The 72,089-nt window shown below is 34.8% G+C and overlaps 2 protein-coding genes and 2 pseudogenes across 7 annotated transcripts; 2 read left to right on the top strand and 2 right to left on the bottom strand.

The window, feature by feature from the left end:
• Window positions 1-24,411: 24,411 nt before the first annotated feature.
• On the bottom strand, window positions 24,412-26,103 carry LOC114175758 (cytochrome P450 89A2 pseudogene; annotated as a pseudogene).
• Window positions 26,104-46,840: 20,737 nt separating this feature from the next.
• LOC114181379 (heterogeneous nuclear ribonucleoprotein Q-like) lies at window positions 46,841-49,200 on the bottom strand. Of its 6 annotated transcripts, XR_014993691.1 has the most exons (8): window positions 48,990-49,085; window positions 48,592-48,869; window positions 48,394-48,510; window positions 48,073-48,213; window positions 47,870-47,929; window positions 47,687-47,798; window positions 47,531-47,596; window positions 46,841-47,263 (listed from the first exon to the last, which is right to left on the bottom strand). XR_014993691.1 is itself a non-coding variant. In XM_085671041.1 (6 exons), exons 1-6 carry the CDS (start codon window positions 49,030-49,032, stop codon window positions 47,790-47,792), a joined length of 648 nt encoding a protein of 215 aa, XP_085527167.1. In that variant the 5' UTR covers window positions 49,033-49,085; the 3' UTR covers window positions 47,686-47,789. The 6 variants fall into 6 exon arrangements, 2 of the variants coding, with proteins under 2 accessions (XP_085527167.1, XP_085527166.1); XR_014993690.1 differs by lacking the exon at window positions 48,990-49,085 and adding an exon at window positions 49,091-49,200 and having other exon boundaries at window positions 47,687-47,929; window positions 48,592-48,856; XR_014993689.1 differs by having other exon boundaries at window positions 47,347-47,596; window positions 47,687-47,929.
• A 5,507-nt stretch (window positions 49,201-54,707) lies between these two features.
• On the top strand, window positions 54,708-55,837 carry LOC114175250 (uncharacterized; annotated as a pseudogene).
• Window positions 55,838-58,055: 2,218 nt separating this feature from the next.
• On the top strand, window positions 58,056-59,022 carry LOC114175248 (uncharacterized). Its single transcript, XM_028060019.2, has 2 exons — window positions 58,056-58,388; window positions 58,486-59,022. Exons 1-2 carry the CDS (start codon window positions 58,056-58,058, stop codon window positions 59,020-59,022), a joined length of 870 nt encoding a protein of 289 aa, XP_027915820.2.
• The last annotated feature ends 13,067 nt before the right edge of the window (window positions 59,023-72,089 follow it).

The raw sequence follows: 72,089 nt of genomic DNA, 5'->3' as shown, positions 1-72,089 counted from the left end.
AGGAAAATCATACACTTCATATTCTCACTTCAAACAAGCACATACATCAAGAGATGGATTTTTGGATACATAACCTCTTGTGGAGTGGGAAGAAAATGTTCACACCACTTGAAAAAGCCAAAATTGAGAGGTCTCCAAGCCAAACAAAGCCACCAAAACAAAGGTTAGCACACGAAAAACACTATATTCAAGATAACCTAGGCTCTAGATACCAAATGATGAAGGATTATCTTGTTTCCTTTTAGATTTATGAATATGGTGAAGTTGTTTAAGAAAGCTTTTCGAAAATTCTAACTGGACATTAAGATAGCAAGCTATCTAGATGTGAAGGTTCATTTCTCAAGCTCATGAAAGGGAGAAGAGAGTTGGATTCAAGTTCAAGTAGCCACGGTTTTGACACAACTTAGAGAACAAAAATGAAAGAAGAAACAAATAAAATGGAAAGCATAGAAAGTGGTGCAATGGAGGAAGCACGCCACTCATAGGGGGATCTAAGCCAACCAAACCCTAGAGATGAGTGAATGGTGCCACCACTTGCAAGCAAGATAAGGCAAAGGTGAGTTTCACTTCATTGAAGGAGAGCTCACGAAAATTTGGTGGTTGAAACACAAGGTTTATAACATCAAATGATCAACCCTTTTACAAGACAAGGAGCCCCCTTTAAATAGAAGTTCATAGGGGTCCTTTAGCAAAAACACAAACATGAAAGGGATCAACTAGCAAACCCTAATTCCTAGTCTAGGAATGCCACACGGCCCAAAGGAGAGGCAATGATTGGTGGATGCATTTCCATGAGGATTCTAGGCCAAAAGGGGAAGGAGACCAAGTAGCTTTCAAAGGAATAATCCAAAATGGCAAAAGGAGTCAAGGTACATGTCTACTTTTGATTTTACTTTATGCTTTTTGCTTTCCTCTCTCCTCTACATCATCTACATGCTCCAATCACCATGTGCCACCTAGCATGCTCTACTTTCTTTAATTACCTACAAAAACAAGACAAACAAGGATTAGCATGTTGGTTTAAGTTAAGCTAATCTTGGTCAAAGGTCAACTTTGGTCAAAGTGACCAAGTCAACCAAAATAAGTCAACTAAAAACCAACTTAGGAAATTCAAACTAAAGTAATGAAAAACAAAGATAAAGGTGATTGAATTGAAGACTCCCCTCTAGACATGCTTCTAGTGATCCTTCTTGAGAGTGCTTCTATGGAGGTATTATGGTTGGTCACGCCTTCATCACGATGACGAAGATAACACAAATGAAATAACAAAAGCGCCTAGGTTTGATGAAATCACTAGAACACTAGGTTCGATGACAGGATCGATGGCACTTTGATGAACTTGAAAAGTGAAAACGAATAGGTTTGCTGAAGTCGCACTTAGTTTTGGGAAATTTGGGGAAAACATAGAGTGAGTGTAAAACCTTGGGAGGGAAAGACTAACAAAATTAGGGGGAAAAGTGAAAAGTGTATTATAATTTGTAGTGGGTCATAAACCTCTTTAGAAAAGAATTAAACCCAAATTATTATTAGCTTTTAGACAACTCATCATAATCATCTTAACTAATGTTAATTTGTGGAGGGTTTTTATAACCTCCGTAAAATAACCCCTACTAAATATAAATTTTTTTGTTATGACATACAATGTAAGGCATCATGAAGACCAACAATTATTCATTTTTATAAAAAAATGGATATACCAAATTCAAATAAGCCTAAAAAATGTTCTTATTGTTGCAATGAAGGTTATCATAGGAACTTGTTCCTTTCATGGCTAAATTCTCCCTTATTCCCTACAATATTTTCAACCTCCTTTTTGGCCAAACATAGCAGACTCATGAAAAGTAACATCTCTGCTAATAATAAACCTTTTAAATCTATTATTTTCAGTACACTATAATCTATATTCTTTGAAATCCATAGGATACCTAAGAAATATACATTTCATTGCGATAGGCTCTAATTTACCATCATTCACTTAAGCATAAGCAAGACAACCAAAATATAGAAGGTTTACCAGATCATACCTCTCGAGGAGTCTTTAAATCAATAGTAGTACATGGAGACATGTTCACCAAATAGACAACAATATTAACTACTTCAGCCCAAAATTCTTTTGAGAGACCAACATTTAAACACATGCATTGAGCACGCTAAAGTAGTGTTTGATTCATCCGTTAAGTGACACCATTATGTTGTGGTGTATGTCTAATGAAGGCGTGACCACCACCACCACCTCCTTAGAAGCTCCCTTAAGAAGGATCACTAGAAGCATGTCTAGAGGGGAGTCTTCTATTCCATCATCTTTATCTTTGTTTTGCATTTCTTCAGTTTGAATTCCCTAAGTTGGTTTAGAGTTGACTTATTTTGGTTGACTTGTTGACTTTGACCCAAGTTGACCTTTTGACCAAGATTAGATTAACTTAAACCAACATGCTAATCCTTGTTTGTCTTGTTTTTGTAGGTAATTAAGAAGAAGTAGAGCATGACTAGGTGACACATGATGATTGGAGCACTTTGATGATGTGGAAGAGAGAGGAAAGCAAAAAGCATAAAGCAAAAGCAAAAGTAGACATGTACCTTGTCTCCTTTTGCCTTTTTGGTTTATTCCGTTGAAGGTTACTTGGTCTCCTTCCTCTTTTGGCCTAGAATCTTCATGGGAATGCATCCACCAATCATAATCCATCACTTGGCCGAGAATGCACATGTGTTAGGTTTCTAGGGTTTGTTTGTTAGTCCATTCCATGTTTTTGTAATTGCTAAAGGACCCCTATGAACTCCTATTTAAAGGGTGCTCCTTGTCTTGTAAAATGGTTGATCATTTTGTTGCTAAACTATTGTGTTTCAACCATTGTTTTTCCGTGAGCTCTCCTTCCTAGAAGTGAACTCACCTTTGCCTTATCTTGCTTGCGACACCATCACTCATCTCTAGGGCTTGGTTGGGTTAGATCCCCCCTATGAGTGACGTGCTTCTTCCATACTCCATCTTCTATGCTTTCCATTTTTAATGTTTCTTCTTTCATTTGTTCGTTAGTGTTGTTGAATCTGTGTGTGTGTTAACTTGAATCCAACTCTCTTATTCCTTTCATGAGTTTGAGAAATGAACCTTCACATCTAGATAGCATGCTATCTTAATGTCCAGTGGGAATTTTCAAAAAGCTTTCTTAAACAACTTCACCATATTCATAGCTCTAAAAGAAAACAAGATAATCCTTCATCATTTGGTATCTAGAGCCTAGGTTATTTTGAATATGGTGATTTTCTTGTGCTAAGCTTTGTTTGTTGGCTTGTTTGGCTTGGGGGAGCTCTCGATTTTTGGTGATTCAAGTTGGTGTGCAAATAATTTTTCCACTTCCCTTGAGGTTAAAGTATCTAAAATCTCTATCTCTTGATATATGTTGTTTGGTGAAGTGAAAACGTGAAAATTTGGTGCTTATATTTCCTTTGGCCGAGAGCTTGCTTAAATGTTACCATGCCAAAATTTTTCTTCACATGTTAAAAGTCTTCTTAGAATGTTCCTAGCTACTTTTGAGTCTCTTGTCATATGCTTCCTTGAGTTTTCTTGTTCTTGTTTCTAAGTTTTTGAATTATTGCATGAGATCTATGCCTTGTGTTGTTGTATGCTCCTTGAAATTGATTTTGACCTAATTTTAAGGAACTAAGTGTTCAAGACACCCTAAAACATCCTTCTCATCATTTTAAGTACCTAGGTTTGAAAAGAAAAAGTGTTTTCATGACCAAAAAATAGTTTGGCCGAGAGCTTTTACAATGCTTGGTGAATCCATTTGGCCATTTTTACTAGGTGTTATGCTACCAAATTTTATACTTGGATTTTGGGTGATATTGGCAAATTAGTTCCATGCTTTGACTTGGTTATGATCTTTCATGGTGTATGCATAATTTGAGGTATAATCTTGGCTTGTTCAAATGCTTTCCATAGAGTCCTTAAAAGTGCTTTTCATTGTTTTAGTCTTGTTCAAGTTTTGTCTTTAAAAACAAGTTTCCTTAGAAGTTAAACTTTCTTGTTTTTTGAGCTTTGCTTGCTTGTCTTTAGGTAATCTTTGTTTTGTCTAAGTAGTTTTCTTTTTCTTGTCTTCCTAGAGTTTTGTGGCCGAGTCACTTGTTTGAGCTTTGAAAAAGTTTTCATCTCTTTAAAGGTGTTTTCATTTGTTTGGAAGGTTTTTGAGTGCTAGCCTTGCTTGTGTGCTTTGGGAGTGTGATAAAAAAAACTTAGGTGCTTGAGAAGACCACACTTGGTCTTGGGTTTGGAATTGTTTGTTAGCTAACCTCTTCCTTGTCTCGGTTTTTGGTGAGTTTTGGTGTAGGAACATGAATATGGATCCAATCTTGGAGGTAGAAGAAGAGGAGGAGTCGGCCTCACCTTATTCCCCTCCCATGGCCCAAGAAAGTGAACAAATGACCTTTGCCAACATCTTACGTGAGATGGAAGTGAGTACGAGAGAAAATTTTGACCAATTGAGGACGGATAGGAGGCAAAGTGAGATCTTCCTACAAGAGCACATCCAAAGACTAGAGCTTAGGGAAGATGAGAGGAGAAGGAGGAGGTCCTCTTCGGAGGACTCTAGCCATGGTGGAAGAAGAAGAAGGCACGACTATGATGGTGGTGGAAGGCGCAATCAACTCCCACAAAGACAACCTCCACCAATCAAGATTCCAAAGTTCAAGGGAGAGAATGATCCAAACCTCTACATATAGTGGGAGCAAAAAGTGGACCAAATCTTCAATATTCATTTAGTTAGTGATCAAGAATAAGTAGATTTAGTAGTTTTAGAATTTGAAGATTATGCCATGACATGGTGGCATCAATTGTGTATGGACAATATTAACCAAGAAACCAAGAGCCACCTACGACCTCTTGGATGGACATTAAGACTTTGATGCTCTCTAGATTTGTTCCTTCCTATTATAGGAGGGAGACTCTTTTGAAGCTCCAAAGGCTTCAACAAGGGTCTATGTGTGTGAATGAATATTTTAAAATGATGGAGTCCATGCTTCTCAAAGTAGGACTCCAATTTGAAAGTGAAGAAGAAAAGGTAGCTAGATTTGTGACTTGTCTTAGAAGAGAAGTTCAAGATGTAGTTGAGTTGTATGAGTATTCCACTCTTGACAAAATTTTACACTTGGCCTTGAAAGTTGAAAGTCAATTGAAAAAGAAACAAGAGGCCAACAGGAATACTCCATACAAAGACTACTACTCTAGAACTTGGAAAGGAAAAGAAAGAAAGGATGAGAAAACTCCTTCTAAAGACCACCCACCTAGGACCAATTCGTCTAGAACCTCCCATGAAAATGCAAACTCTTCTCAAAGTTCAAGAACTAGTTCCATCAAATATTTTAAGTGTTTGGGCTATAGTCACATTGCTTCAAATTGCCCAACAAAAAGGAACATGATCTTTGATGAAGGATTGACCCCGACCAAGGATGGAGGCACATGCTTAAGAAGACTAAGCATGTTTAGAAAGGAAGTTCACTAATCCTTCATCCCTTTCATTTGTGTTTGTTATTTTTGATTCCTAAAGTTGACTTAGTTGATTCAACTTTAGTTGACTTGTTGACCTTTGACTAGGTTTGACTTGTTGACTATAGTCGACTTGACTTAAGCCAACATGCTAATTTATGTTTATTTGCTTTGTAGGTTAATTAGGAGTAAGAAAACAAGGCTAGGTGGCGCATGGTGATTGGGGAGCATAAATGATGTGGAGGAGAAAGTAAAGCAAAGGCATAAAGCATAAAGTAAAAGGCATAAAGCAAGTGTACCTATGTACCTTTGGTCTCCTTTGTTTTTAGCACACTTTGGCCACTTTTTGGAGACATATGAGACACATTCTTTGTCTCCTCTTGTGCTAGAACGAAATTAGCCTTGCACACACCATAGTTAGCTCTTTTGTCTCTCATTTTTGTAACCTTATTTGACCTAGTTTTTAGAAGCTAAGGTTAGGTTTTTGTAGAGACATCCTTGGGTATCTTTTATTTGCTTAGAGGCCCCTAAACTCTTCTATATAAGGGGTGCTCCTGGACATGTAAAAGGGTTGAACATTTTGAAGTAAAAACACTCTTGTGTCTCAACCATATGTGAGAGTTTCCTCCCTTGGGAGTGATTACTTTTAAGCCTTATCTTCCATAGCAAGTGTCGGCACACATCCACTCACATTTTTTACCATTTCTTTCCTTTCCATTTTATGTTTTCTTCTTCCTTTAATTATTCTTGGTTTTCTATGGTTTATGTGCTTTCCTTTTTTTTTTGTTTTGAATCAATCCATCATCTTTTTCTCTTGAGCTTTGCGAAAGGAACCTTAACATCTAGATAGCTTGCTATATTAATGTCCAGTGGGGATTTCACTTAGCTTTCTTAATCAACTCACACCATATTCAATAATCTGAAAAAGAAAGAACATAATCCTTCATCATTTGGTATCTAGAGCCTAGGTTATCTTGAATATGGTGTTTTTCATGTGCTAACATTGTCTTGTTGTAGCTATCTTTGTATGGTTCGAATCCACTTGCATTACACACAAAACAGTGCTAGCAGAAAACTTGACGATTTTAAAACATTAAACTGCACCAGATCAGTGGTCCAAAATTTACGTTTTTGGTGTCAAAAGAAATCCCTTTGAGTCTAGTTTCCATAAAAAAAAGAACCAACGTATTTGGAGTTTTGTGGAGAAAGTTATGATCAAATTAGTGAGCAAAGGTCAGATCTGCCAAGAATACGTTAATAAGCGTTTTCAGGTTTTGTTATGATAGTTTGGCTACGGTTTTTGCACCTCTTTAAGCTCCTAAATGTGGTTAGATAACATGTCTTTGGATGCTTAGTCTTTGAGCCTCAAATCCATGAGTTTAAATGCATGATAGCTACATGTTTGTGTGTTGTGTATGCCATGTTGAGTCTTTAAATGTGCCTAACTTTTGCTTGAGTCATATGTCATATGTTAACTTGAAGTTTTATTGTTCTTGTTTTTCCAAGTATTTGAATCTTGCATTCACTTTATGTCTTGCTTTATGTATGCTCCATGAAATTGATTTTGGCCTAAAACTTGAGGAACTAAGTGTCCAAGCCACCTAAAACTCTTTCTCACCATTTTATGAAACTAGTTATGAAAGAAGAAAATTTTGCACCAATTTTTGCCTAAAAACCGAGAGCAACCTTGCTCCTTGGTGAACTAAAAGTGTGTTTTTCACTAGGTAATTATGCTACTAGGTTTCATACTTGAGAATTGGGTGATATTGGCTAATTAGTTCCATCCTTTAACTTGGTTATGATCTTTCTTGGTTTATGCATGATTTAAGACTTGAAGATGCTTGTCAAGTACTTTCCATAGAGTCTTTAAAATGTGCTTTTCTTGTTTTAGTCTTGTTAAAAGTTTTGTCTCTAACTTTTCTTCTTTAGTGTTTAGCTTTCCTTGTTTTTGTGCTTTTCTTGTTTGTCACTAGGTGTTCTTTGTTTTGTCTTACTAGTTTTCTTTTCTTGAAACTCTTGGGGTGTTGTGGCCGAATCACTTGTCTTCCATTTGAAAGGTTTTGCACAAGTTTTTAAAAGTGTTTTCTTCAATCCTTTGGTGGATTTTGAGTGTGAGCCTTGCCTTGTTACTTTGGGAGTGTGATCTAAACACTTGGGTTGCATTTTGGGTGGGATTTGGTCTTGATTTTCATGTTGTCTAACCCCTAATCAGTTTATTTTGTCTCGAATTTGAGTGTTTTTGTTGTAGGAATCATGGCAAGTTCATCAAATGCACCTACACCAAACAAAAACAATACATTGATGAGATTGCTTCGGGATTTGGAGTTGTCTAGCAAGGAGGCCTTTGAACAATTGAGAAAAGACAAGGAGCAAAGTAACCTAAGAATCCAAGAGCACATTCAAAGGCTTGAAGCTAAGGAGCAAGAAAGAGAGGCTAGGAAAAGAGGGCATTCTAGGCGCAACCCATCACAAGAGAAGCAAACTCCAAAGATTCCTAAGTTCAAAGGAGAAAATGACTCAAACATCTACATTGAGTGGGAACAAAAAGTGGACCAAATTTTTACCATTCATGTAGTTAGTGATCAAAAGCAAGTAGATTTGGTAGTCTTAGAGTTTAAAGATTATGCCATGACTTGGTGGCATCAATTATGTATGGACAATATTAACCAAGAGTCACTCACGACTTCTTGGAGGGACCTTAAAAATTTGATGCGCCTAGATTTGTTCCTTCCTATTATAGGAGGGAGACTCTTCGGAAGCTCCAAAGGCTTCAACAAGGGTCCATGTGTGTAGATGAATATTACAAGTTAATGGAGTCCATGCTTCTAAAAGTAGGACTCCAATTTGAAAGTGAAGAGGAAAAGGTAGCTAGATTTGTGAGTGGGTTAAGGAGGGACATATAAGATTTAGTAGAGTTATATGAGTACTCCTCTCTTGACAAAGTTTTACATTTGGCCATTAAAGTTGAAACTCAATTGCAAAAGAAAAAAGAGGCCAAGAGGAGTGGTTCATACAATGACTACTATTCTAGTACTTGGAAAGATAAAGAAAGAAAACATGATAAATTACCACTCAAGAGTTCCCAAGACCCACCTCCTAAGACTAATTCATCTAGGCCTTCTAATGAAACTCCTAATTCTTCTCAAGGTACAAGGACAAGTTCTATAAAATGTTTTAAGTGTTTGGGATATGGGCACATAGCTTCAAATTGTCCCACCAAAAGAACCATGGCCTTAAACCTTAAAAGAGAAGTAAAGAGTGAACATTCTTCTCCCTCTTCCCCCAAAAGTACTTCTTCCCACACTTCTACTTCAAGTGAAAGGATTAAACCCCTTGAAGGTGGATTGTTAATGATAAGGCACCAACTAAGACAAGTTTCCAAGGAACTTGACCCTTCTCAAAGACAAAACATTTTTCATTCAAGGTGCCATATCAATGACAAACTATGTCCCCTCCTCATAGATAATGGAAGATATATAAATGTGGCTAGCACAAGGGTTGTGGACAAGCTTGGCTTGAAAACTATCCCTCATGCCAAGCCCTACAAGCTATCATGGCTTAAGGAAGAAGACATTAAAGTAACTCAACAAGTCCTCATTAACTTTTTAATTGGAAATTTTAAAGATGAGGTTGATGAGTGCGTATTTTTGCCCTCATTCAGTGTTTAATTCTGGGTATTTAATTGAATTTGTGTGTTTAAAGATTGATTTAATTGGGATTTCCTGTAATTGGGTTTATTGAGCATGAGATACAAAAACATGTTAAAAATAGCTTTTTAGTTGCACAAATGGATATTTTGAGGTGTGTTAGTGCAGCTGCAGCTAAGTTGAGCTCATGGAGGTGTGGAAATAAATTGATTAAAGCTTCATGACACCTTAAAGATAAATCCAAGAATAAGAAATTATCAAAAGCACAAAATTCAAGCCAAGCATTGCATGAAGACGACAAGAAAAACTTGGAAAAGTGAAGAAGTTTGGCTAAACCAAGAAGAGAGGAACAAAAAAATTGGACCTTGTTGTTTTCTTTATCTTTATGATATAAGATAATTTGGGAAAATATATCTTTAGATATTTTATTTGATATTTTTAAATGATTATCTTATTTAATTATATCATAAAATATTAAAAGATATTAACTACCAAATCTTTTTAAATATGACAAGATCTTCTGGAATTTTTTTTAGATCCACAACAAACAAATATATCTTGAAGATATTTGATTATTTAGAAGATAATTTGAGGAGATTGCAAAAGGTTGATTTGGAAAATTAATACAAATATTAATTGGTGATAATTTATCATATATCTTTAAGTAATTAGTTTATTTAATTATATTAGATATTGATATTATCAACCAACTATATTTGTCAAATACTCTATATCTCTCCAAATATTTTTAAATATTTATATTTATCTTTATTTTAAAAGATATTTGAGAGATTTTAGCAACAGAAAAGCCTAGTCCAATTCCTATATAAAGAGACCAAGGGAGAAGTAGAAAACAAGCTCGGGACTTCAGAGTTTTGGAATCCTTACGGGTGCATAATTTCATTTCCTTTCTCTCTCTTTTATTCTCTCTATTCTTCTTTTGTATTCCCTGGATTGCTAAACTTCTTGGGTTGATTCCATTGTAATTTCATTATGGATTTTGAGGTTAGAATGAATTAATTTCTTTGTTCTTTTTATTATTGTTGAGGTTTTAATTAATCTATGTCTTTTATCTTTGAATCTTGTAAAAAGTAATGATTTTAAATTTATATGCATGTTGATCATATGAGTTCAAGGGTTTTTAAATTTAATTGAGACTTTACTTTGATTTTATTTAGAAACTTTCATGTGATTAAATGAGTTTTTACCAATAATTGAGACTTTACTTTGGTTAAAGGTATTTACTCTAATGAAAATTAATCGAGACTTTATCTTGATTAATTAAGCTTTTTATTTGGTGAGGAGATAAAAGAATAGACATGATTAGGCATAGTAAAATTTGATTGAGACTGTACTTTGATTGAATTTACTATGGATAATCTAAAAGTTCTCATTTTAATTGAGACTGTACTTTGGTTAAAAGTGAGAACACCAACAAATTAATTGAGACTTTACATTGATTAATTTGCAAATCTACAACAATAATTAATTGAGCAATAATCTTTAGATAACCGATGATGAATCTATTTTGAAAAAGCAATGGAATCAATCTATTTTCTTTACTATTGTTTTTATTTCTTTTTATCTTTTAAATTTTATTTCTATCTTTGTTTATCTTAATCCCCTATATTTTTTATTTTATTTGACTAAACGCTTTGTATAGTATAAGAACTAATTTATTAAAAATCAATTCCGTGTTTGTTGGGAGACCACTTTGGGTTACTTTACCCTTTCTATTTTGTTGACTACTTTCTTAACAATACTGAAGTTGTTATAGATAAGTAGTATTAATTTGAACGCGTCAACGACAGCGTTATCAAATTTGGCGCCGTTGCTAGGGAACACAGTTAGAATTTTTATCATTTTAGTTCTTATTTTTTTTTTTATTTTAGTTTCTTTTGATTTATTTTTTGTTTATCACTAACATTTTTTTTATCGAAAATTTATTTTATTTTCTTTAGTTATTATTTTAGTTACTTTATTTTATTTATTTTTTAAGCATAATTTTTGTTTGAGGATTTTTGTTGGGAAATTTGTGAAACTAGTTGGGAAACACTTTGGCTAAGGAAAGACAAGGTACTTAAGTTGTCCATTGAGACGCACCTCTCTTTCTTGGAAGTCTACTCAACAAGCTTTCAACTTATCTCTTTTTAGAAAACATCTTTCAAAAATGCAAAATAATTTTTCATATGAAAATAATCAACAGTGTGATTTTCAAGTGAATTATGATTACTATCCACAGCAACCATGTGATTCATATGATTGATTATCAACAACAAATTGTCACACCTACTTCTGCACCTGATATAAGTGGGTTAACTTTACGACAATTTAATGATCTATATCCTAGATCATCTTTTTTGGGATATGAGCAACAACCATATTCTGAGTGTCCACGTCAGCAACCATATGTTCCAAATAGTTTTCAACAACAATATGTACCACCACAACAAGTTGAAGCAACCAATGGACCATCCTACAAGGAAGTTATGATATTAATGGGTGAAGTTATAGAGAAATTAGAGTCCATGGATGAAAGGTTGAGAGTTGATCAAAGATGCAGAAATATTGAGCAAGAGTGGTACGAAAATAAGCAAATATTGTCTGATATGTTGAGGGATGCAAGTAAGAACAACTTCATAGAATTACTTGTAACTGTTAATACCACCCCTCAACCCCATCAGAGATTTCCTGAAAATCCAGATTTTAATGAACTTCGTCATGAAATCAAATATGTGCTTCTGAAGTTGGCCATCAGAGCTGAATAAATGTCTGAAGATTTGAGTCAGCTAATGAACGATGCAGTGAGAAAGGTCACTTTGGAAGATATGATGAAAATGATGACTGAAATGATGAAGATGAATCAGACAGATCAGAAAGAGATGATGAATGCCGCCACACAAAGCTCGCAGAGTCAGTCTGAAAAACCAATAGCGGAATCACATCACATTGATATATCTACTGATGGATATAATGATTGTCATAGTAATATGTCTACTGATGGACATATTAAGGATGTTGCTGAGTTGATGAAGAAATTAAAGATTCTCACACAAACATATCTACTGATGGATATGTTGATGTTGCTCAATGTGAATATAAAATTGTACCCGTTGATGAGGATATGAGTACAAATGATCATTTTCAAGAGCAAAGTTGTGAGGATAATACAATAGAGGAACCAAGTGCAGTTGAAGAGCCAACAATATTCGAAGATGCAGTTGAAGCATCTACTATTGCAACTGACTTGGTTAATGATGAAGCAGCAGAGTCAACAACACCAGGTGAAAATTTTTGCTCAGAAGATGAGATTATGAGGATTACTGATGATCCACTTAACCATTTGAATGCACCTGATGATGCTCAAGTTGAGTTGAAGCCACACACTCCACACATCAAGTTTGTTGATGTGAATGATGCAAATAAGTTTTCAGTGGTTATCTTTGTTGACATGGCTACAGAAAAAGCAGAAAGGTTGCTACAACAGGTAAAAAGCTTAGATTCATATTCTTTTGAAAACATTGTTGATAAAAATGTTAAATTGTATGCATGTTTGTTTTTTGTTTCTATTTTTAATTTTAAAAATATTAAAAAAAATTCAAAAATATGTGTTTTTGTTTTTAAAAATAAAAATGTAAAAATAAAAAAAATGGTACAAGCTGATTTGTACTTTGTAAAATTAAAGAAAATAAATTTTGACATATGGCCAGATTGAGCCAGAAGTCACAAATTTTTTCGTTTCCTCCCCAAAATAAGTCTATCAAGGACATTTTTTTTTAAACAAGTGAGGGGGAGACAAACTGTAGGTAGGATTTTTTCTTTTTTGTGTTTTTCAATTTTTGTTTTTGTTTTCATAAAAAAATTGTGATTTCTTTTTGAGAAAATTGTGAAAGTATTAAATTTTTACTAAGTGGAACTTTTAAACAATATCTCTCATAAGAAATCCACAAAAATATTTACCCACTTTCAATAAAACATATTGACATTGGATTTTAGGATTTGATTCAGTAATTGGGATGATCATAATTCTGGAAAAATAAAAGTCATGTTGATATGAATGGATTGTTTCTATGATTTGCTAATTGAGTTGATTTGAGAATTTCTTGATTAAATCTTTTGTGAAAGAATTTGACCTTGTGAGTCTTGAGCCTTAATGTAAAGGATGAACTGCCATATGTCATTCCTATTTTTTTTCTTGAGTGACTTGCTCATGTTTGTTTATACTCAAATGTTTAGTTTGACTCTTTTTGTTTTGCATCTTTGGTGAATATGCATGATTTGATATGATTGAGGCATTTCTTGTTTTTAGCTACTTGGCTAAATAAGCCCACCTTGATATTAATCCATTGTTAGCCCTTTTGAGCTTTTAAACCTCTTTTTCTTGTTTTAAGCCTATTACATAACCTTGAAAAGAAAAAGACCATATTCTACCTTAGGAATAAAGAAGGAGCTAATGGATTGTGTTTAGGAATGGTTGAGGAATAAAGTGTATGGGTGAGTACCTCACCCACAAATTAATAAAAATGGCAAAAGGAAAAAATTGTTGATGAAAAAGTGTTGAAATAATTGCTTTCTAAAAGAAAGAGAGAGCAACAAGCAATAAATGAAAAAGAGTTGTTTTTGAAATTATGCTCCATTATTCTTTCTATATTTTAATTTCAAAAACCCAAAAATCCTAAAATTTTTCCTACCTTTGCCTTGGCCCCATTATAACCTGTGAAAAGTTCTCATGATCTTTGAATGCATACTTTTCTAAAAGTTTGTGAATATTAGAGTCTTGTTAAGTATTATAAGAGTTTGCTTACATGAGTATTTTGAGTGAAAACACAAGCCAAAACACATGAGTGAATTTTGGTGAGAAAATACACATTTAACTTGAGTGCTTTCTTTCATAATTGATTGTCTTGTGAATTCAAAAGATTAACTCATGTGTGAAAAATAGAACCTTTCCGTTTGTATATACATGATAATTTGATTTCTAGAAGATTGATTTGTCTCCAATGATGTTCATTCCTTTGATCCAGTGTTGATGTAAAATAAAATACCTCAGAACAAGTTTTGAAATTACTCAATTTTGCCCAGGAGTGCAAAAGGATAAGTGTGTGGGTATGATGAGTGCGTATTTTTGCCCTCATTCAGTGTTTAATTCTGGGTATTTAATTGAATTTGTGTGTTTAAAGATTGATTTAATTGGGATTTCCTATAATTGGGTTTATTGAGCATGAGATACAAAAACATGTTAAAAATAGCTTTTTAGTTGCATAAATGGATATTTTGAGGTGTGTTAGTGCAGCTGCAGCTAAGTTGAGCTCATGAAGGTGTGGAAATAAATTGATTAAAGCTTCATGACACCTTAAAGATAAATCCAAGAATAAGAAATTATCAAAAGCACAAAAATTCAAGCCAAGCATTGCATGAAGACGACAAGAAAAACTTGAAAAAGTGAAGAAGTTTGGCCAAACCAAGAAGAGAGGAACAAAAAAATTGGACCTTGTTGTTTTCTTTATCTTTATGATAGAAGATAATTTGGGAAAATATATCTTTAGATATTTTATTTGATATTTTTAAATAATTATCTTATTTAATTATATCATAAAATATTAAAAGATATTAACTATCAAATCTTTTTAAATATGACAAGATCTTCTGGAATTTTTTTTAGATCCACAACAAACAAATATATCTTGAAGATATTTGATTATTTAGAAGATAATTTGAGGAGATTGCAAGGGTTTGATTTGGAAAATTAATACAAATATTAATTGGTGATAATTTATCATATATCTTTAAGTAATTAATTAATTTAATTATATTAGATATTGATATTATCAACCAACTATATTTGTCAAATACTCTATATCTCTCCAAATATTTTTAAATATTTATATTTATCTTTATTTTAAAAGATATTTGAGAGATTTTAGCAACAGAAAAGCTCAGTCCAATTCCTATATAAAGAGACCAAGGGAGAAGTAGAAAACAAGCTCGGGACTTCAGAGTTTTGGAACCCTTAGGGGTGCCTAATTTCGTTTCCTTTCTCTCTTTTTTCTTCTCTCTATTCTTCTTTTGTATTCCATGGATTGCTAAACTTCTTGGGTTGATTCCATTGTAATTTCATTATGGATTTTGAGGTTAGAATGAATTAATTTCTTTGTTCTTTTTATTATTGTTGAGGTTTTAATTAATCTATGTCTTTTATCTTTGAATCTTGTAAAAAGTAATGATTTTAAATCTATATGCATGTTGATCATATGAGTTCAAGAGTTTTTAAATTTAATTGAGACTTTACTTTGATTTTATTTAGAAACTTTCATGTGATTAAATGAGTTTTTACCAATAATTGAGACTTTACTTTGGTTAAAGGTATTTACTCTAATGAAAATTAATCGAGACTTTACCTTGATTAATTAAGCTTTTTATTTGGTGAGGAGATAAAAGAATAGACATGATTAGGTATAGTAAAATTTGATTGAGACTGTACTTTGATTGAATTTACTATGGATAATCTAAAAGTTCTCACTTTTAATTGAGACTGTACTTTGGTTAAAAGTGAGAACGCCAACAAATTAATTGAGACTTTACATTGATTAATTTGCAAATCTACAACAATAATTAATTGAGCAATAATCTTTAGATAACCGATGATGAATCTATTTTGAAAAAGCAATGGAATCAATCTATTTTCTTTACTATTGTTTTTATTTCTTTTTATCTTTTAAATTTTATTTCTATCTTTGTTTATTTTAATCCCCTATATTTTTTATTTTATTTGACTAACCGCTTTGTATAGTTTTATAAGAACTAATTTGTTAAAAATCAATTCCGTGTTCGTTGGGAGACGACTTTGGGTTACTTTACCCTTTCTATTTTGTTGACTACTTTCTTAACAATACTGAAGTTGTTATAGATAAGTAGTATTAATTTGAACGCGTCAACGACAGCGTTATCAGAGGTGTTATGTGATGTTGTGCCTATGGAAGCAACTCGTATTTTGCTAGGTAGGCCATGGCAATTTGATAGAAAAGTCTTTTATGATGGCCATGCTAACACCTATGCTTTCTCCTTCCAAGGCAAGAATTTCACACTCCTACCTCTCTCACCCAATCAAGTAAATGAGGACCAAAATAAAGTGAAAGATAAGAGAAAAGATGAAAAAGAAAAAGAGCAAGTTACCTCCAAAGTGTTACTTGCCTCCAAAAAAAGATTTCCGAAGCAAGATGGACATCACCATTCTTCCTTCTCTTCCAAGGCTCAAAAGGAAGACCCAATGCGCAAGCATGAGAGGAAGATTGGTCTAGAAAAGAGGGATGGCCTAACCAAAGTTAGGGGTAATACCCTTAGAAAGGATGGAACAAGAGCTCATAAAAGGGAGGTGCAAATCCTCCTCCAAATCAAGTCAAGCTCCATCTACAAAGGCTTAAAGAATTTGTGGTCAAATTCTCTCCAAGGACGGGAGGATGATGAAGGATTGACCCCAACCAAGGATAGAGGCACATGCTTAAGACTAAGCATGTTTAGAAAGGAAGTTCACAAATCCTTCACCCCTTTCATTTGTGTTTGTTATTTTTGATTCCTAAAGTTGACTTAGTTGATTCAACTTTAGTTGACTTATTGACCTTTGACTAGGTTTGACTTGTTGACTATAGTTGACTTAACTTAAGCCAACATGCTAATCTATGTTTATTTGCTTTGTTGGTTAATTAGGAGTAAGAAAACAAGGCTAGGTGGCGCATGATGATTGGGGAGCATAAATGATGTGGAGGAGAGAGTAAAACAAAGGCATAAAGCATAAAGTAAAAGGCATGAAGCAAGTGTACCTATGTACCTTTGGTCTCCTTTGTTTTTAGCACACTTTGGCCACTTTTTTGGAGACATATGAGACACATTCTTTGTCTCCTTTTGTGCTAGAACGAAATTAGCCTTGCACACACCATAGTTAGCTCTTTTGTCTCTCATTTTTGTAACCTTATTTGACCTAGTTTCTAAAAGCTAGGGTTAGGTTTTTGTAGAGACATCCTTAGGTATCTTTTATTTGCTTAGAGGCCCCTAAACTCTTCTATATAAGGGGTGCTCCTAGACATGTAAAAGGGTTGAACATTTTGAAGTAAAAACACTCTTGTGTCTCAATCATTTGTGAGAGTTTCCTCCCTTGGGAGTGAATACTTTTAAGCCTTATCTTGCATAGCAAGTGGCGGCACACATCCACTCATCTTCAACGTTGCCATGGCTTCTAGCCTAGCCTTGTAGTGTGCTTCTCACATTTTTTACCATTTCTTTCCTTTCCATTTTATGTTTTCTTCTTCCTTTAATTATTCTTGGTTTTCTATGGTTTATGTGCTTTCCTTTTTTTTTAAATCAATCCATCATCTTCTTCTCTTGAGCTTTGTGAAAGGAACCTTCACATCTAGATAGCTTGCTATCTTAATGTCCAGTGGGGATTTCACTTAGCTTTCTTAATCAACTCACACCATATTCAATAATCTTAAAAAGAAACAACATAATCCTTCATCAATCTTGAACCCTAAAGGAGAGGTTGAAAGTGAACATTCTTCTCCCCCTCCCCTAAAAGTTCTTCCTCCCACACTTCTTTCCAATCTTCAAGTGAGGATGAAATCAAACCTAATGAAGAAGGTTTGTTGATGGTTAGGCGTATGCTAGGCCAAGTGCCTAAAGAATTTGAAAACTAAAGAGAAAATATTTTTCACTCAAGGTGCCAAATCAACAACAAAACTTACTCCCTCATAATTGATAGTGGAAGTTGTGTTAATGTGGCTAGCACAAGGGTTGTGGACAAGCTTGTCTTGAAAACCATCCCTCATGCCAAGCCCTATAAGCTCTCTTGGCTTAGTGAGGAAGGTGAGATCAAAGTGGACAAACAAGTCCTTATTAACTTCTATATTGGAAACTACAAGGATGAGGTGTTATGTGACTTAGTGCCTATGGAAGCAACTCAAATTTTATTAGGAAGGCCATGACAATTTGATAGGAAAGCTTTTCATGATGGTCATGCCAACAAGTTTACCTTTAGCTTCAAAGGTAAAAAGATCACATTACTACCTCTTTCACCAAGAGAAGTCAATCAGGACCAATAGAAAATGATAAAGAAAAGAAAAGAAGAGAAGGCGCAAGGGCATGGCAATGAGTCCAAGAAGAGCATGATCACCCTCAAAGGGGTGAAGAAGGTAATGCTTGCCCAAAAACCCATCTTCCTAGCTTATCCTAGTGAATCTTCCCCCTCCTTCCAAAACCCCCACTCTAGATGTCCCTTAGACTTGTCATTAGTCTTAGATGAGTTCAAAGATGTTTTTCAAGAACCTCCAAAGGGTCTCCCACCCCTAAGAGGTATAGAACACCAAATTGATTTCATACAAGACTCATATTTACCTAATAGGCCAGCCTATAGGACTAGTCCCGAGGAGGCTAAGGAAATTCAAAAACAAGTGATTGAGTTGTTAGAAAAGGGGTGGGTGCAACATAGCATGAGTCCTTGTGCAATGCCTGTGATTCTAGTCCCCAAAAGGATGGAACATGGAGAATGTGCGTAGATTGTAGGGTTATCAATAACATAACCATCAAGTATAGGCATCTCATTCCTAGGTTAGATGATTTGATTGATGAGTTACATGGTGTAACCATATTTTCCAAAATAGACTTGAAGAGTGGGTACAATCAAATTAGAATCAAAGAAGGTGATGAATGGAAAACCTCTTTCAAGACTAAGTTTGGATTATATGAGTGGTTAGTCATGCCTTTTGGCTTGCCCAATGCACCTAGTACATTCATGAGACTCATGCACCATGTTCTTAGAGAGTTCTTAGGGAAGTTTGTTGTGGTGTACTTTGATGCATTCTCATTTATAGTATGTCTCAAGATGACCACTTGCATCATTTAAGGAGTGTGTTAGAGACCTTGAGGAAGGCATCCTTATATGCTAACATGGAGAAATGTGTGTTTGGGATGGATCATGTGATCTTCCTAGGTTTCAAAATAAATCAACATGGGGTCCATGTGGACCAAGAAAAAGTGATGGCCATCAAGGATTGGCTTCCCCCAAAGAATGTAACTAAGCTTAGGTTTTTCCATGGGTTGGCTAGTTTTTATAGGAGGTTTGTGCCAAACTTTAGCACCATAGCCGCCCCTCTCAATGAATTGGTCAAGAAAGGTGTGGTCTATAAGTGGGGCAAAGATCAAGAAAAGGCTTTTGAAACTTTAAAACAAAAATTGATCAATGCACCACTTTTAGCCCTCCCTAACTTCTCCAAAACTTTTGAAATTGAGTGTGATGCATCCAATGTAGGCATTGGGGTCGTGCTTCTCCAAGAAGGGCACCCCATAGCTTATTTTAGTGAGAAACTCAAGGGGAGTCGCATCAACTACTCCACCTATGACAAAGAGCTTTATGCTCTTGTGAGAACTTTGCAAACTTGGCAACACTATCTTCTTTCAAAGGAGTTTGTGATACGTAGTGACCATGAGTCACTCAAATTTTTGAAAAGTTAAGGCAAGTTAAACAAGAGACATGCTAGGTGGGTAGAGTTCTTAGAACAATTCCCATATGTGATCAAACATAAGCAAGGAAAGGCTAACATTGTGGCGGATGCACTTTCAAGAAGGCATTTCCTCCTTTCTATTCTTGAAACTAAATTTCTTAGTTTTGATCATATTAAGGAATTGTATCCAAAGGATGTTGATTTCTCCTCCATTCTTAGTGAGTGCCACCAAGGGGCTTACAAAGACTTTTACCTCCTCAATCAATATCTTTTCAAAGGTAAAAGAATTTGCATTCCCCAAGGTTCCTTAAGAGCCTCACTCATTAGAGAGACACATGAGGGAGGATTAATGAGACATTTTGGGCCAAACAAGACTTTGGAAGTCTTGAAAGAACACTTCTATTGGCCTCACATGAGGAAGCATGTAGATAGGCATTGCAAAAGTCGCATAGCATGCATGAAAGCCAAGTCTATAGTCCAACCCCATGGTCTTTACACTCCCTTGCCTATCCCTTCCAAGCCTTGGGTTGACATTTCTATGGATTTTGCCTTAGGCCTCCCAAGGACCAAAAAAGGTAGGGATTCCATTTTTGTAGTGGTGGATAGGTTCTCTAAGATGGCCCATTTCATTCCTTGCCATAAGATTGATGATGCAACTTATATTGCAAATCTTTTCTTCAAGGAAGTCGTAAGACTACATGACCTACCTAGGTCCATTGTAAGTGATAGGGACTCCAAGTTCCTAAGCCATTTTTGGAGAACCTTGTGGGGTAAACTTGGCACCAAGCTTCTTTTCTCCACCACTTGCCATCCCCAAAGTGATGGCCAAACCGAGGTGGTTAATAGAACCCTAGGGCAAATGCTAAGATGTATGATAGTGCAAAACATTAGAGAATGGGAGAAACTTCTTCCCCACATAGAGTTTGCCTACAATAGGGTTGTGCATTCCACTACTTCTCATTCCCCTTTTGAGGTTGTGTATGGGTTCAATCCCCTAACTCCCTTAGACCTCCTTCCCCTACCCACTCATGAGGCATGGACTTGCCAAGATGATGAGGCCAAAGCCAAGTACATCCAAGACTTGCATTCATAAGTCAAGAAAACCATTGAGAGGAGAGTTAAGAAACAATAAGAGGATGGTAATAAGGGAAGAAAGGAAGTCATCTTCCAAAAGGGAGATTGGGTTTTGCTTCACTTGAGAAAGGAGAGATTCCCTACTCAAAGGAAGTCTAAGCTCCTCCCTGGAGGGGATGGCCCCTTTTAAGTTATTAGGAGAATTAACAACAATGCTTATGAATTAGACTTACCCCCAAGCTACAACATAAGTAACTCATTTAATGTTTGTGACCTTTCTCCTTTTGATGTAGGATTTAAGAATTCGTGGTCGAATTCTCTCCAGGAAGAGGAGGATGATGAAGGTGTGACCACCACCACCACCTCCTTTGAAGCTCCCTCAAGAAGGATCACTAGAAGCATGTCTAGAAGGGAGTCTTTTATTCCATCATCTTTATCTTTGTTTTGCATTTCTTTAGTTTGAATTCCCTAAGTTGGTTTAGAGTTGACATATTTTGGTTGACTTGCTGACTTTGACCCAAGTTGACCTTTTGACCAAGATTAGATTAACTTAAACCAACATGTTAATCCTTGTTTGTCTTGTTTTTGTAGGTAATTAAGAAGTAGAGCATGGCTAGGTGGCACATGATGATTGGAGCACTTTGATGATGTGGAAGAGAGAGGAAAGCAAAAAGCATAAAGCAAAAGCAAAAGTAGACATGTACCTTGTCTCCTTTTGCCTTTTTGGTTTATTCCTTTGAAGGCTACTTGGTCTCCTTCCTCTTTTGGCCTAGAATCCTCATGGGAATGCATCCACCAATCATAATCCATCACTTGGTCGAGAATTCACATGTGTTAGGTTTCTAGGGTTTGCTTGTTAGTCCATTCCATGTTTTTGTAATTGCTAAAGGACCCCTATGAACTCCTATTTAAAGGGTGCTCCTTGTCTTGTAAAAGGGTTGATCATTTTGTTGCTAAACTATTGTGTTTCAACCATTGTTTTTCCGTGAGCTCTCCTTCCTAGAAATGAACTCACCTTTGCCTTATCTTGCTTGTAAGTGGCAACACCATCACTCATATCCAGGGCTTGGTTGGCTTAGATCCCCCCTATGAGTGGCGTGCTTCTTCCATACTCCATCTTCTACGCTTTCCATTTTAATGTTTCTTCTTTCATTTGTTCGTTAGTGTTGTTGAATCCGTGTGTGTGTTAAGTTGAATCCAACTCTCTTCTTCCTTTCATGAGCTTGAGAAATGAACCTTCACATCTAGATAGCATGCTATCTTAATGTCCAGTGGGAATTTTCAAAAAGTTTTCTTAAACAACTTCACCATATTCATAACTCTAAAAGGAAACAAGATAATCCTTCATCAATGTCACACTGTAAGGTGCCTGATTATACTTGCTTCTTTGCGGTAATTATCAAACAATGTATTTCAGAACTCCAATCCATTATTTGTTCTTAGAGTCTTGACTTGTTTCCCAGTTTAATTCTCAACCATAGTCTTCAACTCCTTAAATCGTCCAAACACTTCATCCTTGGTCTTCAAAAAATACACCCAAACCTTTCTAAAGTAGTCATCGATAAAGGTCACAAAATACCTACATCTTCTGTGAGACAAGACAGGGGAAGGACCCCATAAATCAGAATGAAAATATTAGTCTACGTGTGCTTATCGTGACAAAATTTTAGTCTACGTTGTTTACCCATAACACAAGATTCACAAAACTTCAATTCCCTGTCACCCTCCACCCAACAATCCTTGTTACTTAACATAGCAAGACCACATTCACTCATATGACCCAATCCACGATGCCATAATTCTATATTATCAACATGTTGCTCTTAGGAATGAGATACAAACACTATTTCCTGAAAGGAATTTCTAATCACAACATAAATTCCATGTTGTAGCTTCCCTTTCATGACAACCAGAACACCTTTGGAAACCGCAATTTGTCCATCTTTTCTTAAAAAATTATACCCTTATTTATCTAAGGTACCTACAGAGATCAGGTTCTTCCGCAAGCCAGGAACATACCAAGCATCAAACGTTCTAACAATGCCATCATACATTTTTATGTGACACGTGGCGACATTTAGTTGGGCAGTTTATGAATGCTAGGATGAGTATTTCCTAGGGATAATTTTTACACAGGCATTGGCTAACATTGATGCAGGGTGTATGATGTTTATGCATGGGCATTGGTTAGCATGCAGGGTATATGAAAATTTCTTGAGATGGTTTAATTCAAGTGAAGATACTCTCTCTTATGGTGGAGTATGATTGTTGGTGAAGGGAATGAAGATGCGTCTATTTTAATCATGGTGGAGTTTGTTGAGTACGATGAAAATATGCATCTTGTAAAGTCTCACTTCTCTTAGGATAAGTAAAGGAATTGGTGCTTATGGTTATATAATGGAGTTTAGGTCCATGGTTTTAGTTGCCCCAAGTCTTAACACTTTGTGCTAGTGTTGGCTTTCTTGTGCTCTTGTAAGTATAGTGTTGTGAGATGTAACTAAGTTCTTGCTTTGGAGGGTGTGGGTGTACTTAGGGTCAAGGGTTGATAGTAAGATTGTGTGTTGTATAAATTTGCACATAGTGAATATTTTCTAGTTGTCTAGGACAACTGTGATTTTTTCTTTATATTTGGAGTTTCCACATTATACTATTTATGTATCCTTGTGTTTATTTATTTATCTATTATTAGATGATTCTTGTAGGATTAAACTACGGTATTTTTCCCAACAAAATGAAACTACAAAACAAAAAGAAATATTCTTTCTCTTGTACTATTTTATTTTGAAAGTCAGTTATATGAAGATCCTATTTACAATGAACGATCTACTAAAGTAAGACATACGTCTTCTATGCGAAGAAAGATTCATATACTGTGAATACAACTTACAAATTAAGTCGAATATAGTTCAAGAACTTTATAGGTTTAGTGATGTTTCTAGTGAGGTCTTTTTATATATGTGGTGCAAATTTTGTTAAAAACAAACTACGGGTTTTAGGCTAAGTCTTGTGTCATTTAGACCCCTTTTATATGAAAATCGTGATAGTGCCACACAACTTTGGGATAGAGTTCTGAAAATGTGAAGTCATGTGTCAAGGACATGACTTTGGTGTGCATATGATTATGCTAAAGTGGTGTGAGGGTATAACGACTTCCAATTTAATTTTTTTAAAATTAGAAACTGTGCACAAGCCACTTGACTTCCATGGAAGGCTGATGACAAAGAACTGGAGCTCCTTTGTAACAAATTTCAATTGCATTTTATAAATTGGACATCATGAAGGGTGTGATAACGAAAGCAATCGTGAGGTTGTTGACGACTTTTGTTTTGATTTTTTTTTTTAAACTAACAGAATGTGTTGTTAAGTTTGTATAAATTTTTACCTTATAGTTATTAGATTAATCTGGTATATATATTGTATATTGGGTGAATGTAAAATGTAGATGTTATTTTAAAAGAAGATATGTTTAATAAATTACGGTAGGGTAATTAGAGAAAGGTTCTCCATAAAGAGGATATGTACCGTAGATATATAGCAGATATGTTGACTAAGCCCATACATAACTTAATTTGATGAATGTTTGCATAGCTTAAAACCCTTAGCGGTGACTTGGGAAAATAAGTAAAGGTGTTCGCATAACACTTTTCCTAGTCTTTTTGAATTTATGTCTCTGTACTTCTTATTGAAGAAATCTTAAGGCACATCAAAGCAATAAACCATGATCGCAATAAAACCACTGATCTTATCTATTATACATCATCAACTTATTTTCCAACTGATTTATACAATATAGTGAGATGTGTACATTGCAGAGTCTAGATTCTAGGAGAAAGATGAACTTTCAATGCATTTTTCATGACCACAGTGAACTCTTGTTTCTCTGACAAATCCACATCCCCACCCTCTGGAACCTTCCACTCAAAGTTCCAAACCAAATTGGCCACAAAGTATTCCAAATGAAGCAATGCCAGATTATAACCGGGGCAAATCCTCCTCCCTGCACCAAATGGCATCATCTTGATCTCTTTACTCCCTGTAATGTCAAACCCCTCATCACTCATAAACCTCTCTGGCTTAAACGCCATTGGATCCTCCCATACCTTTGGATCCCACCCCATCTCTGCCACCATGAAATTCACTGTCCTATTCTTAGGCACCACGTAATCATTCAAAACCACGTCCTCACTCACTGCATGCGGCAGCACAAAGTGCCCAGGTGGGTGACGCCTCAAACCTTCCAAAATCACAGCTTTCAGATAAGGCAGTTTCTGCAACTCCTCCTCTTTCACTTCCCTCTCTTCTCTCTCACCCAATACCTCCCTTATCTCATCCACCACCCTCTCTTGCACGTGCGGGTACTTCACCAAATTCGCCATGATCCACTGCAACGTAGTGGAAGTCGTATCCGTGCCTGCGTTTAAAAACTCATTACACAGCGTCACGAGTTCCTCTTCGCTGAGCTTGCGTTTCTCCTCTGGCAACTGCAAATCCAACAAAGTATCAACATACGAAACAACACCTTCCTCCTTGCCTTGCTTTTGCTTTTGCTTCCTCGCTCTTATAAGCGGAACCAGAACATCCTCTTGCTCCTTCCGGAGCCTCAACAACTCCTCCCAGAGTTTACGGAACAAAAGGCGGGTGACTCTGGGCCAGATATTGAAGATGTTGAAGCTTCTAATGCGCAGAAGCATCTGGCGCTGGACGCGCTCGATGTCTCTGACTTTGCGATCGTTGAGTCGTTCCCCGAAGCACATGAAGACGAGCAAGCAGAACATGGAGTATTGGAAGTGGTCGATGACTCTGACAGAGTTGTTGGATTGGGAGTGGGATTTGAGGTGCGTGAGGAGGGTGTGGAGGACCCAGTTGCGGATCCCGGAGAAGGACTTGAGGCGGGAGTGGTGGAGCATCTGGGAGGTGAGGTTGCGGCGGAGGGTGCGCCAGGTGGCGCCATAGGAGGCGGAGCTAATGTTGTGTTGGTGGGTGGTTATGATTTTTGCGGCGGCGAGGGCCTTGGGGCGATCGGAGAAAAGAGAACCATTTTGGACGAGGGCTTGGTGGGCGAGAAAGCGGTCGCGTATGAAGACGACGGGAGTTGTAGCAATGTGGAGAGTGAGAATGGGACCGTATTTAGCGTGGAGGGTTCGGAGAATTGGTTCGATTTGAAGGGATTCTTTTAGCCATATGTTTGAGATGATGGGTATATGTGAAGGGCCGGGATGGGTGGTGGCTTTGTTGCGAAGGGAGAAGACGAAGCGTCTTATTAGGACGCAGAAACACAGAGAGAGTATGATGAAGAAGAAGGGCGCCATGAGTGGTTTTGCGAGTGTGGTTTGTTGGGTTGATGATGATGAGTCAAACCCACTTGACAGACAGATAGATGGAACATGGATATTGTAGGAAGAAACGGATAGGATCGTGGTCTCACTCATTCAAATATATCACCTACTCTTTTTATTCTAAAATAAATACTGATTTAAAGGATAAAATGATAAAATAATTATTTTAATTTATAAATTATTTAATTTTAAATTATTGGTTATTTAAAAAATAAAAATAAAAATGTAGTTATTTTAATTTAATATGACAATTATTTAAAAGATAAGGTTAAAAAAATGTAAACAAAACAAAAAATTTCCTTTATATATTTCTTTATTTTTTTTTCAGTATGCAATTTCAATCTCTACCAAGGTATAATTGAAAATTCGCGTCTAATTAAATATAGATTATTAGTTTAGGTGAATAAGTAACTTAACATTCCAAAAAAATGATGACGTTATTTATAAGTTTTAATAGTTTTTTTATCTCTTTATTTGTACTTTTTTTTCAATTTAATCCAATCATTTGTAAAGATTACAAGATGATTTTTTTAAATAGTTATTTTTTTTTCTTCAAATTGATATTGATGCGTTGAGAAAATAACATTTTGGTATCATTTCTCATATAATTTTATAGTGCAATTTATTCTTTCCATTTAATTTTCACGTCTTTTTTTCTTCTGAGATAGGATAGAACCACTATGTAATTGCCTCCTAAATCCATCAACACCTTCACTATCATAATTATTTTCATCCCCTTCTTTTCGAACTTCTTTCATTTTCCCTCTATATTTTCCCCTTTCCCTCTCATAAGCTAGGTTTATTTAGAACCAAACCAAGAAAAAGAAATTAGTAAAAACCAATCCAAAATACCGACAATCGATTAAAATATGACATTTTTAGATCGATTAGGATATTTTATTTTCAAAACTAAACGATATAGTTCAAATTGCGATTTGAAACTTTAAAACTGATCCAAATCAGGCTGAACCAAAATTAATAACTTAAATATTACATTACATATTCTTTCAACCAATACTAGACATATGTATACAAAATAAAAGTCTAATATGCATAAGTTGATTTCTGCTTATAAAATTGTGATAGAGGAGTAATATGATATATTTAATATATGGTAAAGAATAGTCCCTTGAAGATAGAGTAGGAGAAAGAAGAAGAATAAATAATATAAGAAGCATAATAAATAAATAAATAAATTTTAAGTAAATTTTATAAGAGGAAAGCTTAAAGAAGTTGGAAGATATAAGAAAGTAAAATAACTTATATAAATTTTAGAGATTATAAAATATTCTAAGAGCGTTAAAGAATATTTTATAATATACTAAAATTACAGATGATTGATTAGAGACATAAATATGCATATGTATAAAAGTAACTACCTTCACATGTCACTTATAAGTGTATGTGATAGTTGTAAGTACTTCATATATCCCTCTCATGTGTTTGGACATAATTTAGATGGTAAGAAGACACACATGAAGAGTTTCAAACTTACACATGCCATTCTCAAGTATATATAAAAGTTGTAATTACCTCACATGCCTCTTCCATTTAAGGAACACCCATGTGACTTGGAAGATATAAGAAAGTAAAATAACTTATATAAATTTTAGAGATTATATTTTATAATATACTAAAGTTACAAATGATTGATTAGAGACATAAATAAGCATATGTATAAGAGTAACTACCTTCACAAGTCACTTGCCAGTGTATGTGATAGTTATAAGTACTTCATATATCCCTTTCATGTGTTTGGACATAATTTAGATGGTAAGAAGACACATGAAGAGTTTCAAACCTACACATGCCATTCTCAAGTATATATGAAAGTTGTAATTACCTCACATGCATCTTCCATTTAAGGAGCACCTATGTGACTCATGTACCCACCTTTTGTGTTTCTTCTTTTATAAGGAAACTACATGTCTATCATAAAATCAAGGAATCACTTATGTGTCAATCAATATTAGAAATTAACTAAGTTTTTGTTCTTATAAAAAAAAAAGCACAGATCCTAAGGTGGAAAGGATGGGTTGCCTAGGAAGTCGACCTTTACCTCTGAGGAATGATCGCTAAGTATGCTAAAGAATGTCAAGGGGAGATCCACCTGTAGAAGTTCTCCAATGCTCAAGTCATTAAGTGTAGAAGAAATTATGAGTATATGAATTAGTACTTTAGATAGAATTGGTTTGTATTTATTGGCTATTTTAGGTCTGGGTTGAAGTATTGATAAGTGTCTAGTTTACTTAGTTTTACATATGCTTTTGGCACTTATAATGCATGAAGTTGATACATTTCCTTGTAAAACATACCCCTTTTACTTAGAATTACAAAATGAGGAATAAAGAAGTAAGAGAATTGGAAAACTAATGGGTTTATGGTGATTTTGCAGAAATTTTCAAGAAACTAAAGAATATTACGTTGAGCCTCAAAGCTGACGTTGAGCACCAAAAGGTGGTCTAGCAATGATAAAACTATAGCCCTTATGTCTGAGCAACGATATTGACGCTAAGCCTCAAAGAGGAAACTTTCATTGTAAAGAAACTTCAAGCACCAAAATTGGTAGCTAGGCTTCATAGAATCTCATTAGCAGAACTTTGTCTTTAAAAACAAATCTGAAATAAGTTTGAAAGAACATAACACTGAATCAAGAAGAGATTTTTCTGAGAGATTGAGATATGTAGATTTCTTGCATTCTTGGGAGATCATTCTATCGAGCATTCAAGAAAATTTGTGATGGATTCAATCTTGGATGGTCAAGCCTGGCATTAGGATAAAGTGTCACATCTGCACATTCATAAGGTGTATTCGTTCCTTGGTTTCTTTTTGGATTATATTTTTGTTCACTATTAATTCACTGTGTGAGTGAAGGTATAGTTGCAATTGTGTGGAGACATTACATCTAAGGGAAATTCTTGATTTGTAGATCAAACTCCTTGGTCTTTAGGGTCTTAAATTATATAGGTGATATTGTAATTCTTGTAACTCTACTGATTTAGTGAAATCCTCCTAACCTAAGCTTGCTTAGAAGAAGACTGAACGTAGATTCATCTTGAATTGAACCAGTATAAAAATTACTGTGTTCTCTTACTTCTTTCATGTTTTATCCCATTCCTAATTGATTGAATTAGTCCATTAACACAGAATTGAAAAATTGTTTATTGGGTTTATAAAAATTGAAGATAATTTTAAGATTCCCTTAAAATCAGTGAAAGATTAAATAACCAATTCACCCCCCTCTTGGTTGGGTTATATTAGAGACATTTGATTTAACACTTTACATTGTTAGTTATTTAATATATGTTACGAATTTGCTATTCGTGTTAGTGATTTGATTTATACTTATTGTTTTGATAACTTAATCATTAATCTTACTTTACCGACTTAAATTGAATTGAAACTAGTTTAAGCATAGATCTAGTCAAATTTCTTAATGTTGCTAGGAATAAATCTAAGTACTTTAGCTGAGTATGTAGTTTTATTCTTAATGAAAGGAGTCGTTCAATTAGGGGTTGATGAATCACATTGAGTTTGATAACCTTAGATTCTAAATATATGGGATGAGTTTAGAATTACCATAAAGAGCACTTTCAGGAACACTAAAGTAATGAACTTAATATACAACGAATCAATAACAATGTAATAGAAGAGGATTAGCCAAATTCAATCCAACATTCTTCTCAGCATCAACTACATCAATCATTAAGCAATTTCTGTTCTTAAATTTGTCAAACTTTACTATAGTTTCTTTGCAAATTGAAATAGATCATAAGCCATTGTTTTATTCAAACCAAATCCTTATGGGTACGACTTTGTTGTGTTATAATTGAATCTAGTGCACTTGCTGGAAAAGTTAAATCCATACTAGAATCTCAACAAGTATACAGGAGATATTTAAAATAAATATGATTATTTATTAAATATTTATCATTTAATCAATTATCACCATATATATATATATATATATATATATGTACCCACTTGTATCTAAATTATATGAAAATATGCATTTATAACATAACAATATAAATCAAATCAAATCGGATGTAATTCAATCAATCAATGTCTCGAACTCAAGTTCGTTAAGATAACTTTGTTAGGACCTATCACAATATTTGAGGTATTATCCTTTTTGGAGTTCAAAACTTTATCCCGAGTAACGACAATGAAGGTTGAGAAGCTTGTGTTTATTAAGTGAAATAAATATTAAAAAGTACAATACTTATCATATTTGTATAACTTTCACAACACTCCGGGTGAAAAGTCAATGCATGTTATTAGGTGAAATATATTTTAAAATAATAATTCCAATACTTCTTTAAATAACTTACAAAAAGGTTATTAAAATTAAATTTTGTATAATTAAGTTTATGAAATATAATTTTACAAAATTCAACCTTAAATATATATATTATTTCATCTTATAAACATATAATTTTTTATCCTCCCAAACAAAAAATTATCACAAAATTAAAGAAATCAAAGAAATGAAAAAATTAAACCTAGAAAATATTTAACCATATACTTCTAAATTTTTCATATTCATTTAAAAAAAAAAACTTAAAACAATTAAAAAATATATTAACACACTACTTCTAATATTTCTAACATGATCTTATATTTAATTTTATTTTCTTTTTTCATTATTAATTTTTAAATGAAATTCAAAAATAATAAAAAACAAATGGGGGAGAAGTGAGGTTGCGCACCCCGTTGACAACATTTAAGTGAAGTCATGTACCCCACTGATAAAATTACAATGAAGTTGTGCACCCCCTACGACTTGCCTAATGAAAGTCGTCAACCCCCACAACTTTCAATTCAAATTGAATGTTGTCCTAATACTACAAGAAATTTGGTTATTACCTATGCTTCGAAATCATAGTTAATGAGAAGTTTTATTAGGTAATTTGATATTATTTACGAATTACTTACGAATCCTATTCCAAAGGTAATAAATGCATTCTTAGGTAACTTACCTATGAATTACCTATGAAAATATTCATTAGTAATTACCAACATAATTAAAGCGTCAAAAATTATTTACAAACATTACCTATGAAATACAATGTCGAAAAAATTATTTACAAAAATATCATGGGAAAGGTACACATCCCAGTACTCAAGTTACCTACGAAAAGCTTCGTAAGTAACTTACCTACGAAAAGTTTTGTAGGTAATAAAAAAACATACAAATACAATAAACAACTCAAGTAACATTTTTAAAAAGTTGCCTACTTTAGTAATATTTAAGGCAAATTTGCCTAGTTATGTAAAAAAAAAAAAAACTATAAATATCTTTTATTGAAAGTCTTCATATGAATTATAATTTCATCTAAAACTTACTCATAACTAACAATTATGAATTTTTTCGTTTTTCTCTTCCTTAAATATTTGGTAGGACCATCATTGCAATATGCTCATTTGCTTGGTGACAATTTCGAATTTGAATTCTCTTACTGATTTTTCTATATTGTGCCTTTAAAATATATTGATGGATATTATTTGATGTTTTAAAATATATTTAAATAATTTTTAAAGTATCAACATCAATGTAATTTAAAGACATATCAAAGGACAATACCAAAAAATCCAGTAAAGAATTTAGACTCCAAAGTTTCGAATTCAACTCTTTCTCATTTCCAACAATACTTTACTATGTATATACCTACACATGCTAGCAAAGCTCAGATACCACTAAAATATGACATGGACTATTCATCTTAACAAAGCAAAATAGAAACTTGTAAAAAGCAAACACATAACAAATCTCACAGTATAGTGGTGCTATAAACACTGAAGTATCTATCTCTCTCTCTCTCTCTCACAGTATATATTGGTTTGTTTACATATATAGGACAAATTTGCTGAGATATTATAGAAATAGGCAAGTCAAAAAATATTATTTGGCATGAGATGAATAAACAGGAGTTATGAAGACTTCAACTTCAAATGTACATAAGTTATCAAGAATCATGAGGACTTCAGTTAGTACAAAAATTGTAAGGACTCTTGACAACTTCAATACAAAATATTAACATTAAAGTCTTCATGACTCTTTGATAAAAAATGCAATGAAGCTTTGAGGTTTCGTTGGTTTTGTTAATTCTTTATCTTGAATTCGTGGAGTGTATGTGGTTCATCTGTTCATGCTTAATTTACAAATTAGGTGCATTTGTTCGTGTTGAGTTGTGTTGATGCTTAATGTATGTAGCTTGGCTGTCACAAGTTCATAAATGTATGCATTGCTTAAATGTGTATTGAAACTAGTTTGTAATCTTCACTTAGTGGGTTATTTTCTAGTGGATTGAGAGTGGGCAGAGATGTGAATTTGGTGACCTATGATAAGTGGAATTGAATTTGAATCAAGGAGTTAGTACATTTTAATCATTATTTTGTTTCAGTTAATCTGTTGTTAGCATTTTTTCAGTACTTGAATATGCCAAACCGCCCCCTCTCCCCCCTTTGTTGTGTTGAGTTTAATCTAGAAAGTTTGATTGAAAACAATGGTCACTAGGAGACGACCTTGGGTTAACTCCTAAGTACTATATTTATCTGTTTAATTTGGTTGGGTACGACCTCGATTAATTACCCTTCAAAATTGCCCTTAAGAATGTAGATAGAGATCTATTGACTACCTTAGTTTGCCCATTAGTTTTTAGGTGACAAGTGGTAGAAAAAGTCAACTTAGTCCTTAATCTAGACCACAAGGTCCTCCAAAAGTGATTAAGAAATTTAGTATCCCTATCCGAAACTATAGTACGAAGTAATCCATGAAGTCTAACCACATCTCTAAAGAACAACCTTGGAACATTACTTGCATAATCAATTTTGTGGTAGGGTATAAAGTAAGTCATTTCACTAAAATGATCCACCACCACAAAAATTAAATCAAACCCCTAGCAGTTCTTGGAAGCCCTAGGAAAACGTCTATGCTTTCCTCCCAAGGGGTAGAAGCAATAGGCAAGGGAGTATAAAGACCATGAGGCATTGCTTTAGATTTGGCTTGCAAACATATGATACACTAATAGCAATACCTTGGGACATCTCGCCTCATATGAGGCCAAAAGAATTTTTCCTTAAGAATATTTAGAGTTTTATCTACCCCAAAATGCCCCATGAGTCCCCCATTCATGCATTTCTTGAATAAGGAGATTTTTATGTGAACTTTGGGGAATACAAATACATCCTTCTTTAAACAAGTACCCCTCATTCACATAGTAACCTCCTTGTGGTTTATGCAAACATTCTTCATAAAGGGTGGAGAAATCATGATCTTGTGAGTATAATTCCAAAATGTTATTAAATCCAAGAATTTGGGCACCAAGTTTAGCAAAGAGTGTATGCCTTCTAGATAAAGCATCAACCACTATATTTGTTTTGCCCTTCTTGTATTTGATTACATAAGGAAATTACTCTAGAAACCCCATCCATTTTTTAGCATGTCTTTTGTTGAGCTTGTGTTAACTCTTCAAGTATTGAAGTGACTCATGGTCACTATGAATGATAAATTCCTTGGAAACAAGATAATGTTCCCAAGCTTGAAGAGCCCTCACAAGTGCATACAATTCCTTGTCATAAGTGGGATAATTGAGAAAAGCACCATGTAATTTTTCACTGAAATATGCAATAGGATGACCTTCTTGCAATAATACCACACCTATACCAACTCATGAGGCATCACATTCTAGTTCAAAGGTTTTTGTAAAGTTTGACAATGCTAGAATGGGTTCCTTGGTCAACCTTTCTTTCAACTCACCAAACTCCTTTGTTGTTTTTGCCCACATAGAAATGTAAATCTTTTTTCACTAACTTATTGAGTGGTGAAGCTATACTAGATAAATTAAGAACAAACCTTCTATAGAAACTTGCCAGACCATGGAAGCTCCTAATTTCTCCTACATGTTTAGGGGTAGGCCATTCTTGAATGGCCTTGATTTTCTTGGGATCCACATGAACCCTATTTTTATTAACCCCCAAACCTAGAAAAATGACACTTTCAACACAAAAAATGAACTTTATCTACATTAGCAAACAAATGATTGACCCTAAGAATGGAGAGAACTGACCTAAGATGTCCCACATCATCATGGAAACTCTTACTATACACTAAAATGTCATCAAAATAGACTACAATAACTTTACCTATGTAGTCCCTCAAGACATGATTCATAAGTCGCATGAAAGTACTTGGTGCATTAATAAGGCCAAAAGGCATTACTAACCATTCATATAATCCACAATTGGGCTTAAAGCAATTTTTCATTCATCACCTTCTTTTATGCAAATTTATTAATAACCACTTTTAAGATCAATTTTAGGAAATAAAATGGAACCATGCAATTCATCCAACATATCATCTAGTATTGGGATGGGAGGCCTATACTTTATTGTAATATTATTGATGGTTCTACAATCACAACACATTCTCCACTACCATCTTTTTTTGGGACCAACAAAACAAACACAACACAAGGACTAAGGCTCTTTTGAACCCAACCCTTATCTAGCAAATCTTGTACTTGGGTCTCTATCTCCTTTGCTTCTTGAGGATTAGTCCTATAGGCTGGTATATTTGGTAGACTAGTCCTAGGCACAAAATCAATTTGATGTTCAGTTCCCCTAAAAGGTGGAAGGCTAATTGGTCCTTCTTTAGGGAACACATCCTCAAATTCTTGCAAGAGATTTTAAATATAAAGAGGTAGAGACTTAATGGAAGATTCACTAGAAGTGCCTATGAGTGTTCCTTGACACAACAAGAGGAAAGAAGGTTGTTCACCATGAAGAACATGTTGAGTTTCATTTGTACTTTATCCTTGGGTACCTCACTTGGTGTTAAAGGATGAAGTATAGATTTTCTTTCCTTGTAATGGAGGCTAATTTCATTAGAAAGACCATCATGCACGAATTTTCTATCAAATTGTTATGGTCATCCTAGTAAAATATGACAAGCCTCCATGGGAACCACATCAATAAAACTTCTTCTTTGTATTTTCCAATGGAGAATTTTACCTTCACTTGACACTGGATTGTAATATCCCCATCTTCAGTAAACCAATGAAGCTTGTAAGGTTTTGGATGGGGTAACATAGTTAAGTTCAACTTCTTAACCAACCTAGTGCTGCAACAATTACAAAGTGAACCACTATCAATGATGAGAGAACATATATTCTTTGAAACATTTCATCTTGTGTAAAAGATGTTATCTTCTTGATGGACATGGTCAACACTAGGTTGATTATTGAGGAGTCTAATCATTAGAAGCTCTCCTTTACAAGGGTATGCATCCTCTCTCACACCCTCACTCTCACTTATGCTAGACTCTTGGCTACTATAGCGATCAACAACCCTCAAGATCATGGTCTTTATGGTAGGGCATTAAGCCGCTACATGTCCTCGACCTAAACACTTGAAACACTTGATGTAACTAGTGCGGGTGTATGTAAATGCTTCACCCTTGCCTTTCTCACTTCCCTTGGCTAGATTCTTATGGGGTTCATCTTTTTATCTTTTAAAATCTTTCTTGATATAAGAGTTAGAGGAATATGTGTCTTTTTTAGAAGATGATTTCCTCAATACTTGTTGTTCTACCTTGATACACAACTGTACTAAATCACTCAAATCTTTGTAAGGTAGAAGTTTACTCTATCTCTTATATCAAAATTTAACCCACTCAAGAACCTAGCTATGGTTAGCTCATCCTTTTCATCTCTGCTCGCCCTAATCATGAACAACTTCATCTTTTGCTTATATTCTTCCGTGATCATAGACCTTTGTTGAAGTCTTTGGAGTTTATTCATGAGTTCCCTAGTGTAATAGGAAGGAACACGTCTCTTCCTAAGGGCATTTTTAAGATCAAACCAGTACGTAAAGGCATGACTTTGCAACCTAACTTTCTCTTAGGGCATTTTTAAGAACAAACCAATACTTAATGGCATGACTTTGCAACCTAACTTTCTCTTGAACCAAGGAGGTCCACCAATACATAGCATAGAAAGCTAACTATAGCTAAAGGCACCTTTCTCTTTTCTTGGACTTAGTGGCATTCAAACAATTGTTCCACCTTCATCTCCCAATCCAAATATGCTTCAATAATGTCTTTGCCATAGAAGTATGGCAAATCAATTTTGACTTCTTTAGGGGTGTGTTCTTTCCTTTGCCTTCTCACATGTGAAGGTTGCTCATAGTACTCCCCTACCCCTAACTCTTGTTGAGAGAAAGTATCTTCTTCATGCCCACTTCTCTCATTTAAGGCTTGAAGATTTTCTTCTATGCGCTTCATTCTCTCTTCATTCCTTTTTCTATCTTCTCGAGCTCACCTCTCTTTTTCCTCTTCTCTTCTTTCTTTTTCTTCTTCTCGCCTCTCCCTTTCTCTTTTTCTCTTTTCTTTTTCCTCAGCTTGCCTTTCTTTTTCTATCTTTCTCCTTTCCTTTTCCTCCCTCTCTTGTTGCATTATGATCTTAAATTCTTTAAATTCATCAATAAATTGGGACGAAACATGTTTCTTACTATTAGAACCACTGTTACTGTGTTTAGAACTTCGCCTTGTCATCATCTTATAAATTCATAAGTTTTCCTAGAATGAAAGCTTTTTGTGTTGCACGATTACACTTCTAGGGAAGAGAGGTGAGTTACTTGGACTGCTTACATACCAAGTCTTGCCTTAGCCAAAGTGCAACACGCTACTTACTTATGAACTTTCACCCAAGGATTTGCTTTGAATTGATAAGAGTTTTCACAAATGTTTTTAAGAACGAAGTTCAATACACCATAAGCAAATTACAACAATAAACAAACACTTAATTGGCAAAGACTTCAAAGACTTTGGTCTCTTAACTCAAGGCACTATCACGTAAAGCAATAAAACTATCCTATGCAGCTTAGTTAGTAAGCCTAGAAGACACTTGGAGCCTTCAAAGCTCTCACCACTACAAATGATTTACTATAGAAAAGAGGTTTTAATTAGGATATGGGATTGAACACCTTATGGTTCCCCCAAGGCACCTAATTAGGCCAATTACAAGAAAAGAAAGGAACAAGAAATATGCAATGGTTATAAGCCACTTATGGCTGAAAATTTTGTGACCACACTCCACTACTTCTTTGGTGTTTGCACTCTCTTGGAGTTTACTCTCCCTCTCTTTTGATATGAAAAATAGATGGTCACTTTTAGAACCCTTTAGCTTGAAGCTTCAAGTAGTTTGTCCATCCTCCAAGATGCTACCACCGAGTATGGTAAACCTTAGTAGGAACCTCCTACACCACAATCTACCACCAAAGTGTAGCCAAAAACTAAGCAAGAAAAGGTATAATCACAATAAAAGCTAAACCAAATGGGAGTTTATATGAGACAATATAGAAGATTAGCCAAGAAGGATAAGCAATAAATTAAAAGTATTCAAAAAAGGCTAGCACATCAAATAGACCCTATGAATGACACTAGAGTTAGAATGACAAATTTAAAATAGAAAAACAGATTGGAATCACATCTAGGTGCTAGTTTAATCCTTCACTTTGAACCCAAAACAAGGGATTTAAGTCACATTAGTCATCGTCAATTGCATTAGGACTAAAATAGTTCCAAAATGCACTTAAGTTTGATTTATCACTCATTTCCAGTACAGAAAACACAAAAATCAACCTCTACTTTACAGTTTATCATTTGTTCATTTTTCAACATTTTTATTGATTTTTTTTTCTCTTTTTCGTCTAGATCTTATCTAATAGAGGCAAAAATCATAACTCATTTTGTACCAGCCAATTGTTTGTGATAAATCAAACACAAAAAGTGTGCATCAGTGAAAATAGTCAATTTCAGAAGCAACTCGAGCAAGAAAAACACAAAAATTTGCCTTAATTTCATTGAATTTTTATGACTTCATTTCTCAATACTTTTCAGTGATTCTTTTTTTGAAATCTTCGTCTATATCTTAACTTTCAGAGGCAAAAATCAAAATTTAAAATTAGATTCATCCAATTGATCACAAAAATTCAAATGCAGAGAGTGGTCATGTAGTGAAGTGAAAAACTTAGAGAGCTCAACATAAGTTACTCCTAAGAATCAAAATGTTCTTGCGAATGGAAGTAATATGAAATTGATTAAGAACTAAAATCAAGCATCAGACTTTCAAGAACATGTAATACACATCAAGGATGAACCATACGGTGAGAAATGGCACTACATAGGCTTCAAGACAGATTGCTCACATAAGCAAGTGAATTTTGTGAGCTCTTGTACTTGTAGCCGAGATTCAAGATATATCAATCAATTCAAATGGTAAAAACACATGGAAATATGACAATTAAGGAAACACATGACTTAGACAACACATATGGATGCTTAAACGAAAATTAAAACCAATCAAACACAATTTCACCGATTAAAATTGAAGAATACTCAAAGGAAACAAGAAACGTTGCAGAAAAATTAAAAACCAGTGGAAATCCTATGGAATGCACGGTTTAATCCAAGTAGAATATGAATTTGGATCACAAATCAAGTGCACACTCAAATTGAACGATGGAAACAAGACATTCAAAAGCAAATGGTGAACATGACTAAAAATGAAGTAAGGATCGAGCACTTAGCTTAAGCCATGAAGACTTGATTCAAGTTTGCTCTATATACCACATAATGAAGCTCCATGGATGAATTTGATGGTTGAATGAAGCTTCCTTGCAATAAGAAGGAGGATGCACCGAAGATTGGGGATGTAATGGCAGCAGAAGTGATTTGGAGAAGGTTCCTAAGAGGTTAGGCCAACTTAGGGGGGAGGGCTAGAAGAGACATCTAGGAGAAGGCTCTAGCAATTTGGACTCTCAAAATGTAAGTAATGGAGTGATCTCAACATGTATTTTACATTAACAATTCTAAAGTAACCTTAGAAAGAGTGTGGATGCTTGATTATATAGCCAAGTATTTTGGCCAACCAATTATTCTAGATCTAGATTTCATTAATTGGTGGATCAAAGGACATGTGTAAAGTCACACTTTACACATTGTAGCATGTGCTAAATGTGTTTAAGTGTGGAAAGAGCTCATTTGGCCAAAGCTAAGTTCAATAAGGCCAAGAGCCCATTTGCACTTAGTCTTGGTGAATTTCGATCCATTCTATGCTAATGCACACATTATTAAAAGATGACCCAATTACATTGGCCGAAATACAAACTAATCAAAATTAGCTATCTAAATCTTGATGTCTTCCTTGGCCTAATTGAATAACAATTGAATAACTTTGTACTCCAAGAGGTTTTGAGATTCACCCGCTTCTTGAATTCTCTTAAGCATTTCTCTAGTGATTGGGCCAATTGGGCTTGGGCCTTGTGTTGGACTTGGGCCCAAATCATCATATCCTCCCATACCTTACGGTCCACCCCATCTTTGTCACCATGAAGATCATTTTCCTATTCTTAGAGGCCAAGTAATAATTCAAAACCAACGTTCTCAAACACTCCATGTGGCAGCAAAAAGTGCCCAGGTGGGTGACGCCCTAAACCTTCCAAAATCATAACTTTTAGATAAGGTAGTTTTTGCAATGATGAAGGAGTGACCACCACCACCACCTCCTTAGAAGCTCCCTCAAGAAGGATCACTAGAAGCATGTCTAGAGGGGAGTCTTCTATTCCATCCTCTTTATCTTTGTTTTGCATTTCTTTAGTTTGAATTCCCTAAGTTGGTTTAGAGTTGACTTATTTTGGTTAACTTGTTGACTTTGACCCAAGTTGACCTTTTGACCAAGATTAGATTAACTTAAACCAACATGCTAATCCTTGTTTGTCTTATTTTTGTAGGTAATTAAGAAAAAGTAGAGCATGGCTAGGCGACACATGATGATTGGAGCACTTGGATGACGTGGAAGAGAGAGAAAAGCAAAAAGCATAAAGCAAAAGCAAAAGTAAACATGTACTTGTCTCCTTTTGCCTTTTTGGTTTATTCCTTTAAAGGCTACTTGGTCTCCTTCCTTTTTTGGCCTAGAATCCTCATGGGAATGCATCCACCAATCATGATCCATCACTTGGCCGAGAATTCACATGTTTTAGGTTTCTAGGGTTTGCTTGTTAGTCCATTCCATGTTTTAGTATTTGCTAAAGGACCCCTATGAACTCCTATTTAAAGGGTGCTCCTTGTCTTGTAAAAGGGTTGATCATTTTGTTGCTAAACTATTGTGTTTCAACCATTGTTTTTCCGTGAGCTCTCCTTCCTAGAAGTGAACTCACCTTTGCCTTATCTTGCTTGCAAGTGGCGACACCATCACTCATCTCTAAGGCTTGGTTGGCTTAGATCCCCCCTATGAGTGGCGTGCTTCTTCCATGCTTCATCTTCTATGCTTTCCATTTTTAATGTTTCTTCTTTCATTTGTTCTTTAAGTGTTGTTGAATCCGTGGGTGTGTGTTAACTTGAATCCAACTCTCTTCTTCCTTTCATGAGCTTGAGAAATGAACATTCACATCTAGATAACATGCTATCTTAATGTCCAGTGGGAATTTTCAAAAATTTTTCTTAAACAACTACACCATATTCTTAACTCTAAAAGAAAACAAGATAATCCTTCATCATGCAACTCCTCCTCTTTCACTTTCAAATGTGACAAATTCTCCATACTTTCCTTAATGCATTTTCTATTTCTTTTGGCAAGTTGTTCTTGTATCTTCTTTCATTTTTGTGAGTAATGAACTGGACACACCATTGTTTTTGTGTTTTTTCATGGAGTTCTTAGTTTCCATCACCTTGTTGATAAAAAAAATCCTTTCATTGTTCCAAGGATTACATTAAAGGTGGAGGAAAAGTTGCCTTGGTAGTGTGAATGTTACATTATTATCTTGGGAGAGAAAAATGTTAAAACAAAGTAAAAACTAATATGTTAAGTAGACATGTCAAAGTGAGCCAATCCGGCTCACACGGGTTGGCTCACCACGAGCCAGGTTAAAAATGAGTGAACCTAACCCAACACACTTTATGGTGAGCCAGAAATTTTGCAACTCGGCTCGACCCGACCCACCACAGGTTGGTGAGTTAAGTGGGTTGACTCACCAATCCACATAAAAAAATTATTTATGTATTTATTTTTAAGTATTCAAATATTTAAATATTTTTTTATGACAATCACAATAAAATCAAGAACTAATGTTTTCATCATGCTCACCACCAATATATGATGAATTATTTCCAAGAAAGTGTCCATATAGTCTAAGAAAACATGACTAATATTACACATTTTTTGTCATGCTATTCAATAAAACATTTAAACTATTCAAATATTATTGAACAACATTCTAATATTTAAAAAATATAAAATTGTGAACCTATATAATTAGAAGTAGTAAATAATTATTAAAAAAGATATTGAAAAAAAATGTTGGTGGGTTAAGTGGGTCAACCCACCTTCAACCCGGCTCGAACCCGTGGGTTAAGTGGGCCGAGTTGAGTTCAACCCACTTTTAGAAAAGTTGAATTTTTCTCAACCCAACCCGACTTGAACCCGTGGTGAGCCGGGTTGACTCACGGATTGAAACCCATTTTGACATCTCTAATGTTAAGGAAACAATACATATGACCGATTTTAATGTTTATGTTTTGAATTTCATATAATTTATATGTACAAGTGTGTGTGCATGGGTTTTGTGAGAGATAGATAATGGGGATTACCCATTATTTATGCCAAAATGTATAAATAAATGCAACATAAACACCTCTCTTTTTTATTTTTATTTTTCCTTTGTTACAAAGTTGTACACATTTTTTGTGCATTTATATTTTATTTTACTTCATTTGTGGTTAAAAAAGAAAAAAACTATTATTATATGTAAATAAATTTTTTAATGTTATAAAAATGTTGAAAAGAACAAATAAATGTAGAATGAAACTATTCATTATTATATAACATTAAATCATTATATTAAAAAGATATAAAACCGAATATATATATATATATATATATATATATATATATATATATATATATATATATATTAGTAATAATGAAAAAACTGTAAAATTCCTTCCAAATTTGATTTGGTTTGGATTATTTTAATGTTTAAATCAAGTTACATATAATTATATTTAGTTCGGATGTAATTTTAACCAAATACTAAACCGAATCATGGCGAACAATTTATCTTAAATTAGTAAAAAGTGCTTCGTTTGATTATTTGTTTCGAAGTTTAGTTGTTATTTATTATTTCAATTTTCATGGTTTGTTGAATACATAGGAGAATTTCTTATGGTTTATCTTTGATTGCTGTTGAAAAGTTGATGTTGGAGTTGATACGTGACATTTGGTGTGTTTTTTGTGTTAGCATAGATGAATTTGTTAGCTTCATCATCTGTATTAGGTGTCGATTGTTATGTTCTTTAGTTATTACATCACATCGATTACTTTAAAAGAATAATTTATTTAAATAATTTGACATAGTATAGGTGTCTTATGTCTGGTTGCAGTCTTTTAACATGTCAAATAGGTATTTAACATATTATTGACAAACTGTTATAGTTCTATTATTAACATATTCTATAATTTTAATTAGCTTTCAATCGAATGATTTTACTTAAGTCAAGTGAAATCAATAGATTGAACAAATAAATAAACATGTTAAATATGCTAATAGACATAATATAAAGTATATTTTTTTAGAGAGAGATGAAACATTTGTCATTTTTGGACGCAAAATTAGTGTGAACTTTTGAAAAATTCTCTCTCTGGACTATACATATCTGCAGCTGTTCGTGTAATGATCTTTTATTTCTTGGAGCATGTTTGCTTGGTATCACCAAGGTTTGATATTTCTTATGTTTTTGGGCATTGCCTGGTGGGATTCCAGGTTTGCAAGTGGGAGTCTTGCTGTACTTTGTTGAGATTATTGTGGGATTCAAGAGTCTTGGTATTGTTTTGTACTTTTTGAAAGTGTAATCTTGGTGGATCGTAGAAATCTTTTGAAATAGTGCAAAGTCAAGCTCAAGTTGTCTTGACTAACTGGATGTAGCTTAGTTTTGAGTGAACTAGTATAAAACTCTATGTGCATGTGTTTAATTTTTCTCTCTTTGATTCTTATTTGATAAAAAGTTTTAAGAAATCTATTTTAGTAATCTTTGTATGGTATTTGTGTGATTTGATATAATTTGAAGTTGTAAATTTTTTTGGATTACTGAATAAAGAATCAATCTTGATGAGTTACTAAATCAGCCAGGGACAAAGTCAAGTTGAGTCGGCCTAGAAAGAAGGTCGAGTCAAGTCATCCCTGAATGAAGGTCGAGCAGAGTGATCCTGGGCCAAATGTCGAGCCGAGATGGCCTAGGCCGAAGGTTGAGTTGAGTTGGCATGGGTTGATGGTCGAGCCAAGTAAGGTCAGGCCAAAGATTGAGTCAAGTCTGCCCAGACCAAAGTCAAGTTGAGTCGTCCCCGAATGAAGGTCGAGTCGAGTTATCTCAAGACGAAGATTGAGCTAAGATGATCCCAACTAAAGGTCAAGTTGAGTCAGCTTAGGCCAAAGTCGTGCTGAGTCAGCTTTGATCGAAGTTGAGTTTAGTCAGCGATGGTCAAAGGTCGAGTTGATTCAGCCCTATACGAAGGTCAAGCTAAGTCGGTCAAGGTCGATGGTCGGGTTGAGTCGGTCCAAGCCGAAAGTCAAGCCAAGTCGGCTTGGGCCGAAGGTTGAGCTGAGTCGGTTCTGACCAAAGATCAAACTGATTCGGCCAAGGTCAATGGTCGAGTTAAGTCAGCCTCAACCTGAGTTAGACCAGACCAAAAGTCTAGTCAAGTTGGCCTAGGCAAAAAGTATAGTTTAGTCGGCATTGGTCGAAGGTTGAGCCATGTTGGCCCAAACCAAAGGTCGAAGATAGTTAGCTTGTGCTGAAGGTCAGACCTAGTCAACCCAGGTTGAATGTTCAGAAGTCGAGCCAATCAAAAGTCGAGATAAGCCGTTTCGATCTAAAGTCCAACTAACTCAAGTCGGACCTAAGGATAAAGTTAAGTTTGTCTTAAAATAGAAATTAAATTGTTTTATCCGAACAAGAAAATTGAACTCTAAGATTTGTTAATTACTCAAGTCAAACAAACTATTTATGAAATGAATAAAATTTAATTGTGAGTAATTCAAATATTATGTATTTCAATGGTTAAATATGTTTTTGGTCCTTCAAATTTTAGTGAAAATTTGAATTAGTCCATATTGGAAACATTGAACCAATTTAGTCCCTTGTCTTTAGAAATACGTGGATTTATTCCTTTAAACCATTTTTTAAGTTTATTTGACATTTCAAATGCGTTTCTCAGCTAACATTTAAGAGAACATGTGTCAAACAATGTAAACAAACTAAAATACTATAATGAAATGTGTTTGAAACGTCAAATAAACTTAATAAAATTTGGTTAAAATGACTAAATTCACGCATTTATGGAGTTGAGAGACTAAATTAGTTCAAGATTTTCAATTCTAAAAGAACTAAAAACATATTTAATCCTATATTTAGTCCTATATTTCAATTCCTTGAAATTGTTGAAATCTCTTATCGAAAATACAAGATAAAAATATAATCTTAAAAGTCAGTTGTCTTGTTTGCTTTCAAATACAAGATCAAATAAAAAGAAAAAGACATAAAATAATTTTAAAATGATAAATGATATATGGTTAAAGTTGTTGCAAAAGCGAAAAAAATATGTAATGACTTTTAATATTTATAATCTATGATGCACAGATACGATACGTGTATCGGATACGACACGTATCCGATACATTGATACGTTTATTTTTAAAATAATAAAATACGATACGTGATATATGAATAATGAAGAGTGTACAATGATTCTTACAAACATAATAAATATATGATTGTTAATGTGTGAATCCAAATTTTCTAATTAGAGACCAATTATTTTGGTAGTCAAAACCTTGTAGCTAATGTTAGTGACCAATTTAAAAATCAATTTATTATTAAAACTATTTTAATTATCAATTTAGAGACCAATTATAATTTTTTGGAACTGTTTTAGTTGTCAATTTGGTCACTAAAATTGGTCATTATTCAAAGATTTTATTATAGTGTACTACTACTTTATAAATTAGATACTTCATCGATAAATATCGTTAAAGTATCCTAAAGTATCGGACACAATACATGTCAGATACATATACGTGATCCAAGTTGAATTATCGATACATGATAATATATAATTAATTACATCTTAAGACCAAATAATAGTTATGAGAAAAAAAGGAATCTTTGTGATTGGATTCATTAGATTACGAATAGTCTTTTTTTATTGTATTCAATTCGGAATATTGTATGTATTTGTAAATATTTTATTAATATTTATCTCTACGTTAATAATCAATTACAATTTTAAAATATTAGAATATATAGTTAATAGTTTAACTTTTTTGTATTTTTATTACAAATAAAATAAATAATAATAAATTAATAAATAAAATAAATTCTTTGTATTAATTATACATAAATGTACTATACCTTTTATTATTTTTCTCTTAGCATCTTATTTTCTATTGTTTTTTACTCTCTTATTTAATCTCCTTATCATCAGATTTAAATTTAAATAAGGCATTAACTCCACTAAACAACAATACGTATTTATTTCTTCAACCATTCTTTTCTTTTGCCCACAAAGTAGCTTTTTGATTGGAATTATTACTGAGTGGGTCGCTGCTATGTACGCGCCAAAACTTTGAATTAATATAGTTTTCTTTTTCTTCACCCTAAATTAGTAAATAATTATACACTGTGTAGGATGAAGGAATAGGAAAAAGACAATTATGATGATGATGTGGTGGCCCAAGTTGTCGCAATGGCGTATGAAATTGGTATCTGTAGTCTTTGTCTTTAGCCTTCAGCCTTTATCAGATTAGTTGACAAGGGTTTGGCTGGGGAGATATGAAAGGAATAGTGAGAAAAGAATGGTTGTTCAATTAGTGTATATTTGTAAGTTGAATTATTTGTAAGGAAGTAAGATTGCTTTCTGTGTTTATACAAAATGTTTCGGGTTCCGTCACAAAATCTTATGTAGTACGTTTTTCTCAACTTGTCATAGAGTATTTTATTTAAAACTCTCTCAGATTTAAATCACGTTATTTTTAGACTTTATCTTTTTATGCTAATTCTAAATTTAGAATATCCAGCATATTATTTCTAAAGGTTAAATATTTTTTTTTCTTTTAACTCTTAGTGAATTTTAGAATTAGTCAATTTCGAAATTTTAGACCAATCTATTCCTTCATCTTTCGAAATACGTGGATTCACTACAAGAAAAAATATTTTTAACAGAGGTTTATTTTTACATTACCCAGGGTTAAAACCTCTACAAAGTTCTTTACTCGGGGTTTCGATTTTCCCCGCTAAACCATCCCTGGAGAATGTGTTAGCCAGGGTTTTTACGAACCCCAGGAAGCACCAATCAATAACGGAGGTTTTTTATCCTCTTATATTTAACATATGTTTTAAAACCTTAGTTAAGTTTTGTGGGTTTAAAACCCTCGGTTAATTACCATGAATTTTGAAACCTCCGTAAAATATCGTGGATTTTGAAACCTCCATAAAATACTATGAGTTTTAGAATATCCATAAAATAACATAGGTTTCAGAACTCCCATAAAATACCATGGGTTTCAAAACCCCCTAAAATACCCTAGGCTTCAAAACCTCCGTAAAGTATCATAGATTTTTAAATTATTATTATTATATTTTTTTACTCATTTATCATTTATGTATTCATATATATTTTTTTCAATCACAATTATTTACATTTATTCTATTTTTTTAATCTATATTTAATAAAATTATACATAAATAGATATAAACTCATCAAATTGACAAATTATTTATAGATGAATTTCTTTTGTAAATTTTTTACAAAAAAGATCATGCAGCATGAAACCAAATCTCTCGTTTGGCTGGTAATCCCATTACCCACAAAATGAGAAATGATAGAAAATTAATTGGAGGTGAAACCAAAAGGCTTCATTAACAAGTTTCCAGTGCTATATTTGAAATCCATAATAAAAAAGCTCTACCTGCTGAAGATGCTCCCTGTGTATCAGTGCCTCCTGTAACTCTAGCTTGTATTTCTGTCTAATGTCTCTGATCTCTTCCTCAAACTGTCTCACATGACCTTCTTGAGTGTCAGCTTCCTCCTTTGCTACAAGATATTCCTGCCTACTTTCAGCTGCCCTTTGTCTCTCTTTTTCAAGGGTCCTACTTAATTGAGTCTGTTATGCTCTTAAACAGGAAATCTGTAATTCATTGTTAAAGCAAAAAGTCACATATAAAAGAAATTGCCATTAAACATGCGATTTCACTGGAGAAATTACAAAACTTGAGCTTCAAGGACATTAATTCGAGACAAGGTCTGAGATAAGCGTTCATTCACAGATCGCTCTCTTTCCTCTGCAGTTGCAGCTTTAGCCTCAACTTCTTGTGGGATAGGAAAAGATGGAGGAAACACAATAATATCTAGAGGGAAAGTTTCTAAAATTAAATTAAAAAAGTATTTTACTGACCTAAAGTCGAGAATTGAGAGTTCTTTCAACAGCTGCCCAAGCTTAAGCTCTTTTGGCATTTGTTTCCTGTTATAAAGTGAATTCTAGTATAGTACAAATCTCGTGGAACAAAGCCTATAAAAAATAGTAGAATAATTCTGAATCATGTGTATTAACCTGCATGGCTTCAATTTGCATTAAAAGTGGCCTTGTGGATTCAGGAACTTGCGTAATCAGTTCCTCACACCGTCTTTCACTTGCCTAGAGAAATCCAACCAAACTACAAAAACTACCAAAAACACAAATAAAGTGGCTAAAACTTATTTGTAACAAATACAAGCAAAAAAAGAGTGAGAGCACCTGATAACGTTTTTGAAGATCCTCAATGTCCCTGCGAAGCATGTCTTCTTTGTAGACAGCCTGAAAATAGACAAAGAAAACATTACAACTGAAAAATAGCATCTTGAGAAAGTTAACTCCATAAAAAGAAATGTCAGAAAATAACACAATCATTTCTTCCACTTTCAACTCAATAATCTATCAGAAAAATTTCTATTCTATACCTTGACTAGTTCCACACCAATAACTCCAGGTCCAACCTCAGAAACAATCTTCCTCAGATCTTCCACACCCCAGCTTCTAGGAACATTGCCAATAAAAAGACGGTGTTTGGCTTGAGATGTAGAACATTTTATTTTTTTACCCTTAAAGAATTGATCATTAACACAGTTAGGAACAACAAAGAATCTGCATAAAGCATTGTGGCTAAGAATTTCTGCATAAAGCATCTGCAATGTTTATAATACTAGAGTAGTAATAACAAAGCAATGAACTTACAAGGAATATCAGTTATGAATGCTTAATGTCTAAGATTAACATCTTACCTTAAATTCGGTATTATTCAGCTCTTCGATGGCTTTAGAAGCCAAGTCCACACTTCTAAATCTTACAAAACCGAATCCCTTGTTTTCACAGGAATGCTTTCCCTTCATTACTCGAACCTATTTTCCTCAAAATTCAAGTTAGGGAATGACGTTATCTATAAACATGAGCACAATACAGCAACAATGGCACATACTTACCTCTGCAACTTCCCCAATTCTCTTGCAAAAAGATTTCAAATCCTCATTTGAGACATCATGAGGAATGCCACCAATGTATACTTTAGATCCATGAGGAGGAAGAGCAAGGAGTTCAGCATGTTTTTTCTTCTCGTCCTCATCTTCCACCTTTGCTTCATCACTACTATGGTTTTGCATTGCATCCTCTTCATCCACTTCTTCAATCTCTTCTTCCTCGTCTTCCTTCTCCTCTTCCTCTTCTTCTACCTCTACCTCCTCATGTGAACTAAATAATACACCTTTGTTTCATCAACGAAGGCAAATTTCACCTTTCCTTTCTCGTATTATTCCAAAATTCAAAGAAATTAACAACAAAACTTAACCCTAAATTACATAGGTGAGAGAATGAAATATACTACCTGTGATCATACAAGAATTGACAACCGCGAACAAAGTAGGCATCACAAATGGAGGGAAAAAAAACCTAGAATGAGACAATGAAGTGAGAAGCACCACTTACCAGAGAGACAAAACACGGAAACACATGAATGTAGTAGTGAGGGAGACTGGCGGTGAGTGGTGTTGCCGTTGTGGTGAAGATCTTGATCTCTTTGGCGAGAGTAGAAGTAGTGGTCGACGAGTGAAGAAGATCTTTGTAATTTAAGGAAGGTTTTTAAAAACCTATACTATTTTTTAAAGATTTAAAATTAAACCTTTGTAATTTAACGGAGGTTTTGAAAACCTACACTATTTTATAAAGGTTTAACACTAAACCTTTAGAATTTATCGGAGATTTTAAAAACCTCAGTTAAATTAATCCATTGCTAAGGTTATATTAACCTTCGTTTAATAACTCCCGTTAAATACAATTTTTTTTTGTAGTGATTTAATCCTTTTAATCAAATTTTGTTAAGTTTATTTGATATTTCAAACGTATTTCATAATAGTATTTGACTTAAAATTAAAGCAAATATGTATCAAACAATATAAATAACTAAAAATACAATCTTGAAATGCGTACGAAACATTAAATAAACCTAACAAAATTTTATTAAAAGGACTAAATTCATGTATTTTAAAAGATGAAGGACTAAATTGGTCAAAATTTTTGAAATGGACTAATTCCAAAATTCATTGAAAGTTAAGGGACCAAAAACATATTTAACCCTATTTTTAATAACACAATGTTACTAAAATAAGACATTTCATTATTAATATTTAAAAGCAAATAACTTATAATATATAGTCATCCCAAAAAATATAACTATAATAATATATAATATATGATATACATGCCAAACTATTGCCCTAATAATATGTATTTCAAAACTATATAACCATGAATATACTATTTTCTTTATACAGCTAATTCTTCGTCCTCTAGTGGTGCTCCTACACTGATATCTTCCTCTATTCACATAAAAAAGGTGATCATTGCAAAATGAAAAGAAACAAAAAAAGATGATCATTGCAAAATGTAGCACTTCACACGTCTACTGATGTTTTATGTGTCTAGTCTATACTTGGATCTTGTGTATTCTTTTTTTTAACACTTTCTTCATATAGGGTTACTACAACTTGCATTCTTCAAGCATTTTGTATATTCATCTTCTAAGACATGATTTCATTAAAGAAATCTTTTTTGACAATAAGGCTTCATTTAATGGTTTAGACGTTAGTTCTAGACAAAGTCATCTAGTACTTCATGTAAATTCTTCTATCTCAAATGTCTATGGCTAGGTCATCTAATCATGCATTTTGTGCTTGAATCTCAGGCTTGCACCTTTTCAAGATCTTGAGCTCTATTTGTGATAAGTTATTCTGAAATATAAGGTATTATGAAACATAAATATAATACAAAAGAAGGCAAAGCTGAATTGTGTATTTAATTTTTTTTTCACTTTTTGCAAGATCGTTGTTTGATTAAGGCAGACAGACTCAATTTTAAATGGACAATCACATTGTTAAAATATTTTTCTGTGAATTTAGTTGATTAGTCCATGTTTAAGCTTGGAATTCATGAGAAAATGATGAAGGAATCCATGACATGAGATGAAGTGCAAAAGCAAGGTAGAATGATGGTGAAGATGTTTGGTGATGGTGAAAGGAAGAAGCTCTCAAGTTAGGTTAGGCCAACATTCAAGGAATGAGGATAGAGGAAGCCACTAAGGGGAACTCTAGCCTAAGTTGATTTACAAAGAGAGAGTAATGTGAAAGCATTTCAACAACATAACTCTACTAAATTCATGATTTAGTTTACATGACCTAAGACCCTCTATTTATAGTAGAAAATGAGCGCAAGGTCTCTAGAAAATGGAGGGAAAAATGATATAGAAAACTTGAATTTTGGAGTCAAAAGAGTGCATGCACAAGGTGTGATTTACCACCTAAGCAAATCACATGCTCCTTGCCTTAATGCACCTAAAGAAGTAGCTTGGTGTCTAAGCCTGGCTCAAATTCGAGTAAAAACCTTAAGTGTTATGCGCATCACTCCAAGGCCTAACATGAAGCCCAAATCTTCTTGGTCCAAAATGCTTCTAAGACCCACAAACCCTTCAAGGCCCAAAATTAAATCATAATATAATATTTACAATTACAGAGTTGTAGCCTAGATCTTCACATCCTCCTTAGTCCAGATGAACTTCAACTTAGGCCTATCATGCTCAGAAGAGGCCCAATCTTCTTATATCCTCCTAGCCATAGCTATGGGTGTTGCTCCCTTGGCTAAAGGTATCTCATCATCCCCTCCCTCTTGAGAAGGACTTGACCTCAAATCTGAAGTACCTGCTATCATCAGTTCCACCTGCAAAAGAAATTAAGTCAGTAATATTAAAGGTGGCATTAGTTTCATATTCCTCATGCAACTTTAGCCTATAAGCATTATTGTTGACTCTCTTAAGCACTTTAAAGGGAGCATCTCCTTAGGGTCTAAATTTAAAGGGAGCATCTCCTTGGGGGCTAAGTTTTGACTTCCTTTTCTTAGGAAACCTATCTTTACTCAGATGAAGCCAAACTCAATCCCCTTCTTAAAATATAACTTCCCTCTTCCCTTAATTATTGTATTTAGCATACTTCTCAATTTGTTGATAAATTTGTCTTTTAACCACTCATGCATAACTAACTATGCCAAAAGTATCAAAATCAAGTTAGTCAATAAGATAATCATCATTGTATGTTTTGAATCCAAAATCTCAAAATCACTATTATCAATCTTTTAATAATCATATTCGTAAAATTCCAAGTTTTAACTCATCTGTATATTATCTCATTATCTTTATTTATATACTTCGGGCCTAAACACTATCATTAGACTTTTCTGAATCATAATGGTCTTATGCCTATATGTATAATGCCAATACGTTATACGCTCCTACAGATACAGTGTGTGCACTACACTACCTTCCTGGTCTCAATAGTTTAGTCAAGAGGACATAAGAGAATAGATTGCGAAGCTTGTGAATTTTTGAATACCCTGTTAATCTTGTATGTCAGTCTAGGGTATCTATATCACCACCCTCCATTCTCTTAAGTCTACCTAACCTTTCTCTGGACTCTATACCCAATGTTTCTTTGTACTATCCATATATACCTTTTTATTCTTAATTTATGTACTTTCATTTATAATTGTCCTTTCGTATTATCTTTCTATACAATTCTTAAGACTTTTACTCACAAAATTTTTGTAGCATAACGAATGTGTTTCTAACTTTTCATAACTTTCAAAATAGTAAAAAACAACCAAAGTAGAAAACGAATTTAAAATCAACAACCAAGCATAAATCACTACAAGAAAAAAATTTATGGAGGTTTGTTTTTATATTACCTAGGGTTAAAACCTCCGCTAAGTTGAGTTTCGATTTCCCGCACTAAACCATCCTTAGGGAATGTGTTCACGGAGTTTTTACGAATCCAAGGAAACGCCAATCAATAGTTGATGATTATTATCCTCTTGTATTTATCTGAGGTTTTAAAACCTCTATTAAGTTCTGTGGGTTTAAAACCCTAGTTAACTACCGTGGATTTTGAAACCTTCGTAAAATACCACGGGTTTCAAAACCTCCATAAAATAATTACTTTTAAAACTTTCATAAATTATGATAGGTTTCAAAAACCTCTATAAAGTACCATAGAACTTTAAATTATTAATATTTTTATTTTTTACTCATTTATCATTTATGCATTCATATATATAGTTTTTCAACCGTAATTATTTACATTTATTGTATTCATTTATCTATATTTAGTTGTACAAAAATAAATATAACACCCATCTAATTAACATGTTAAATATAGATAACTATATGTCAAAGTATAACAAATATACACATTAACATTCAAAAATCATCTACTAATCATACCCAAAATCAAAGATCAACCTAAATAATCAAGTGTTGGAATATAATATGTGAAAAGAAGAATAAAACTGATTAGACACAGTAATAAACTAGTGCTAAAATACATAGCAAATTTATTAAAGTAGTAAATCACCTAGGTTTCTAAGCTAAGCTACTAAAACCAATTGGAGAGCTAATTACATAGCATTTTCTAAATTGTTATACTAACCATAAAAATGAGCTCTGAATCCAAGACATACTAATTGTTGGCACAAGCAAGCTTGAAGCAAAGAATTTATAAAGTCATGTGCATGAAGATCATAGGTGTTTGATGAAGATTGATGAAGATCTACTTGAAGATCATGTTTTAGTGTGTTAAATATGAAAATAACATGTTAAATGTAATGGTTTAGTATTATATCATGTTGGTAGGCTATATGTCTTATGTGCCTTGTATGTCTCTTTTAATTTGTTAAAAATGGGTTTTAACATGTTAAAAGGCTTGATGTATATAGTTTTTGGTATGAATGCATTCAGTCAGTTGAATTAATTTTCAATCGACTGATTTCACTTAAGTCAAGTGAAATCAGCTGACTATACAGAAAATTCAATCGACTATTTTCACTTAAACCAGACTATATAAGTTGTGTTTTCGCGAGTAGAGGTGCGAATATGAGTTTTTGTGCATGAAACTTTGTCATTCTTCTCTAGAAAGCTCTCTCTATGCAAAACACAGTTGCAACTCGTGTTTTGAAGATCTTAGTTGATCTTGGACGCATTTTGGCTTGTGAGTAGCTTGAAGAACACATGTATGGTTGGCTAGGGACAACCACCAGCAGGTTTGGATGTTCTTGTGCCTCTGGTTGGTTTGCCTGATGTGATTTCAGGTTTGTAAGTGTGATTCTTGCAGGGTGTGTGTCTAGATTTTTGTGAGTCAAAAAATTTGTGAGTTTTGGTGTTCAAAAGTGTAATCGTGGTGTGTGATTTGTAAAACTTTTGAATATAGTGGAAACCAGGCTCAAGTTGTCCTGGTAAACTTTTGATTCCAGAAGGAAATGTTGACTTTTTTGCTACCAGATTACCCTACAACAATACAACAAACAACAATAGCCTATGTAAAAAATGTTCCAAAAATAAAAGTTAATTGAATGTGAGAACTTTCAGGTATAAAAACCATAACAACTTTTCATGAGCATCCCAATTTAATTCAGCCCAACAATCATCTGCAATAATAGAAAATTGTGGATTAAGTTTAACTACTTGTGCTTATGACATTTTGCAAAGTAAATAAGCACAATGTTAATTAATTAATACGAAGAAGAAACTTGAAAAAAAATAGGTGTTTCCATGTACCTATGTTGACATATGTGTATCCAAGCTTAGAAAGACTAGTGGAAACAAGGGCATCAACTGTAAACCCATATGAAAAATTCACAATTAGACTGAATTCTCAACCAAGTGAATCTTTTCTAAAAAAAACTAAAATAAAAGCCAAAATCTAGTTTAATTTCAGTTGTACACATAATACTATATGTAATCATAAACTGATGATAATAGATAGATACAAAATTCACATAACACACACACACAACTTTTACATACTATATTCAATATGGATTTTGTTGTTTAATTAGTATTTCTTAAAATGTTCCCATCTACATTCATTCAACCCAGCGTCTAGATTATGATTGATTGAATTTTGTTGTTATCTCGTGGTTAATCTCGTGAGTCGAGTTCCATGAGTACATACTTAACTAATTGTTGTTTCTTTTTACTCTTTCAGTGCCAACATATTGTTAAGAAATGGATACTAGTATAAATGATGGTGCAATTATTTCAAGGAGACGTAAAAGGGAGGAATTTAAGAAAATCATTGTGATTGTTGTTGCTTATGTCGTTTATATGTTTATGAGTGTAGTAGTATGGTATCACAATAATTACTTAGATAAGGAACCTGCTCGTAATTGGGAATTGGAATGACGTAATTTCCTTAATCGTCTTTATAGAGGGACAGAAAAAGATTGTATTGAACAACTAAGAGTTAGTAAAAATGCATTTCTCAAACTTTGTAAAATTTTACAAGAGAGAGGTGGATTGGTAAGAACGAAAAATGTTCCAATAACTGAGGCAATGACAATCTTTTTACATATCCTGACTCACATTCTTAAGTATAGGGTGATACAATTTAGTTACTATAGATCAAAAGAAACAATAAGTAGACAATTCAATAATGTCTTAAGAGCGATAATGAAAGTGAGCAAGGATTATTTGAAGTTTCATACTTATAACCTGGAAGATCTTGATGCAAGTAGATGGAGATGGTTTGATGTATGTTTATTGATAATTATACTAGATTAATTAACTTTACACATTTGTATAAACATTATATATTAATAAATGTATGTTGCTTGTAGAAATGTGTTGGAGCACTTGATGGAACTCATATTTCGATAACAGTTTCTCTAGAAGATAGGCCTAAATATTGTAATAGAAAGGGTGATGTCTCTACAAATGTGTTGGCAGTTTGCGGTCCAGATTTAAGGTTTATTTATGTGTTACCTGGGTGGGAAGGTTCTGCAGGAGATTCTCGAGTATTACGAGATGCTTTACATCGTCAAAATAAACTTAAAATCCCAACTGGTAATATCTTTTAAAAATAATATTTAATTTAATTTTAATTGAAGCCTATGATTTTTACTTTAAATTGTTGTAGGTAAGTACTTTCTTGTGGATGCGGATACACTAATGGTCCTGGATTTTTAGCACCGTATCGAGGGACTAGATATCATCTCAATGAGTGGATTGGGAACACCCCTCAAACTTACAAGGAGTTGTTTAATCTTAGTCATGCAAGTGCACGAAATACAATAGAAAGGTCATTTGGGATATTGAAAAAAATGATGGAGCATATTAAGAACTCCTTCATTTTTTGATATAAAGACACAAATAATTATCAATGCTTGTTTTGTGTTACACAACTTCATCATAAATGAGGGACTAACTGATAAAGTTTTAGAAGTTCAAGACCTAGAGCTTTTAGCTAATGTAGATGAAGAGTTAACACAATCAAGGGAAATAGTTCAAAACAATATCACAGATGAAGTTGCAACTATTCAAGTCACCGAAGAATGGACAAGATTTCGAGACACATTAACAATGAATATGTTTGCTAGTTATCAAAGATGAAGTCACCTTTCATGTCATTAGTTGGCTTATTTCATTAGGTAATTACTATAAACACCATTTCTTTATTTGAGATTGAGACTGGAATTTTTGAGAACAATTTGTTAATTTCAGGATATGATTCTTACTTTGAATTACATAGATGTTATGCTAATATGATCTTTTGATTATAATAATTTTCGTGGTTTATATAACATTATTATGATTGATATGTGACTTGGGAAAACCATAATATCAATTTTCAATAATTGGTATGCAGAACTGTGAATTTAATGCTTGTACAATCATTTTAATAAGCTTTTTTCATTTAAAAAATTCAAATATTGCTTCTGTCTAGTTTTTTCTTAGGTTAACGACGATTACATAATAAAAATAAGCAATTCATTAGACATGGTTAGAAATATTATAATTTGAAGGATATGGTTATTATGAAGATAAAATATAAATTTACAGAAAAACTGTAAATGCAATTGCTGAACTGGATCCTTTGAAGCTTCGTGAACCCTACGGGGTTTGTGGTGGGAAGAGTTTTGACTAATAGCAATGTCATGCATGTATATAGAAATAAAAAAAAGTACATATAATATTATATTTAGAATGATAATTTTTATAATATTCAAATAATGGATTGAAACTGAAAAATCACAGTAATTATAGGTCATTTATGTTAGGAATCCAAGTGTGAGTCTAAGTCTCACATTGGATAAAAATGAGAAAGTAGAGCACTATATAAGAATAAAGACCCATAAACCTATTGTCTTAAGGTTTTGGGTTGAGAGTGGTGTCAATTCTTATGTGGTTGGGCTCATGTCTCATTGGTGTTGTATCTCCCCAATGATACCCCTCCTTAAAGACCTAACAAGTGGTATCAGAGCCGATGGTTAAAACCGGCTCAGATGAGTGCAATATGGTCCTAGTATCGAAAGTATTCCTGGTAAGGGTTCCAGGTAAGCGTGTTCCGTTAAGAAGAACAGTGGTACAAAATAGGGTAGAAAAGGAGTACTCGTGGTTGGGAATGCTTCCACTAGAGGGGGAGTGTACCAATGTGGTTGAAGGGACTCACCCTTAAGGAAGAGATTGTTAGGAATCCAAGTGTGAGTCTAAGTCCCACATTGGATAGAAATGAGAAAGTAGAGCACTATATAAGAATAAAGACCCATAAACCCATTGCCTTAAGGTTTTAGGTTGAGAGTGGTGTCAATTCTTATGTGGTTAGGCTCAGGTCTCATTGGTATCTCTCCAGTGATACCCCTCCTTAAAACCTAACAATTTATAATATTGAACCGGCACCGTGACCTATAGGATAGGCACATGTATAATTCATGGATTGAATTACTATTACCTAGTTATTCCCCTAAAAGGTTCTTTATATATATATATATATATATATATATATATATATATATATATATATATATATATATATATATATATATATATATTCTAGAATACTGGAAAGAAAAATAAGAAAACAACCAAGTTAAAGTAGTCCATATACACAACCTGTTGACAAGAAAAATTGCATTTTAAAGTGCTGATATTCAAAGGGATAAAGTGCTCTTGATCGATTCAGTTCATTTTGCTTTTCCTACACATTATTATGCTAAGAGGAAGTTTCTAAGACATTTCCAATAAGACTCTGGTTATTTCTTTTATTGATTGTGTTTTCTTTTTGTGGACCGCACGTGAATTGGTGGTGCAACATTATTATTTTAGTACATGAAATTGTTACACATGTGACATGCGATATTAATCTAAGTATATGTACATTTGAGCATTGATAAGTAATTGTACATTATTGGTGTTAGATTTAGCAGGTGAAAATTATTGTTTATATGATCATCACAGTAAATTGAGAATTCTGCTTGAATTAATAAGTTATGTAAATTTCTTGTTTATCTTTTAAAACCACTTCTACAAGTTATTTGTTATGTGTAGGTTAAGAAAATATGAAGGGTAAAAAATAATATGACAGAAATAAGCAATGATGAAACAAGAAGTTATTTTTCTCAGAATTTGGAGATGGAATGTGTGTTAGCTGAAGTATTAAGAGATCAAAGAAACATGGGCAATAAGAGTGACGAAGCTTGGAAAAGGGTTGCATATAATGTTGCAGTTGTAGTGTTATCCAACAACTTCAAAGTCCAAGTCACTTGGGAGAATGTTAAAAATCGAATTAAACTTTGGAAATCATGGTATGGAGTTGTTAGTGACATCCTTGGTCATAGTGGATTTGATTGGGATGGAACCAAACACATGATTACAGTTGGTGATGAAAATGTATGGAATGAATATGTCAATGTAAGTACTCTTTTACATTTGGAATGAAAATGTATGGAATGAATTTGTATGGAATTTTAGTTATGTTATTATTGACTTCTTCCTTTTTATTTTCAAGTCGCATAAGGAGGCTAGACATTTTCGATTCAAAGCAATTCCAAATTGGGATGATATAGTGGATTTATGTGCTAAAGATAGAGCTATTGGTCATGGAGCTGAAACTACTACGGATGCTGATGAAGTCATGAGTAAAGAGGTAAATGAAGTAAATTTTGTGGGTTTGGAGGACTTGAATGCTACTATAGATTTGGAGGAACCAAACTCTAACTTAAAAAGAAAAGCACAATTTACTTCAAGTTCTACTAGTACACAATCTCAAAGGAGAAAGATTAATGAAAAAGAGTTAATGGCTGCTTCAATGAAAGATATGGCCGAGTCTTTTAAGCGATTGACACATGTATATGGTGAAAAGGTTGATGAAAATGAAATCAAAGAAGTGCTAGATGAGGTGTGTTTACTGCCAAATCTTATTAAGGAACAATGGGCTAAAGCTGTTAAATGGTTAGCTGACATGCCAAAACAATTAGCTATTGTGAAAGCCCTTCCAATTGAGCAGAAGGAAGATTATGTTTTAATACATATTTCTACAACTTAAATCATGGTGTGTAATATGTATTTTCTTGTGATTGATTAATTTCATGGTATTTGGTTAAGTCTGCTTCATATTCGCATTAATTGTACAACACTATGATTGATAAATTTTGTTGCACTTTTGTAGGTCAAGCAAATGTTGAAGAGGACTAAAACAAGATGTTGAAGAGAACTAAAGATGGTGTTGAAAGACTTGCTAGTTGGATGTGGAAAAATTATAAAACAAACATATTAAATAAGAAAACACTTGTTTTAACATGTTATTTAGTTTTCCTTTTTAATGGTAAAATGTTTGAGATCATAACTTTGGATAATGAGTTTGGTTAATTGTGATATCAATTTATGGATTTATGTTATATTTATGGGTTAATTATATCACATTAATGATATTGTGTTTTTACATTATATATTTGCTTGTGTTTTTTATACTTAATTATTTTATTGTTTATAAATGAAGTAATTAGTAATTAATAATATATTTCTTTGATAGAGTGAATCGATATTAATATAAAATTTTATTATTGTTGATCCAGAATTTTTAATATTAATTAATATTAGAAAGTTGACTAATATTTTTAAATTGAATTATTAAATATTATTTAAATATTTTAAGTTCATTAATATTTTTTAAATTTAATTTAAAAATTTTATACATTAAAATAAATATTGTTAAAATAAAATTTTATCTTATAAGAAATTTAATTGTCTTATCCAAACAAGAAATTCAAATGTATTTTATTCCAATTACCCTATCCAAACAAGTTATTTAGAAAATGATGGGAATTCAATTGCAATAATTTCAAATGCTATACATTTTAATTTCTTAGAATTGTTAAATTACCTCACCCAAACACAAGGTAAGTTTCTTTATACAGGAATTAGACTAAGCCTTTTTCTGCTTTTTCTATTGTTGTAATATTCTTGTTTCTATTAATGTAATCTTCTCCATTTATCTTTTAAATAAATCTAATATCTTCAAGATATATTTAGATGTTGCAGATATATAAAAGTGTTTAAGAAGATCTTGTCAAATTTAAAAAAAAAATGGTAGTTATTACCTTTTCATGTTAAATAAATCCAATATTCTCATTGTATGAGTTTTGTTAGCCTTTCTTCTTCAAAGAAGTCTTCTATATATAGATGTTATAAGAAGAGAATAACTATTGCAAATCCTTTTGGAGTTATTGTAAGGTTATGCAAAGTTCTTCTTCATTTATATATGTCCAAGCTTGAAGATACATTAAATTTTCTTCATGTAGTGTTAAATGTGTATATCTTCTTTACGCAACTCTTTGATAAATGACATGACTTATCAAATATAGGTTTAGTAACTTCTTCATAAACTCACATAAAGCTTAGTCCTGATGCAATTGATTATTTTCACAAGTTTAATACTCTTCCTTTTCAAAAAAGTTGTTTGCATACAAAGATGTTTGATGTAGACCTTTAATTACAGAATTCTTTTATAAGACACACAGAAACGAACATTCCCTACAAACATGGAGTAAACATTTATATGTATTAACATGTATTATGAATGCTCCAGACTACGTAACAACATTGTTTGTCCAAACATTTTTCTTATTAGACGAATTATAACACCAACATTCTAGTGTATACACTACAAGAAAAATGTTAAATAATGACCAAATTTAGTGACCAAATATAATTAGTCACTATAGTGACAAATTTAGATACTAATTTATAAACTACGAATTATTGGTAACTAAAATAGTTTCAAAAAATTATAATTGGTCTCTAAATCGGTAACTAAAATAGTTTTTATTATGAATTGGTCTCTAAATTGATCACCAACATTAGGTACCTAGGTTTTGGTTACGAAAGGAATTTGTTTCTAGATTGGTCTCTAAATAACTAATTTAATGACTAATTCATGTAGTAGTCAAAACCTAGGTAGCTAATGTTATTGACCAATTCATAATAAAAACTATTTTAGTAATCAATTTAGAGACCAATTATAATTTGTTGAAATTAGTTTAGTTACCAATAATTTGTAGTTTATAAATTAGTATATAAGTTAGTCACTATAATAACTAATTATTTTTTATCACTAAATTTGGTCTTTATTTAAGGTTTTTCTTGTAGTGATATATTCGGTCAATCAAAGTACTTACGCTTGTCAAGATTTAACGTTAATAAAATCATGATTAATTTATACTTAAGCACATAATCAAAACTAAATTTGGGATCCGTCGAACTTTTATCTAACATCAATGTTGTTCCACTTCAATCTACTTAATGTGAAATGCTTAATTTCCTCATAATTGGAGTATTACCTAAGTAAAACTATATTCATTATTCTTTGCTTGTTTTTGAAAAATAAAAGTTTGAACGTGTATAGTATGGCCCACCACCGGACCATCGGTCAGGCAGACCAAGGCGAAGTTCCCCTTATTTTGGACTTGGCGTCCTACCAAGGTTACTTATCGGTCTTGTTCGGATGTCTCCGGATGAACTCTCAGCTCTGGACACGCTAAATCGGCTGCCCGAAAAACTTTCAACTTGAAAACTCCTCGAGACCTATAAATCTCCTCGTTTATGTGAGGAATTGTATGGTAAGTTTGTTTCTTGTTGTACTGTGGGGCCCACCGTCAGACCATCGGTCAGGTGAACCAAGGACAAGCGGTCGTAGGCCGCCCACTACAGGTAGACCTTCCCTTGAGACATTGATGTTGCAATCTCTCTGGTGTGCTTTAAGGGGGCTTGCAACCAAATACCCTTTACGTTTATTTCCAATTGAACTTTGTCTCCACCTTTGTGGAGACATCCTCATTTATGAGGTCAGCCGACAAGATGCACGACCCTTCGGTCAGGCGGCTACACCAAAACCTAGATCAGTGGAAAAAGTGAATTAAGATAATACAAGTTAGTAATCAAGTTTAAAAAGCAATTGGACCATGATTAGAAACCCTAATCACGGGCCCATACCAAAAACTATAAATAGAGGCCAAAGGTAAGTTGGTAAGAACCTTTAACTCACATTTATTACAGCATTTATTGCTACATCTCGATCGGACTTGAAACTGACTTAAGCATTAGAGCCTTTTAGACAGGTACCCCGATCGTCCGATTAACCGAGTAGGAGGAGAAAAGAACATTGGACAGAAGAAAGAGTTGAACAAGCTAGTTGACGAGAACATCAGACAAAAGGATTAAAGAGTAATTTAAGTGTTGGAGATAGGTGCTTGATTCTTATACCCAAAATAGAACGGAATACTCCCATTCTATATAACAAAGAATATATTCATAAATTAAAATAAAATTAGGGACTCAAATATTAAAAAAAAAAGTGATTAATGAAAGTGTAGGAACATGAAGTAGAAAACAAATTAGGAACTCATGTTATTGGTTGCCTTTAGCTTCACTAGGTTTACCATAAACCTTTCTTTTTCAAAAATGGCAAGTTCTCCTTTAGTCCTTTGCCCCCTTTACCCCTCTTAGTTGATTTTTTCCACTTTAGTTATATTTTGTTTTATTCATTTATTATCCTAATTCCAAGCTGGGCATAACAGATTATATCCTCATTTTCTTGAGTTTCTTCTTTTTCTGTGGGTTTTGAAATGACATGTTGGGATGGAACTATAATGATGATAACCCTTTCCTTTTTACTTTAACATGATTGTGTTTTTCAATTCCAAGTTTGGCTTTTTCTTGAATTTTATTTGTGAAGAGGAGAGTTTGAAAAGAGAAAAAGAAAAAAAAAAAAAAACGATAACGTGTGTTGACAGAGTATTATTTGTTCATTAAATTTTTTTTAAACTCTGCCTAACAAAAATAAATTGTTTAGAAATAGGGTAGGTACAAAGATGACTTTGCTGGGAAAAGAATTTAAGCTAATGTAATCAATTTTTTTTATACCATCCTATCAGTTAAGATCATAATAGTGTTTATAGATTACTTTGCACGATTGAGTATTATCCGATCTAATAAACCAATTAATAATTACCATTTTTATATTATTACGTGATATTTGTGTTGAGCGTATATAATTGCATAATTGCATGATTGATATTTGTTAATATCATTATCATATCACTTGTTTAAAGTATATTTTATAATAAATCCTTAAACAAATATATATTTTTCTTTCAATAATCTTATAAGCTTGATTTGTTTTATTTGAAATAACATTTTTGGTAATTTAAAAGATAAATATACGACTTGTATATGTGATAAAAATTTTACTGATAAAACAAATTTGCTTAAATATTGTTATTAAGTTTGCTTAAATAGGCCGCCATGATAGACATAAAACAAATTTTAAATGAGTTGTGAAATTACTTTTTAATTAAAAAAAATTACGAAAACCTGAACATAACTTATGTAAGGCCCATTAATTTTGGCTTACTAATTTTCTGCCCTCTTGTGTTTGGGCCTAGGATTGGCCCAATTGATAAAACCCCTTTCAGGATGCCCTAACCCTCATTTTGCACTCTTGCAGAAAAATCCAGCAGCCGTCACTCTTCTTACCCCTCACAGACCGCTCTGCTAGGGTTTGGCTAAGGTCCCTTTCGAGCTAGCTCAGACTAGTTCCTACTCCGCGTAAGTGCCTCCTAGCTTGTATGTATTTTTCCTTGGCATTAAGTCCAGTCAGGTCTTCGTAACAAATTTCCCTTGGTTCTGTTCCTCCACTGTTTTCCAGCTCTTTAGCTGTTCTCGGGACAACAGTACTAGCTATCGTGCTGCCAAGACTTCCGTTAACCCTTCCTCCAGGTACGGGAAGTTAGGGTTTCCAGTTCTGTGTTGTTTTGACTTGTTTGCGGGTTGGTTACTAATTGTATGGTAAAATTCTTCGTTTTGATGCGTGAAAGTACTCTGTATGATTGGTTGGTCTATAAAACATGCGCGTTGCAGGTGCGAACAGTGGTGGACACTGTTAGACTCGCTCAGGCGAGCTTGACTCGCCCAGGCGAGATGTGCAGAGGCTCGCCCAGAGCTTCCTGCGCGAGTGGTCGCTCAGGCGACCAGGGTGTGTTTTGAGCGAGCACACAACTCGCCCAGGCGAGAGGGATCTCGCTTAAACGAGAGGGATCTCGCTTAAGTGAGATCCTACGTTGTCTTCTTGTTCCTGTTGAGCCCTCGCCTAGGCGGAAAGGGACTCGTCTGGGCGAGACTGTCTCGCCTGAGCGAGATCCCTCAGCCTGAGTGAGGTGCTGGGTGAGGCAGTACTGTGATTGAATATTTGTTTATTCTCGAATGGTCTGTTTTGGTTGGGTATGAATGCATGATGATTGATATGTATATAATGGAGTATGAGGTATACGTGGTATGATTTCCTGGATTACAAATGATGGGTTTGGCATGAAAGTTGGCATGATCCCTACATGACTTGTATATGATGAGTTGGTTACATATGTGTGTGTGTGGGGTCACAAACTTGGTATGAGCAATAATGAATCTTGGTGGTTGGTAAAGCTTTGGTATGGTTGGCATGAGGGGAAACACCTTACTCATGATCGAGAATAACAAGTTGGTAATGATTCAACATATGAGCAATGGAGTTTTGTTGTGGGTTTTGGGTTGAAACCTTGTGTACAATGTATGTATAAATCCCTGGTTGTATATGTATGCTGGTCCGTGTCAGTGCATGATACCTTGGGGTCTCTAGGTGAGACTTTCAAGGTTGCGCTTCAGTGGTCAGGACGTAATTCCATGGCCCATGTTAGTGGGTGTCCATGGTGGTGCCCCATCTGTATAACTAGGTAAGGATTCAAGGTAAGGACTGCATCCTGACACTCTAAGGGGGCCAGTTAGTCTACTTAGAGCGGACTGATCCTTGTGGTGAGAGTAGCAGGAGGCCTGAAATTCATCAAGGGCTAACCTTGTGGTGAGGAGATTTGATTCATCGTAACACTTGTAACACATAGCTCGGGGGTGAGCAGCTCAGGGTCGAGCAGAGGTATCCACCACAAGTGCAAGCATCCGCTGAATCCGACCAAATTATACGTATCCGGATGAGTCGAGTCGAGTCGTAGTGTATTGATTGAGAGTCATAACATGTTTGGTTGATTATTTGGATGTGAGATGATGGAAATGCTTTTGGCTTTATGATGCATATGTTGTTGGCTCTAGCTTACCCGTTTCGTTGCATGGTTGTGTTGTATGTGGCTATTCTTTCCTGCGATGATCATCGACTTGGTTGATGGGAGCAGATGGGCGAAGTTCTCGTGGTCAACAGGGGAATGGTGATTCCATCGCTTAGCCGTCTGGGCTGGATCTTACACTTCTCTTCGTGATGTCTTCTTTAGGGCTATGGCCCCTATATTCGTTGTCTTTGGATTGTAAACTCTTAGTTAAACTGTTATCCTGCTTTTGTTGGCATCGTGGTGTGCCTGGTTTTATAGGGGTGATGTTGGGAACCCCAGGACTGCGTGATTTTACTATCTTATGTGTGACGTTTCCTTTAATTGTGTTTATAAATTAAATGGGACGTTACATTTATGGTATCAGAGCGGTCATTCCTTAGGTCTGTGGACTTGGATGTCCGCTTAGCTTCCTCTGTGTGTCTTCTGAGTGTTCTTAGTTAAATTCTTGCCTTTATCGAGCCTAACCAAGTGATTTTCTGTGTGCCAGTAGACTATAGCACCTCTTCGCCGAGCTTCTCAATCATCCCAGGGGGACACACCAGATATCGCCAGAGCCATAGAGGCGATGGTAGCAGCTATGGCGCAACAGAGTGTTGCGATGATGCAGCAGCATGAGGCATCCATGCAGCGACAGGCGGCGTCGCTTGAGCAGCAGCAGGCTGTGATGCAGCAGATGGAGGCTGCGAGAGTAGCTACTAAGGATGCTCATCGGCAGCACATGGAGACCCTCCGCCAGTTGGAGGAGAATAGGGCGGCTGCCCTTGTGTTCGGTCCTGAACCACGACCTGCGGTTAGGGAGTGGAGCCTGGAGGACTTTCTGAAACATCACCCGGCGAAGTTTGACGGGAAGACCAGTCCTGACGCCGCAGACCAATGGCTGAAGGACCTAGAGCGCATCTATGACGCCAAGATGTGCCTTGCGGAGAATAGGTTGGCATTCTCAGTCTATATGCTCACGGGGGAGGTAGAGCATTGGTGGAGCAGCACCAGATCCATCCTGGAGGAGAGCGATGAGCCAGTGTCATGAGAGACTTTTAGGGAGAGATTCCTATCAGAGTACTTTCCTGACAGCATCTAGTACGCCAAGGAGGTGGAATTCCTCCAGTTGACCCAGGGAGGGAAGACAGTAGCAGAGTATGCTGAGAGGTTGAAACACCTCAGCCATTTTTATACCCTACCGCTTGATGAGGAGTGGAGATGCCGTAAGTTTGAGAACGACCTTAGGGGAGATATTCGCTTGATGGTGGCACCCTTGTCCATCAAGGATTTTGCCGCTCTGGTAGAGAAGGCCAGGGTGATGGAGAAGATGAAGCGCGAGGTGGAAGGCCAGCGCCCACAGCAGCCACAGCCGCCTCAGAGGATCGGTGGACCATCTGGGTCCAGGGCCAGACATGAGGAGCGGAGGAGACCGTATGATAGGCCCCACCATCAGTCTCTGGGGTCTAGGGGTCTTCCTCCTCAGCAGGGTCGAGTGCAGTGTTACACATGTGGAGGACCCCACCCGAGGTATGCTTGTCCGCGTAGGGAGGGTTACCGTAGATGCAACAATTGTGGCAAGGAAGGCCACTTTGGGAGGGACTGTCCCAACCTTGCCAGGGCAGCGACACGCCCTCCAGTTCAGGCACCCCATCAGCATCAAGGGAGAGACAGAGGCAACAGGCCTCAGGCGACGGGCAGAGTGTACGCCATGTCAGGGGCTGAGGCATCAAGCTTAGGTAACTTGGTTATGGGTAGTTGCATGATAGCTGGTTCTTCTTGCTGTGTGTTATATGATTTTGGAGCGACACACTCCTTTGTGTCAAATGCATGTGTGGAACGGTTGGGTCTGCCGGTGTGCGAGCTGCAGTGTGAGCTTGCGGTGTCTACCTCGGCATCAGGTTTGGTCAGGACGTCGTCCTTGTGTGCTAGGCTTCCAGTGGAGGTAGAGGGGCGCAGGTACAAAGTGAACTTAATCTGCCTACCTCTACAGGAGTTGGAGGTGATCCTAGGAATGGATTAGCTCTCTACCAATCGTATTCTGATAGATTGTCGGGAGAAGAAATTGTTGTTTCCCGACTCAGCGGAGCCTGAGTTGATGTCTTCCCAGGGTGTTATGAGGGAACTACATGACGGTGCGCAGTGCTACATGATCTTCACACATATGGAGGTGGAGAGAGGAGAGGCAACGTCAGTGATACCTGTTGTCTAGGACTTTGGGGATGTATTCCCGTAAGAGGTTCCAGGATTGCCTCCTAGTAGAGAAGTGGAGTTCTCTATCGACCTAGTACCAGGGACAGGCCCAGTGTCGATGACCCCTTACCGCATGGCTCCAACAGAGTTGGTTGAACTCAAGAAACAGATAGAAGAGCTGATGGAGAAACAGTTCATCCGACCCAGCACTTCGCCTTGAGGAGCACTAGTGTTGCTGGTAAAAAAGAAGGATGGGAGTTCACGTCTGTGTGTGGACTACAGGCAATTGAACAAGATGACTATCAAGAACAAGTATCCGCTCCCGAGGATTGACGACTTGATGGATCAGTTACATGGGTCATTAGTGTTCTCGAAGGTAGATCTGCGATCAGGTTACCACCAGATTTTGGTAAAGGCTAATGATGTACAGAAGACAACCTTCAGATCCAGGTATGGCCACTACGAGTATGTGATTATGCCTTTTGGCGTGACCAACGCCCCAACAGTGTTCATGGACTACATGAACAGGATCTTCTGACCTTTCCTATATAAATTTGTCGTGGTCTTCATAGACGACATCCTTATTGATGAGTTCAAATTTTTGCCCTCATTTAATATTTAAATTTGGGGATTTAATTGAATTTTCTGTGCTTAAAGATTGATTTAATTAGGATTTGTGATTATTGGATTTATTGAGTAAGTTTGGTAAAAGTGGCGTAAAAATTGATTTTAGTTGCATAAAATATTATTGGATATTCTAACGTTTGTTAATGCAGCTGGAATTTATTTTTGGGCAATTAATAGTGTGATTTTAAATATTCAAAGTTACAAAATAAGTCCAAAATCAAGAAATTCTGAAAAAGAATAAATCAGGAGCTAAATGCACCCTCAGTTTTTACTTGCACACCCCTTCTAAAGTAGACCACCAAACAAAAGCCTGTTCTGCACCCCAGTTTTCACTAAGTTGCACCCCTCCTACCACTTAAACTCCACTCAACCAGATCATGCCATGTGGCAATCCTCACCTTTTAAAATTAGCCAACCATAAGCCGCCACGTGTCATAATCCTCCACTCACCCAATTGACCACTCAGATCTTGCCACGTCATCATCACCTTCATCTCCCAAACCCTAACCCTAGTTTCCCTACCACCTTCCATAACCATGGCAGCCGCCGCCGCCATCTCCGGCCGCCACAGTTCGCGCACCTACCACCACCGCGCCTCCGTCTTCTTCGCGCCACCATCTTCTCCCGCGGCCACCATCGTCAACTCGCCGGAGTTCCACCACAAATCGCGTGCTCCATTTCCGCAGCCACCGCGAGCACACCACCATCTTCGAACAGGAACTGCACCTGCAACGCGCGCGCCACCACCATCTTCACACAAGAACTGCAACGCGCGCGCCGTTTCCGACAACCATCGCAGCTCCGCGCGCAACCATTTCCGTCCGCACCTGCACCAGCTCGAATCCACCTTCAGATTCACGGCCACCGCGAGATCTTCACGTTCTCTGCACCAGTTCCGCCACCGCGACGCACCAACGACCATCGAGCAGCGCTGCCTCCATCTTCTCCGCGCAACCGCGAGCTCGAACCAGAACCTGCACTTCGCCGGAATCTGCACCGTGACAACGCGAGCTCGCCGGAGCAGCCACACGTCGGAGCAGCCGCCGTCACGAGGGAGGGAGAAGAGTGTGAGAGTGAAACCCTAATTTCTGGAGAGAGAATCTGCACTGCCACGTGTCAGCGTCTGATAGGACAGTCAAACTGGTCAACTGGTCAACTCTGGTCAACTGGTCAAAGTCAGCAGTCAACATTGGTCAAAACTGCAAATATGGTTAAATGAGAGGGGCAGAATTGGAAATTGGACAGGAATTAAGTTGCTAATTAATTAAATAAAAATAAAAGATTTTAGCAACTGACAGATAAAGCCCAAAGTCCAGTTGAAGCCTATATAAAGAGACTTAAGGGAGCAGAAACGGGGACTGACAATTTTACAACTCACAGCTTAGACACTTAGAACTCTCTAGTTTTGGCAGATACCATCTCCACCACATCTCTCATTCTTTCTTTTATTTTCTTTCTTTCATATCATCATGTATTCCATCAAAGCCATGGAGGGCTAAGCTTTTAAGGGTTGATTCCACTGTAATTTCTTAAATGGATTCTGAGGTTAGATGAATTTATATGTTTTGTTATTTTGATTATTGTTGTGGTTTTTGTTTATCTATGTCCTTTGCTTCTTAATCGAATAGAAAATAATGATTTTAAATCTACATACATGCTAATCATATGAGTTAAAAGGATTTTAAATTAAATTGAGACTTTACTTTGATTTTGTTTAGAAACTTTCATTTGATTAAATAAGTTTTTGCCAATAATTGAGACTTTAATTTAATTAGAGGTAATTACTTTAACTAAAATTAGTCAAGACTTTACTTTGATTAATTAAGTTTTCTATTTGGTAAAGAAACAAAGGAATAGACATGATTAGGCATAGTAAAATTAATTGAGACTGTACTTTGATTAAATTTACTATGGACAATCTAACAATTCTCACTTTTAATTGAGACTGTACTTTGATTAAAAGTGAGGATGCCAACAAATGAATTGAGTCTTTACATTGATCTATTTGTAAATCAACAACAATAATTAATTTAACAATAATCTCTAGATAACCAATGAAGAATCTTATTTAGAAAAAGCAGTGGAATTGACCTATTTACTATTACTGTGTTTACAATCTTCCGTGTCATTTTCTTTGCATATCAAAACCCCCCCTATTTTTATAGTTGCTAGTTTTAAATTGCATTTTTGAGAATTAAATATTTGAGATCAATTCCGTATTCGTTGTGAGACGACTCAGGGTTATCTTAACCCTAACTATTTTCTTCACTACAAACTGGCAATACTGAAGTTGCTAAAGTAGTGGTAATTTGATCGCCTAACGACAGCGATATCAAATTTGGCGCCGTTGCCAGGGAATACGGTTAGTATTTCTTTTATTTTGATTCTGTTTTTATTTATTTTATTTTAATTTATTTTATTTTATTTTTTATTTTTTATTTATTTTACGCATATACGTTTGATATAGTTTGTTATTTTGTAGTATCTAGTTTTCTGTTAATATATTCCAAGCAAATTTCTATTTTTGTGTTTTGATTAAGAATTTCTTTTAAGAAATTTTTTGAGACTAGTTTGGAAAACTCTGTCTAGGAAAGACTTGGTATTTAAGTTGTCCATTGTGACGCACCTCTCTTTCTTGGGAGTAGACCCAACGACATCTTAACTCATTTCTTTCTTGAAATCTTTCTCCAAAACAAGAATAGGAAAAAAAAAACACACAGGGAAACACTTTCAGGTGGACCTGCATAGTGCATGACTCGGGCCAATCCGGGTCAATTCTATCAACTTGATTCAGAACTTGAAAGGAACTTGCGTAAATCACGTAGGAGACTTGATCTCAGGTGTTCTACTGAAGGAGCACCATCATCATCTGAACCTACCACTGAAAGTGTACCACTAGAATCACCACCGGTGATTAACATATCTTCTGATCCATCACCTGAACCAGAAATTCAAGAAGATAGAATGGAAGAAAGAACAATAAGAGAGTTGGCTTCACCGGATGCAGCAATTACACAAAACATGTGCATCCAATATCCAGATGGAGAATGTGAGCTTAAGTCTGGGTTAATCCATCTTTTACCCAAATTCCATGGATTAGCAGGAGAAGACCCGTACCATCATTTGAAGGAATTTCATGTTGTTTGTTCATCCATGAGACCTACAACAGTGACAGAGGAACATATCAAGCTTAAGGCTTTTCCATTCTCACTGCAAGATGTCGCTAAGAATTGGTTATACTGCCTTCCGCCAGGATCCATCAATACCTGGGAGACTCTGAAAAGATTATTTCTGGAAAAGTTTTTTCCAGCATCTAGAGTTGCTGCTATTCGCAAAGATATTTATGGGATAAGGCAACAAGAAAGAGAAGGTCTTCACGAGTATTGGGAAAGATTCAAAAAGTTATGTGCTTCATATCCTCATCACCAAATAAACGAGCATCTCCTCATTCAATACTTTTATGAGGGATTGAGTATCATGGATAGACAAATGATAGATGCTGCAAGTGGAGGGTCATTGGTGGACAAAACGCCAACAAATGCAAGACAATTGATTGAAACTATGGCATCGAACCATCAACAATTTTCCACAAGGAGTAATTCTATAACTCTATTGAAGGGAACCCATGGAGTAGAAGCTTCATATGTTGCAGATCACAAGAAATTAGAAGGGAAGTTGGATGACTTAGCAGCCATGGTAAGGACCTTGACAGACTTACAGAAAAAGCCTATCCCTTCTACTTTATGTGGAATTTGTGCTTCTACTAATCATCCTACAGAGGCTTGTTCTATGTTAAAAGAGACAGGGACGTTAGACAATGAACAACCTCAAGCATATGCTGCAAACATCTATGGCAATAATAGACCACCTCGGCAGCAATACAACCATGATTTGTCCTCCAACAAGTACAACCCAGATTGGAAGGAATATCCCAGCCAGAAATGGGGAAATCAACAGCCTCAACACCAACAAGTCTATGTTCCACCTCAACAGAGGCAACAACCACAACCAGCGACAACCTCTGGTGATTCAAACATGGAGGCAATGATGAAAATGATGGCTGACATGATGAAGGGACAAATCAATGAGTTGAAACAGACGATGGAAGCAACCAATCAGAATTTGCAAAATCAGATTGGACAAATGGCAAATGAGTTAAATCAGATAG

The sequence above is a fragment of the Vigna unguiculata genome, chromosome 3 (assembly GCF_037176805.1).
Source record: "Vigna unguiculata cultivar grain cowpea cultivar isolate G323 ecotype 2 chromosome 3, ASM3717680v1, whole genome shotgun sequence".
Classification (NCBI taxonomy): Eukaryota; Viridiplantae; Streptophyta; class Magnoliopsida; order Fabales; family Fabaceae; genus Vigna; species Vigna unguiculata.
Note: the sequence above shows the minus strand (reverse complement) of the source record. Positions and strands in the feature narration are given on the sequence as shown.

Bases quoted from the DNA above. Each gene is read 5' to 3' on its own strand.
- LOC114181379 (XM_085671040.1), bottom strand. From the start codon at position 49,032: ATGCCTACTTTGTTCGCGGTTGTCAATTCTTGTATGATCACAG. The intron at 48,511-48,591 runs GTAAGTATGTGC...TGAGGAAAATAG, and splicing joins GAATTGGGGAAGTTGCAGAG to GTTCGAGTAATGAAGGGAAA. The intron at 48,214-48,393 runs GTAAGATGTTAA...CAATTCTTTAAG, and splicing joins TGAATAATACCGAATTTAAG to GGTAAAAAAATAAAATGTTC.
- LOC114175248 (XM_028060019.2), top strand. From the start codon at position 58,056: ATGACAGAAATAAGCAATGATGAAACAAGAAGTTATTTTTCTCAGAAT. The intron at 58,389-58,485 runs GTAAGTACTCTT...TTTATTTTCAAG, and splicing joins TATGGAATGAATATGTCAAT to TCGCATAAGGAGGCTAGACA.